A 72,089-nucleotide genomic window follows, 5' to 3' on the forward strand; every position below is an offset into this window, starting at 1 on the left:
TATGTTTTGCCAAGTATGTGAGTATTAACATATTTCAATGATCACTAACACCAATAGCGTCGAGTTACAATAAGATTCTCAGCGATAGCGATTTTTTGCGTACAAATTCGTATATTTCATAGCGACTGTGATTGTGCTTTCTTGGGCGTCGGTCAATGTCAAATTTCTTATTGTTGAAAAAATTAATTATGGTGAAATGAAAACAATTTGGCAATTCTTTTTTAATGGATTTTCACCGCGAAAAGCGAACGAAGTACCACCATTTTAGGGATGAAACAAAAGAAAACGTCAGATCGTTGTGGCAATTTTTCATTGAGAACAAGGGCTATTTAGTATATGGAGAGTCTGCGATTCAGTCGTGGTTTACGACGTTTTCGACGCATGTATTATGCGTCGGAAATGCATATCACACACGTCACTTTTATCTTTGGTCGCAACCAATTAATGGTTGTGTCATTTGTACAACAACAACAAATGGTTCAATCCGCTGATCGACGGTTTGCCAACTCATATAAGGAAATTTGTGTGCGTGTGCGCATAAATGTGCGTACATGAGCGGAGAATATGCGAGAAAAAAGATAACATCAAAGAGAATGCAAAAAAAATCTGACATCTTAATACCGTCAAACCTTGCTGGCTGTTAACAGAGGTTCGCGTGAGACCACCTTTTTAAATTCGCCTTGGATTCACCCGTGGTTTACGACGTATGAATTATGCGTCGGAAACATAACACAATTTCCAGGTAGTTTACCGTAAGCAGCTGAGTAGAATTTTTTTCGCGAAGTTCACTATCTGTCAACGAGTTTTGGTTATGTGTGTGCATTCTAGTAAAGAACCTAACACACACAAACAACGAAAAATGGCGAGAACTAGTACATACTCAATATCAGAGTTGCACTAATCACCGATTTTAACAGATTGTGTACCCAATATTTTGTTGTTGTGCAACTGCCACTTCCTGTAAATGAATATATTGTATCTTGGTCGGAAATGCATATCCCATACGTCAGAGTATCCGGTAGTTCATCTTAGGTCGCAACGGACAAGTTGATTGATGAAAATTTATCGTAACGATAAATGTTCAAGTTAAATTGATAATTATACAACGTTACGCTGTCACGTCGGACAATAATTGGGCAAACATTGCATTTAGCTGAGTACATTTCTACACGAGATTAATATTTCTTCTTGACTTTTAACTGAAAGGAAAATAGTAATAGCCAAAGAAAAATGTTTCGCATGCCACCACAAATTGATCCTGCGGAGGAGAAAAGACGTGTTCAAGCTGATGTCCGAAACAATTTTATCATGTTCTCAGTAATATGCGCAGCTATACGATTTGGTAATAAAATATGGATGTTATTCCGTATATTTGGTTTATAATTTGCGTTTTTTTTCCTCTAACAGCTCCTTATTGCATTGGAAAGGCGATGTCAAATCAAGCCTAGCATTTAGAGAAACTATCGTGGTCATTTTTTACTAGAGCCGCAACATTGCTAATTCCAATAAAGTAAGAAAGTATTGCCCTTAAACTCACATGTATGTGAAGTTACTATGTACATAAGAATTACAAATTTGTTGCATAAAATAAATATTTAATAAAGACTGTTAAGTTTGATCTTTAATCTTAATGTGTTACTTATTGCCATGCACAGGTTCCGATGTGGGTAGTTAAAGGAAGACCATTTTTCTATAGAGGGGAGTAGAAAGTTTTCCCGAAACGGAATAACTTTTACACCACACTTCGTACATGAAGTAGCTTTAATTGCAGTCGCTGATAATCAGCCATATCGAGGGGAGATTCTTAGTGAGAGGTCGAGCGGCACCGGGGCTCTTGCTTAAATATTGAGTGCTATGATACTCAATATGACAAGTCGAGTTATTGGCGCCTTTAAATAACAAATGGCCATAACGTTACCGCGACGATCCATCCTATAGACCATGCTATGCTACCTATGGAGCTTGACGAGGACCGCTACCTCCACTTACAAACCTGACTTCATAACCTCTGAGCGCAGGACGTTTATCAATCAGAAGAAGGCCGATTGGGCTCGCTTCAGAGAGTATGCCAATCTCTGCTTCAGTGAATTGCCACCCCCCTCAACGAACATCAGCGAAATTTACGACTGGAACACTTGGAGCAATGTAACTTAGGCACCGGTGTCGGCAAACTGTGGCATACTGTTAAGTCACTCTCGAACCCCGGTAGACGGGATGACAGGACCTCAGTCACTTTTGACGAAATAACCGTGACTGATCCGAAGAGATGCGCCAGGTTGTTCAACCGTCAATTTATTGTGCATCCCGAGAGTGACAGGGCAAGGAGGAGAGCCATTCGCCGTATCCGTGGTCCCCGTGGTTCCCATTCTGATGGCTGTTCATCGGCTTTGTCTGCACCCCAAGTGCTGCCAGCAAGTGACTTGAGGACCTTGTTTCTGCTTTTGACTTTATCGCAGATTGCTGTGGCATGTGGGGAGAATGTGTAAGAGCTGTCAAATGTGACGCCAAGTATTTTGGGAACCTTGATGGTCGGAATCATTTCTCCATCAACCGTATTTGTAGTGAACAATGTGGCTGAAGATTTGGTGGCGGATATCTTCAGATTTCTTGCAGCGAAATATTGGGTTATGAAGACGGGTGGTCGGTCGATGGTGAGAATTATGGGGAGGTAGTTTGACGACTTGCCAGGATACGTCACTCAGGAGATCAGGGGATGCAATGGAGATGTCTGGCGAGCTGCTGCACCTCCGTGTAATCCTAGTGGGGACGTCCTCATTCACCGTGCAAAACGTGGAGCTTTCAATCTTTCAATTCCGTGCTACTTACAAAATCCTTAATTATTTTCAATACCACTCCCCTAAGTGGGTTCATGTCTGGTATTGTGTCTCCACCTAAGTGCCGGTATCTGTCAGACTCGAAAGCCGGACAATGAGGTCGTAGTCCTATGTGTCCCGTTATCATACCAATAGCTATACTGATCTCCTTCTTGCACGATATGGATCCCCCCATTGGATTTTCGCCGTTTCATGCGCAATCGTCGCCCACTCCCTTAACTCGGACTGCGTCGACCCAAAAGGCTTCGGGCTAACCAATATATTGACGGCTGTCCTCTGGCCTTCACAGTCGGACTCGACGTCCTCGCGTTAGCACCACAGCACTGCACGCATTCCGTGATCGCGCGGATCTCCGCCTGCAGGTCCGCATTATGGTCAGGCAGTCTAAAACAGATCTCAGTTCCTGGGACCCCCAGGCCCACTCTGTCCTCTAGTTTTGATCCAGTCGTGTAACATGATCTTCCGGATGGCAATAGCCTTCTCGGTACGCTCCTGAATGTGACACTTCCAATTCAGTTTCCTGTCCAAGACCACACCTAAGTATTTGACCTTGTCAGATATCGAAATCGACTTATTGAGATAACGTGGTGCGTAAAATTGGCTCACTTTCGTCTTTCTCGTGACCAGGCATGTATCAGTCTTCTCTGGGTTTACATTGAGATCTCTGGGTCTAGCCCAGTCATATGCAAGACCCGTACCTCGCTTCTGCATAGCTCGTTCGGATCCTTACCCCTTAGAAGTATTATAACATCGTCTGGGTAGCAGACGGTTTCAAATCCCTCCTCAGTCAGCATCCGTAATAGGTCATTTATGGTGGTCACCCATAGGAGTGGCGATAAAGTGCCCCCCCAGCGTTAGCCTAAGCTATAAACAATAAATTGTGATAAATTTCACAGAGAAATCATAAAATAGGAGAAAAGCTGTTTTGTAAATCAAATTTATGGTTTTGAAATTTGTTCAAACTTCAAATTTAGTCAGCTGACACGAAAACGGAACGTAAAAATTTGTTTTTACCGAACTCTACTTTCCAGTTACGGTCGACAGACGTTCGGTAATCATTTGTATGTGTATTCATAAGCCACATAAACCAAACAGCTGACACGTTTATGGTATATTTACATTTATGGTATATTTACGAGAGCATAACCAGGCCTTAAATTCCATAAGATCAATATTTAAAAAAAAACACGCAGCCGCATTATTTACATTCCAAACTAACAAACTGACTCACTTTTCTACCGACCTTTACTCTAAATATTAAAATTGATGAGATCAGATACAGCTTTTAATTTTCGTCATTAAACAAGGAAAAACAGCATTGCCAAAAAAATATTGGATGTTAACCCCTGTATGGACTAAACTACTTGACATATTCAAACCAAAGTTCATATTTACAGTAGTTGGAACGTTCTCTATCAAATTGCACACAAAGATTTACATTCCGAATATGTTGACTTTTGCCATTTTTCGCCACGATCGGGACACTGTGCCAGCTGAGCGACAGACACGCAGTGGAAATTCAAAATAAACACCACCTCATGGTACAATTAAGAGGTAAGGATATTAGCACAGCAACACAAATCTACCCCCAACGAAACTACCTTGAGTGGCAAATGCCGTAAATTAACTTTGTTTTACAACTTATCTTGTTCAAATGCGTTTTATATTTGTATTTTCATCATATAACACTGTTTTGTTGCTTATGAGTGCAATATCGGATCAAAAACAATTTTTTTAAAGGATATACAATAGAAAAAATTACTCTTATCAAGCCTTTGACATTTAAATTTACTACAAAATCAAAACAAAAATTGTACTCAGCTGTTCGCATGACCTCACCTTATAAGTGCATCCTGACACCACCTGAAGAAGTCGGAAATATACTGACGAAACGTTGGGAAGAAATAATGAATTAAATTAGTTTTATTGATTACAAAAACATGACCATGAAAATATTCTATATAGTCAATAACGAAAATAATATTCAAAACTGTCAGAGTGCTGCACTGCGTATTGCGCGACGGGCTGTCTCGTCGGTTTTTATGTGGATCACCTCCATCAGGAGACAAACAATCTACACGTACAAAATCACAACTGCCGGAGGTGTGGTGTATACGATATCTGCTGGGCTGTTATTTTAGAGACCAACCTAATTACCAGTTTGCTTGCCGGCGTATGACCAAATTAGAACATGCGGCCACACAACAAACGCCGCCTCTTTAACTGCCCAGTCATTCCAACTCGACTTAGGACCATATCCCACTGGGCACACTCCATCGTATTGTAGTTTATTTAAAATAAAATTCAAAATTAATTTTCTATAGTTTCTCATGTTCGTTATTGTATTTTTTTTTTTGTTTGTTTTTGTTATTTTACAAAACTTAAGGGCTGTTTAAAGCTTAACCTGATGAAATAATAATAAAGGTACATACATTGCGATATCGAATAGTTAATTAGACTATAGCTTAAATTGCGTTTACAGAGTAGTAGAAGTAAAGTAAATTAAGACAAAAATTAATTGGCAATTGTAAAAATACAAAATATGAGAGTTTCGATGACATCGAAATAAACTAACGACATGTCCTAAAATAATATATATATATATGCATATGTATATGTGTATGTGTGGTGTGTTTGTGTTTGTGTTAGTGTTTTTACAAGGCATCTTAGCTTAGCTTTATCTACCTTTGGCTTCTGAGCTTTCATCTGTAGTGTTTTTGCTTTTGTTTGTTTGTTTGTTTTTTTTTTCTTTCTATAAATTCTTCTGATTTCTATATACAACAAGTACAAGTACAAATAATAAATACATGGTAACAGTTTGGTATAAGAGAACAAGGCTAAATAGAGTTCATGGAGTACAACAAAGTGCGTTCAACTCCCATGCAAAAGGAATTCATTCAATGTCTATGCACATTTCTCCGGAAGTTGTCGTAGGTTGGGACGTCATCGCAGGCACAAGAGATTTGGAGTGCGCTGCTGCTGCATGATAGTATTGTGCGGGTAGGTGTTTGCTGGCATCGTCGTCGTAGTGTTGATCCACTTCGGGATCACTGAAAACACAAGACTCTTCCCCAGACTCAATTGCTAGGCTATCGTTGTCGGCGGGAGGAGATAGCAGTGTATTATTCGATTCAACGTTGTTGCAGGCACTGTAGGAAGCAGAGGCAGGTAATAAAACAACGGTGCTGTTGGCGGTTGTTGCATTCTCATTTCCCAGCAACTGCGATTGTTGATCTATGAAAAAATCTAAAAGTTCACAGAAAGTTAATTGAGATGGTAAGCAAGGAAGTGACAAAATAAATAAATAAATAAATAATATTGTATAACAAAGGACCGCACGACTGAAGTTTTTAGTCTACAGAGATATATATTGGGTTGCCCAAAAAGTGATTGCGGATTTTTTAAAAGAAAGTAAATGCATTTTTAATAAAACTTGGAATGAACTTTAATCAAATATACTTTTTTTCTAAAGCACACTAAAAGTAACAGCTGATAACTGACAGAAGAAAGAATGCAATTACAGAGTCACAAGCCGTTGAAAAAATTTGTAAACGCCGACTATATGAAAAATCCGCAATTACTTTTTGGGCAACCCAAAAGGTAGTTGGAGGTAACATAATCTTTGATTAGGCCACCTCCATATAGTCATTGGAAATATGTTAGCGGAGACAAGACAAAAGACTGACATGCACAGAGTAATCAATGTATCCGAAACCAAATTATTATTTTACCTTGGATTGAAATGAAAACCATTTGAAATTTTATGAAAATATTTTCGATCCGCTTTCGACTATGTTACTTATACATAAATGATTTGGTCTGGGTGTCGCAAAGTTGCGTTAAAAATGTCTTAAATGTGGACAGAGAGGAGCTAAAAAAATGTTTATTGTAAGGATAGTAGGTAGATGTTTTGTGGGTGGGTTTAGGTGGGCGTGTGTGTGTGTGTGTATCGGGGCTAGGTGCTATTAAAAAATATCTTCGCGACAATCTGGTGCTGTGGGTATAATTTGTACTGCAATTGAAAATAAATGATGTTATGGTTTATTTGCAAAGGCAGAGTTGTTAGATATGTGGATAGTGGATATGATTTAACTTAAATACAAAGTTAATACGAGGATAATAAGGGTGGAGTGGAGTGTACTTGGGCGGAAAATAATTACCTGATTCGACACCATTCCATTCGCTGACCACCGTATTGTGGTGATGCTGATGGGGATTGGGATGATCTTCGACACAGCCTTCATATTGTTTCATGTCAGCTAATTCGACATTTTCAGTCATATCGAAAATCTCGGTAACCTTCACCTTGTTCGTGTTATCATCTGTGTAGTAGTAGGCATATAATGCATCATTGTGGGTTGTAACCTTCAAAACATGTTCATATTGGTCTACATCATCTTGCCATGTTGAGGCACCGCTGCAAGCGAACGGTAAGAAAAATACGTCAGCATGTTAATGGCATCATATGGACGTGGGTGGCTCTATGGCCATGGTTACTTACCATTCATCCACAAGTATGGAAACACGTGGGCCATACAGTCTTTTTGAATGCAACAAACCGGTCGCATCAAAATGAGGAGGATCACAGATCTGCGAAAGAAGTAGAACAACTCATTAGTCTAAGGGCATTCTGAGGATGCCGGCACTCGAACACTTACCGTAATTTTACTTAATAGACGCACCTGCACGGCATTATTCAATTGACTGATAAAGTCCTCAACAACAAGGCGCATTTGTTTGGTTAATTTTGGTGTCAGCGAGCTTAGTCTGTAACGTAATAAGAAAATTGTTTGAAAAAAAAAGCCCAATACAAGAAGAACAGCCCTACAGTTTGGGGGAGGGAAGGAGACCAAGGGAAGCATTTTTCACCAAGAGAAACATACGCACGGCGCAAAGGTTTTTCTTTCAAGGAAAATAGAAAACAAAAGCCTTTCAAATCGAAATTTCGTTTATATTCCAATTTTATTTGTTCATCTTCAAGATAATGTGTAGAAAATGTTATTAATAATACTAGTACTAGTAGGTACAAAGATAATATGACATTTTCAGCTATAAAAATCGAGCACGCTCTATTTGATTGTATAGTACTTTACACATGGTGGAAGGTAACATAAATTTTCTAAATAGATTTTCACTAAAAATGTCAGTTCTTTGTACGATATGAGTTAGGTGGGACAGGCTATTCGTGAAGCTTCTCTTACTCTAATCAAGGCAAGCTATAGGCGCTTGCCAGCGGTTTTCCAAAGGGCATTGGTAGTGTTTTGTAGGTTCTACAAGAAAAAAAGAAAAGAGGCAAAAAGGCGCAATCAGGAACTATGCTTTGTCCCAAATAGGATTTATAGACTTTAGTCAGTGGGACATTTCATGCAAGGGCGTTACACCGCTAGACACCTTAACTAGATCATCACCTAGGTATTTTTTAATATGTTAAGATTTTTGGGTAACATTGCTGCAAGAAATGGACTCTGAAATGTATTCCCCCAAACTTAATGCACCAATTTTCAAAGTCACAACACTTACTTGGAAACTGTGGCGAAAAGGAAATCCATTGGCACTGTTGCTGGCAAGGATAGTAGTTTAATGCCACGATGCTTGAATAGCCAATTGGCCAAACCCTTGTTTGCCTGCTCTATGTAATCCTGTATAACATCCAAAACTGTTTGTGGCATATTGGAAGACAAAGCGTCCTGAAATGTGAAAACGTTACTCTGTTGTCTATCTACTGTTTTACTTCAAATTGTATTTATTCAACTCCTTACCTTTCTATGCTTTTTGCATTCTCTGCACTCGGGGTCGAACTCTTGGGGTTGTGCCACAGTTTCGGATACCACAAACGTGGATTGCACAGCCACACAGCGGCGACAATTTATCAAATTGTTACGGTGCAGAAATTGTAGAGCATCATCAAATCCTTGCTGGCAGAACTTCGATAAAAACTCCGGCCTGGGAGGGAAGAGTATTCGCACAAATCTATTGATATTCTGGCGCGATATTTCAATGCTGGTATTGGCCCAATTCAAATGGAATAGTTGTGAACTTTGATCTCGTGGGCAAATATCACTTTCGCCGCAGAACGGCGAAACGGTTATTGTGTTTTCATCCAAAATAGGCAAATTATCGGAAAAGGCCCCATCCATGTAGCGTACACCTCGGAAACGGGGAGGCAATATACCCGAAAAGCCTGGTATAAAGCAAGCGCACAACAATGCCTGCAACACCTCGTCTCGCGAATTGAACTCAGAGACAATGACATTTTTGCCATCATACACTCTGGTCATGGAGATGTGCAAACGACCGCTGACACGTTTATGGGCATCATCGGGCAAATGCTTTTGTAGTCCCTCAAACAGGCATGTTTGTATGTTGAACGATGGACTAAAGGGGCCCAAGGAATGTCGGCGAGCTTCATTTACCACACGGAAGAAATCAGATGTCATGCTACCTGTAAACACAAAATGTTATGTTCATTAGTTTTCTCTTTATTGTATGGAAAACATTTAGGGAATTTTTATGCAGCACGAATTGTCTGACTTGGCCTTTCCATTTTTAGTATTTAGAGCGCACAACAAGCCGATTACTGGCTTGGGTGTATGTCCATAGTGGCATGGGGCGGATTAATATCCGCACCCTCTTCACAAGCTAAGCTCCACTCTAAGGTGATTTTGGGATAAGTGTATTTTAAATAGTATACTCATCAAAGTCTTATATAAAGGAAACATGAAATGGTTTCTTATAAAAACGAAATACGCATTTTTGCCATCTTATCAATCAACCAACAATACACAGTCAAATGACGTCAATTACGGGCATTCAGCCTTGTTCGTCATGCATATATATGAATAAAGCTCACAACTCTTTGACCCGCTGCACGAAAATAGCTGCACGATTAACAATCTAATCAAAGTGAAGAAGAAGAAAATGCTTACTAAGTACGTGCATAGCATAACTAGTGAAATCATTGGTAACCCAGATAGGGACAACCACTATTTTTCACTTAGAACTCATTGGCTCAAGAATATGCACTTTGGAAGGCTTTTTAAAGTTTGCTAACACCAATTTCATGAAGCCATTGCTTGGGTTCGAACCTGAACGAGAACAAAACCCTTCCATCAATGCTAGTGACATTATTGAAGCCTTGCCCGCTCTTTCACTCGGCCATAAAAATGAATTCCCTTATTATTGAGCTAAATCTTGAATCGCGCTAAATGTAATGAGATATGTCTTTCAGATGTTTCCTAAACATATGTCCAATGGATAGAATTAGCAGCCAATACCGTGAATAAGAAGTCCCATACAAAAAGCTGTTTGCGAATAGGTAGAGGGTTGTTATTAAGTGGAAACTACATCAACTAATATTTAGAACCCCTTTAGCCAACCCAAACCCAACTCCTTACTTTAATTGACTATGACAGAACATTTGTTCCACTAGCCTAACGTAGAATATATTCCAAAATCTCTGGCACCAAGTTTCGAGGTGTCTCCCACCACTTGATCTTTCCATCGGGTTTTGGTCTTTTGGTCAAAAGACTTCTTTGCTGGAGCTTCTTCATCCATACGTGTAACTATGCTATCGTCGTCATACCATAGAACAACACGGGTAGTATCAGTGTCTTGTATAGTGTAATCTTCGTCTGTCGAGAGGTGACCTTGTAGTAGCATCTGTTTGCCAGTATTATTCTTCGCTTTATCTCAAAACTGGTGTCATTCGTTTCGGTAACGACGGTGCCGAGGTAGATAAAGTTGTGGTTCCCAACTTTCTCTATTTTCTTTATCTGCTCGGAACCCCATTTTGTATACGGTCAAAGCAGGTCTGATTGATGGCGCATATGGTTTCATAGACAAAGGGTGATGCCCACCATTCTTCCACGGTGACCCTAATCAGCGCCTACAGGGTCTAACGAAATGGTACCCAACTTTGTTAAACTGTATTTCTAAGTTAAGTTACAAAAAATAAAAAGAAATTCTGGAAAGGGTGCCTAGGAAGTCTGACGAAATAGTGCCCAACTTTTTACTGTAACTGTATTTTTAAGTAAGGAAAGCCGAATTCAAAAACGGAACGCTGCGACGGCAGCGACAAACCCAATACCCTCTGAGTTATATACATAGGGTGTAAACTTTCTACGAGTTATTATTTTTCTTTTTTTCCTACATGACTTTACGAACAACGTCTTCGTGCCAAAGTTATTGCTTCTCCGAGGGGTAGCAAGAGCTTTTGGTCATTCGTAAAAAGAGTAAAGGGCAACCCATCGGCAATCCCAACTCTTGTTAAGGATGATCAGGTGTTCACTGACCCGGTTGATAAGGCCACTCTACTGGCTGAAATGTTTGCAGGAAATTCTTCCTTGCCGTTTAGCAATCAACCACTCCCCGTGATTGACAGCGTACCTAGTTCGATGCCTCAGATATTCTTTCGAACACATGGAGTCAAAAGGGTCCTTGCGGATCTCGACGTTAATAAATCCCCGGTATATCAACACTTGTCCTTTGTAAGCGTTCTTCGACGCTTGCTCGTCAACTACGCAACCTTGCTTACCGTGCGGGAGTTTTCCCGGCGCGTTGGAAGCTTGCGAATGTTCAGCCCATCCCCAAAAAAGGTGGGGCAAACAACCCTGCGAATTACCGACCAATTGCGATATGCTCTGCGCTCTCCAAGGTTATGGAGAGTATGGTTGACCATCATTTTGTCAGATACTTAGAGTCCAATGCCCTTCTTAGCGGCAGACAGTATAGGTTCCGCAGAAATCGCTCTACGGGAGACCTAATGCATTTTTGTCGGAACGATGGAGCCGCTCTATCCACCAGTTTGGTGAGGGTAAGGTCGTGGCTCTGGATATCTCCAAGGCATTTGATAGTTTTTGTCGCTTTTGGAATCGGTAATAACTTCGTTCGATTTATATCGAGCTTTCTCAGAGATCGCACTATACGAGTTGTTGTAGATGGGTTCCCATCAGATGAGTATACATTGACCGCAGGTGTGCCACAAGGCTCTGTGGCATTTCCCTTTTTCTTATTTTCATTGACGATCTATTGGGTCAGACTTCGAATCTAGTCTACTCAATTGCCGATGACAGAAGTCTGTGTCATTCATATTCATTCGACCATAGGCGCAGTCCTCAAGAAATTGTGCACAGCAGGCGCATTATGGATGAGACGCTTTCCGAGTGGGGTAGAATGAACAGAATAGACTTTTACGCACAGAAGACGCAGTGCTGTCTCTTGTCTCACAAGCGATTCACTGACCCACTTCAATCGTCGATATCTATCGACGGTATCGGTATTGAACAGTCAGATGCTCTTGATGTTCTGAAGATACTATTCGAAGTGTCGACAGAAGCATTCAAGTGTTTGCAAGAAATATTTCACCTCTTCGGATCTTCTCAATATCTATAGAACCTACATCAGGCCGAGGATGGAATATAACTCTCATATATGGGCAGGATCATTCTTAGAGCTACTTGATCGGGTTCAACGGAGAGTGATAAGTGTTGATTGGGGACAGTAGGGTATCCAACTCTATTGCTTCTTTTGAACATCGTCTGAATGTGGGTAGCGTTGTATTGCTCTATGGTTATCTTCATGGCGTGTGTTCCAAGGATATTCGTCTTCTTATCCCTGACGTTAGGTTGTTCACCAGGAATACAAGACTTGCCAGGAACTCACACCCGTAATTGTAATTGATTGGCCAGTCGACTGAACCATGCAAATTAATTTTTCGCCCGAATCCTTCGCATGTGGAATCGACTTCCGGCTAATATCTTTCCCACCGACATTGACGTTCTGTTATTTAAGACGAATATCAATAAACACTACTCCCTCTTCCCCCCCTCCAACCCTTAACTTTCCTCCTAATTGCCAACGCAATGCACTCCATATATAGGGGACATCCCCTGCGTGTTGGTTACGTGAAAAAAAGAACAAAAATGACTGCATGGCTATACATTTAACATTTGCATCCTCATAAAGCCACGCAGTGACCAATTTAAAAAAAATTACATTAAACTACTCCTTATGTTTTGTATACAAAATATATTATTGGGTTGCCCAAAAAGTAATTGCGGATTTTTCATATAGTCGGCGTTGACAAATTTTTTCACAGCTTGTGACTCTGTAATTGCATTCTTTCTTCTGCCAGTTATCAGCTGTTACTTTTAGTTTGCTTTAGAAAAAATATATTTGATTAAAGTTCATTCTAAGTTTTATTACTTAGCATTTACTTTCTTTTAAAAAATCCGCAATTACTTTTTGGGCAACCCAATATAATAATGACTTCAAGACTAAGATCGCAAAAACTAACTACTCATTATATTTGAATGATACAATAAAAAAGTATTTAATATTATTAAATATTTGAAATATATACATATTTCGAAAGAGTAATATTCTCGCTTTATATTTCTTTCACTTTCGTTTGAGACAACTTTGAGTGGAGAGATGGATCTATCACAGCTTCCACTCAATGAGACATATTTTCAAAAAACAAGGAAAACATTGCAATTTTTTCTCGCATAAACAAGGAAATGATATTTTGGAGGGGACTTCAAATGACCAAATTACTTTCCTTATCACTATTGGTATACTAGTAGTGTTTCTCTTATCTCTTTGTGTATGGGGGGTATTTCCTACGAAGACCTTGAAATTTTAAAACTTTTTGTCAGTGGCTGATAAAGAAAACATAAAAAATTGTCATTTGATAGAAAAGTTGTTGATAATAAATGGAATTATTTTGTGCAAACTAATTAATCAATAGTGGCTAGGAAAAAGAATTAAAAGTTATATCAACTAATGATAAATACTATAGCCACACGTCCATAAACGCTTCCTGTTTTACGGAAGATCAATGTGCAACCAACTCCCCCTTACTAACTACAAAATAGACAATCAAGTGCGCAGTGTGAAATGCGCATATTGCTGCTATGGGCATAGTAATTTGTTTACGACACAGAAAATGCATTCATAAATGTTGGTAGACACACAAATAAATACAATAAAACAATAACAGAAATACAAATTGTAAACAAAACTGGTGTTGATTTCAAGTGAATCAGCCCAACAACAATGGCGCACTAATAACAAAGACTTTGATTTCCCCCATGAACTAAATAGAAAAATAAACGAAACAAAAAACTACTTGACTCTATTTTTATAGTTTTACCCAGAAACACACCCATTTCTATCTTGAGGATTTGGTTTGGCCTTTCCACACCAACAATGGCTGGGAGAGATTTTTAGCTAGAGAACTACCCGACCGACCTTCAACTTTGTTGCTATAAAACGGCAGCCCATTTGAAAATTTGATGTTTGTTTTTTTTTTTTGGAAATGTGCTACGCACACATTTCGTAATTTTTGTTTACAAAAAGCTTGAAAGAAAGAAACGATACAAAGAGGGTCTCGGGCGCAAAATACTACAGCACAATTTGAAGGCGCTCGCACACGCACATAATGTATATGTATGCATGTATTTGCTCTCAGTTACGACAAGCCATCATGTAGTGGAGGTACACCAACGCTCGGCAGCGACGAGCCTCCATAAAAATAGAGGCCAACAATGTTATCTGGGGCCCCCACCCTTTTTAACCACACACAAGTTTGAGGTTTACTCTTATAGTATATGTATGTTTGTATGTATGCATACATCATCTACGGGGCGTTGTAATTGAAAAACAAAGAACATATGTGTGTATGTATGATGGAAGTAGATAACGCACTTAATGCATAGCGACCAACGACAACAGGTGATCTCGAATTTGTGCAAGCATTCATATTGGACTTGAAACTATTTTATTATATTTTATAAAATCAATGGCACGTGTATTTGGAAATCTTAGATTACAATAACGCCTATAAGCGCACACGACGATATAAACCTTGCTCAAGGAAATTCTCAACCTTTTTTTAAACCACAATACCGCAGACGAATGTTGTGATACTCGACTTCACTCCTCCTTGGAAGTGTGTAATGTAACACAAAATAGCAAAGTTATTTTTAGAATTATTCATGTTGTGTGAAAAACATAAGCAATGGGAGCAAATAGTGTACATTTTTTGACTTACAAAAACTTTCGTATAACGGCTGCAGAAGTTGTGGCATTCTCCGCGTTACTAGAAACTGTGGGATATTCGTGTTAGATTGACATTCTAAGATATACATAAGCCACTGTAGCCCAAATCATCAAAACAAATTATTTAATATGACATTAGGTTTGATAATGCTTTAATCGCATTCCTTTTTTTTTTTAACTGAAATCGTTTACTATGTGTGTTATTGTTAAAGATGAAATTAAGGTTTTGCAAGACACGCAATTAAGATTGTTTTTTTTTTGTGTCTTCATCATTACAAACATTTCAAATCTTTTTCAATTTCTTGATTTAAGAGAGAAGAACTTACGGCATGGCATGCCTTATATTACGCAACAAAGCGCTTTATATCACATATCAAATGCTCACGCAGGCGTCCACAATTTGCGCATAGTGGTATGCTCCATACGGAGTAGCTGCAACGGCAGTCGCGGACAATCAGCGGTGCCGAGCGGCGAGTCTCAGTGAGAGTACCTATGATATGACAAGGTGAGTTATTGGTGCCTTTAAACAACCATTGGTCCCCCTGTTCCCGCGGCGGTTCGTGCTTTGGACCGGAACAAGCGGAACTTGACGCGGATCTCCACTTTCACATAAAAATGTGATTACAACAACAACATGATGTTTTAATACCTATATATATGAAATAAAACAAGTAAGTTCGACGTAGCCGTATCTTGGGAACCCACCACCATCGATTCTGCTAAAAGTTTACCCAAACGATTTGGACCGTACGTTACACGATTATTGGAAATAGTAACATAACACTATGTACAATATTTCAACCCCATAGGATAAAAATTAAGGCTCCCGGGGACTTGAGGTGTGAAATCAGATTTATAAAACATCTATGTCAGATTATACACGGATTTGGACCATATTTGTCACGATTATTGGAAGTCATAACAGAGCCCTATGTGCAAAATGTCAGCTCAAACGGGTAACAAATGCGGCTCTTAGGGGCTAAAGAATTCAAATCGGAAGATCTGTTTATATGGGACCTATATAAGGTTATATGCCGATTCAGACCTTACTTGCCACGATTGCTGGAAGTCGTAACGTAACGCTATGTGCAAAATCTTAGTCCAATCGGTTAAAAATTGCAGCACCTTGGAGCTCAAGATGTCAAGTTGAAGTACCACTTTATATGGGAGAAGTGTCTGTGCAAAACGTCGTGCAGCTAGCTCTACACGTTCGAGCGCTATCGTGCATGATCAATATTTCGTGGTGTTACAAACGGAATGACTAGATTAGTATTCTCCCTATCCTATGATGGCAGGTATAAAAATACATACAATCGGGCATTGCAAGGCTGCTTACCATAAGGTTCTCTGTTTCAATGGCATATAGAGAAAACAAAACTAATGACCGGTTTCCTAGATCGCGATGTCATCATCTTCTGTTTACGTCAAAAGACGTAAATATTATCCCATTCGGGGATCTAAAAATCCCAATTTTTCCTATTTAAATAGTAATGTAATTCCGCCCTCGAGCGACAAGAAAGTATCTGATTACTTTCTTGCCTCTCTTTATACCTTTTGCTGCACGAAGTGAGCCATATTGGAATTGCAGTTTCCGTAGAAACTTTCTATTCCGTTCTGTCCTTTCAACAATCCACATCATATTGGTAAGACTTAGTTCAAAGAAAATAAAAATTCCGAGAATTGATTCCAAACTCAATTCTAATTCCTTGTGTTTTATTTTCTTGTCTTTCATTTCAATTTCATTGGGGTCTTTACCATTTGAGCTATAAACCAATCGAATAGATAATTCTGTTGGTTTACATACTCTCAAGAGAGATTTTTTTCGCATAGATCTTTGGTGCTCCAGCTTACTCCGAAGCTATCCTACCATTCAGCTATTTTGTTCTGAACATTTGGTCCAATTCGAACCAGATTACGCAGCACTCTCTCAGAGCTGTTCATCTCCCACGCAGTCTTGATTATCAAAAGGTACGTACAGCGCGTTGGTATCACTCATTTTTTGTTTAGTGAATGTTTTGTGGTGGTGCCGGCAAATTTGTCGCATCGTTATTGTCAAAATCGATTAAATACATTATTGAGCTACCATTACACGAAGACATAATTCATAACTAAAAGGATCTGATTGGAAACACAATATTATCTGCACCAACAAAGTGAAAAGGAAGCGCATAATCCCTGTTCATCAAATTTACATTTTCCTACGTTTAAGCGGATAAAGTGTGGATTTTAAGCCGTAGCCAAAAAAGCCGAATATACCGACAACGAGGCATTAATTTGGGAACCCAGGTACTTTCATGGACTCTTTACTGTGAGTTGGGTTTGCTAAGGTAATGAAGATTCAGAATTTGGTTAAAATAATGCGCTAAAGTAACTTTCAAAAAAAAAAAAAAAAAAAAAAAAAAAATAATTAAAATGAAAAATACGAGTACAATTTCTGAACAAAATATGCTTTCCTAAGTTAAATAAAATTTCCGAATCGAAGTATAATTTTGTACGAATTCGAGTGTCTGCATTGTATGCATTTCATAAACGTTTATTTTTTATACTAAACCAATATTAGCAAAATATTTAGACAAAACCGTTCTTGCAAAAATTATATTTTTTTTAAACATTTTGTGGAATAGTTGAGTTGTTTTAAACTTCAGTGTGAATCCAATCCCAAAGAAAACGTGGTTTAAGATTTATCCGCGCTTACAGGTTTTTTTTTCAACATACACACGTATGTACATATGGAAAAAAAAAATCCCATTTCCAGCAGTGAGAATTGCTAATGCGCATGCCCTCTCCCATTGATTTGCTAGTGAGCGATATTGAATATCACTCAATTTACTCTCCGGATTTACTGCACAAGTCCCCTGTTAATAAATCATATCACTCAAGAGTTCTGTTGATTTATTATGATTAGTTTGTGCGCATGTCCGAGCTTTTATTGCACTCGAGTTATTCATCTCCACTCTCTTTTTTTCTCTTAAGCTAAGTCCGGCTTAGGATCTTATTGTGCAAACTGGTTTGTGTGGAGCCCTAATATCCAAGTGCAAGCGGAGGTTGGTTAGAGAGACAGACCACTCATCTCTTGTTGTTTTATTTTTTTTTCTATACGATTAGATTTTTTTTGATTTTCTACGAGAGCAATTGCAAGAAGAAGCAGGAACATAAACAAACTTCCAATACTTCCAATTGCTTTCTCCAATTCAGAGTTCGTTGACCTCTTTGCCTTTGAGGTGATGATCATATGGGCATGAGGCTTCCAATGAAATTTGTGTATCTGTGACATACATATATTGTTCGCTTTTTCATACAATTGTATCTTTTTGGTTCATCACCAGATACTTTGAAGAAAGGTATATAGGGTTGCCAAGTCAATTGGATGATTTGTGTACGTTGGTTCAGACTGAAGTTTTGTTTTCTTTTTTTTTCCATGAAATCTCCATAAGACCTGCAAGCTATTGTATATTTGGTTATTTTAATAAGGTCTCAAAAAATTTCCATAAATTTGAAGATAACACGTTTTTTGAGCTTGTCCGTTTTTCCATGCGGGTTTAAGGCAAGCTTTTGAGACAAGGTTTGATTTTTGTGTTGGTTTTTTGCCAAGTTTATATTTTCCGTATCTTGGCTTAGAAACTTATTTTTCCCAAAACTAGCATAGCGCTTGTACGAGTTTTTCACTATAGGTTTTTTGAGGCAGACGAAATATTCGTAAAATTTCCTTATTTCTGTCCTTTTGGAGTCTTCTGCTATCATTGACGGGAGTTTTCGAGACATAATGTCGTTGGAGGAATTTATACGATTGGCCGACAACTTGGTCGAGTTTGAGGCCGCTTTGAATGCGAATGAACTGCCTGTTTCATCGCTTTGTCTTCTTGAGACCCATAGGGATGAAGCAAAGTCTATTTGGTCTCGCCTGAAGATGTCTTACGAGAAATGTCTTGTCGATATATCTACTGAGAAGAAAGATGATGGTGGGGTAGTTCTGGAGATCGAGTCCGTTAAGGAGAAATATAAGACTTCGTACTGTACATACTGCCGTTGCATCTCCAAACTGACCGAGACTATTCAGACATTCTCCTCCCCAGTTTCGCCTACAATTCCTAATACCAATCCGAGTTTCAATTTGCCTCCGATAGAATTGAATATTTTCCACGGTGATTTCAAATCATGGCCGACCTTCCGGGACTTATACACGGCGATTTGCATACAAAACTCCAAATTGAGTCCAGTGGAGAAGTTGTTTCATTTGTCGCAGAAGACGAAAGGCGAGGCACATGAAATTGTGTCCAAAAGCCCACTTACTAATGAGGGTTTCAGAACAGCTTGGACAAATTTATGCGCCCGGTATGACAACAAGCGAGTTCTCATTAATGAACAGCTGAAGACATTGTTCGGTCTTTCTGCCATCCATTCGGAAACGGCAGCTTCTCTCAAGAAGTTACAGAGGGATATCAATTCATGTATATCCACTTTGAGAAATCATCAGATCGATACCGACAGTTGGAATCCGATTTTCATCTTTCTTTGCTCAAATTGCCTTCCCGACTCCACCCTGACGCTTTGGGAACAGACCTTGAATGATAAGACCACCATTCCCAAGTGGTCCGATTTTGATGATTTCCTGACCAATCGGCATAGAACTTTGGAATCAGTTTCCGAAATCAGAGGTTCCAAGGAGCATTCCTCTACGAATACCGGTCCCAAATCCAAGACTAACGGCAACAATAAATCCAATTCAGGTAAAGTGCGGACGTTTCAAGCGCAGGTCAATCCGACCACTTGCAAGCTTTGTCCCAAAGAGGTCCACGTTATCAGAAAATGTCCAAAGTTTCTCGACATGAATTATAATCAAAGATTGACCGAGATTAAAAGACATAACTTGTGCTTAAATTGTTTTTCTAGTGCGCATATAGTCAAGGACTGCAAGAGTAAGCACTCCTGCTACAAATGCGGCAAGCGCCATAATACTCTGCTACATAGAGAAGCTGATCAACAAAAGGGCCCTACTGCACCGTCTTTCAATACCAATCAGACACCAAGGAATGATCTACTTCCTCCACCGTTTGTACCACACCCTTCTACTATATCCAATCTACAGTCCACAGGTTCGACAGGTAATGTGGTTCAAAGTTGTTTTGCTACAAATTCTAAAGGTGTGTTATTGGGGACGACTTTAGTAAGAATTCTTCTCTCGGGCGAGATATATAGAGCTCGGGCCCTCCTTGATTCGGGTTCCGAGGGGTCATTCATTTCGGAGAGGCTTTCCAATATGCTTCGACTTCCAACCAAGCGTGTCTCGGCTACAATTTCTGGTTTGAATCATTCTATTTCAGCGGCGGTCCAAAAGAAATGTTGCTTTGCTATAGGTTCGGAGATAGATGATGACTTTGAGCTCATCGTATCGGCATTGGTGGTCCCCCATCTTTCCAACAATCTCCCTTCCAATACTATAGATGTGCAATCTCTGTCGGATTTACCACCGCTTCAACTGGCCGATCCTCGGTTTTATGAGAGCGCAAAGATTGACTTACTTTTGGGAGCAGATGTCTTTCCTTCTATAATTTTATCCAGAAACCGAAATAATATTTGTGGTTCCTTAATGGCTCAGGAGACTGTATTTGGATGGATCCTGACCGGCCCCATTTCGTCGAGAACACTTTCGTCCTTTTCAACTCACGTATCGTTTTTTTGTGAAATTTCTTTAGATAAAGAGATTTCACGCTTTTGGGAGGTGGAAAATATTCCACAGAAGCGTGTTTTATCCCAGGACGATAGATTTTGTGAAGAATTATATCAGAGGACAACGAAGAGGAATCTCGAAGGGAGATACGTGGTTTCATTGCCATTTAAACAAGACTATCCCGATAAGTTGTGTCTTGGACAATCCAAGTCTAACGCAATGGCTCAATTCTTTCGCAATGAAGGACGCCTCCTTCGAAATCCTGAGTTGAAAAAGGAATATGATAACTCCTTGATAGAATATCTCTCTTTAGATCATATGACCCAGGTAGTTCCCGGTTCTATTTCTCAATCATCCTACTATTTACCTCATCACGCTGTGGTAAAGCCTGAAAGGACAACTACCAAGGTTCGAGTAGTGTTCAATGCATCCTCTCCTTCTTCCAACGGCGTAAGTTTGAATGATGTCCTCTACACCGGTCCTGTTTTACAGAATGATTTGACTGTCTTAATTCTTAAATGGCGATTTTATTGTTTTGTGCTAAACGGAGATATACAGAAGATGTATAGACAAATCCTGGTCAATCCTTCTCATATCCCTTTCCAACGGATTCTGTTCCGTACAAGCCAAAACGATCCCATCCAAGAATTCGAGTTGAAGACCGTTACATTTGGACTAAATTGTGCCCCCTATTTAGCCATTCGTACCATGATTCAATTGGCGAATGATGTTCAGGAAAGGTACCCTTTGGCAAGTCGAATCTTAAGGGAGTGTATGTATGTTGATGATGCTTTATTAGGGGCACATTCTATTGAAACGGCAATTGACGCCAGGGATGAACTTATCCAAGCTCTTCATTCGGCAGGATTCGAAATGAGAAAATGGATTTCTAATTCTAAAACCATCCTTGATGGATTGCCCTCGGATTATCTTTTAAGAACAGACTTTTTGGAATTCGAGGATCGTAGTTCTGCCAAGACTTTAGGAATACACTGGAACGCGCATTCAGATGAGTTTTTCTTTTCCACAACACAATTTCCATCTGATTGTTCCTACTCGAAAAGAGAAGTCCTTTCCCAGATAGCCAAATTATTCGATCCAGCCGGCTGGCTATCGCCTATCATTATAGTCGCAAAGATCATAATGCAAAGAATATGGATGGATCATATCGAATGGGATGAAGTCATTTCACCTGAACCTCTCTCTATGTGGAAGTCTTTTCAGGCCAATTATTCCAATATTGATAATATGAGAATTCCAAGATGGTTTGGTTATGCTCCTGAAGGCATCATCGAATTTCATGGGTTTTCTGATGCCTCAGAAAAGGCCTATGCTGCAGCCATTTATATCCGTGTGCTTTATCCGAATTCTGTTATAACCCATTTGATTAGTTCCAAAACCAAAGTGGCTCCACTAAAGACTTTGTCGATTCCTAGATTAGAGCTTTGTGGAGCCACACTGTTAGCGGAAATGGTGGACAATTTACTTCCTCAATTTGACATTCAAGACTACTCCTTATTTTGTTGGACTGATTCAACTATAGTCTTGTCGTGGCTTGCGAAACCACCCTGTTGTTGGAATACATTTGTGGCAAATAGGGTTTCCAGAATAACTCAAGTAGTAGATCCCTCCAAATGGTCTCATGTGGAGTCTGAACACAATCCTGCGGATTTAGCGAGTCGAGGTACCTATCCAAGCGAGTTAATAAATAGTAAACTATGGTGGAACGGACCAACTTGGTTATCTAAAGATTCAAAACATTGGCCGAAAAACACTACTAAAGAAATCGAGGAAACTGATCTGGAGAAAAAACCAATAAAGGTCCATTTCACTTATTTCCAAAACTTCGATGATGTGCTTGAGCGATTTTCCTCGTTTTCCAGAGCACTAAGAGTTATTGCGTACGTCTATCGTTTTTATTTCAACACGCACCCCAAATTTCGATCTAACTACCATCGATCCGATAACAAAATCACAAATTCCGAAATCCTTTTTGTCCGAAAACAACTTATATCCATTTACCAAAAGGCGTTTTATCCAAATGAGTACATGGTGCTTAGTTCCAAAAAGACCATTCCATCAACGAGTCCACTTTTATCCCTAAATCCATTTGTTGATGCTGAAGGAATTATGCGTGTATGCGGAAGATTAGAATTATCTCCAATGTTATCCTACAACGAGAGACATCCAATTCTTCTTCCCTACAACTGTCAATATTCCCGCCTTCTAATCCAATTTATTCACCAAATCAGTCTACATGGCGGAAACCAACTTGTACTTCGTTTGGTGCGAACTCAATACTGGATTCCTAAAGTACAAAACCTAATAAAAACTACAATTCATCGTTGCAAAACTTGTATAATTTACAAGAAGAAATTTCAACAACAAATGATGGCAGCGTTGCCTCCTGAACGTTGTGAGATTTCCCGACCTTTTACTCATACAGGACTGGATTTTTCAGGTCCGTTCGAGATGAAAAGCTATGCAGGCAGATGCTGTCGTATTTCCAAAGCATACGTGTGTGTGTTCGTTTGTTTTTCCACTAAGGCGATACATTTAGAAACGACATCAGACTTGTCCACTTCCTCTTTCCTTGCAGCATTTAGTCGTTTTATCTCCAGACGGGGCTGCCCTCTACACTTACATTCAGATAATGGAACTACGTTTGTGGGAGCATCCCGAATAATGGCAAAAGAATTCATTCAAACGTCACATAAGGCAATAACTTCCAACTATGCCCATCAAAATTTGACATGGCACTTCATTCCGCCCGGAGCCCCCCATATGGGAGGATTATGGGAGGCTGGGGTCAAAAGTTTTAAGCAGCATTTTAAGAAAACTATAGGTCTTCAAAAATTCACATTCGAAGAATTCCAAACACTGCTATCCAAAATTGAAGCATGCCTTAATTCCAGGCCAATTTCTCCAAGTTCACAAAATCCAACAGATCTAGCAGCTTTGACACCAGGACATTTCTTAATTGGATCCCCGATCTTAGCTCCCTTGGAACCAGAAATAAGCCAAACACGCATTTCTATCCAAAACCGTTGGCAAAGACTGAAGACTTTTCATCAAATTTTCTGTGTGCGATGGAAAAACGAGTATCTGAAGGAGTTGCAAAAACGCCATAAATGGAAGAAACCCACAGAAGATCTAAAAGAACAAATGCTGGTTGTTATTAAGGAGGAAAACTTACCTCCTAATAGTTGGCGACTTGGTAGAATCACCAAGGTCCACCGTGGTGACGATAAACGCGTTAGAGTTGCTGATATCCTTACCCAAAAGGGTACTATAACAAGACCAATCACGAAATTAGTCGTGATTTCAGATGAAATTTCCTAAATAGCTTTCCAAATTAGTCCTCATCCTTACCAAAAATATACCTTTTTATCCTAGTTTGTTATCTTTATGTTTAATCTTTAATTTTTCTTGAATCCCGAATTCTAATATCCTTTCCGTTACAGCAGTATGAACTCCATTGAAAAATCAAAGCTACAGAGGGGCAAAACAACATTTGTTTGCAGATTATGTCGAAGGCCTCATGGACTTAGGGTCTGTAAGAGATTTCAAAACTTGAACGTATCGGAAAGATTGGCAGCTGTGAAGAAATATGGGTATTGTACAAATTGCCTCGCCCATTCCCACTCTCAGGGGTCCTGTTTCACAAGGACGGGCTGTACACATTGCCATGAAAAACATCATTCACTCCTTCATGTGAATTCACGACTTCGTAAAAGTTTGTCTTCTTCTTCTACTAAAACGGATCAACGGAAAATGTCTAGACACTCATCTATTGGAATTCAACCAACAACGGCCACGCGGAGGGAAAAAACCGATACGAAAGAGTCCTGTGAAAAGGACAGTTTGCCTTCAATTTCCATGTCTCTCAGTTCAATTCTTCAACAAAATGCAGCAACTTTGCTTCCTACAGCTATTGTAAAAATTCAGACAAAAGAAGGAAAACGTCTAGCCCGATGTTTGCTGGACACGGCCTCCCGCATGAGTTGGATTTCCAAAAAGTTTGCAGACAAGCTAAATTTAACAACCCTAGAGCTGGACAATGAAATTATCTGTCCCGTCACTTTATGGTCATGTGTTGATTCCAACTATAAGCTTAAAGCCACGCTGAGGGTCAATAATCGGATCAGTACAACCACCCCCAAAAAATCCCTACCGGAATCCATCAAATCCAATTTCCAAAACTTAATCCTTGCAGACAGCAATTTCTACAAATCCTCTGCTATAGACATTGTAGTGGGGGTTGACATTTATTCTCGTATTGTTCTTGATGGCATCTACATAAAAACTGGTCTTCCGACAGCCCAGAATACTGCATTTGGAATGATTTTGTATGGTACATTTTCACCTTAAGTTCAAAAATACATATATATATATATATATATATATATATAATATTAGTTAGTTTGAAGTACAATCCTGAACTATTTTAAATTTCTATTCTATCTAAACTGAATTGCCAATATTTAAGTTTATGAATTCCATTTTTGATTTAAATACACTTTTTAAGAATAATTATATTATTAAAGCATTTCCAAAATATCTCATTTCCTATTGTTGCAGTAATACTGGAAGGCGGGCAGAATGTTTACGTCAAAAGACGTAAATATTATCCCATTCGGGGATCTAAAAATCCCAATTTTTCCTATTTAAATAGTAATGTAATTCCGCCCTCGAGCGACAAGAAAGTATCTGATTACTTTCTTGCCTCTCTTTATACCTTTTGCTGCACGAAGTGAGCCATATTGGAATTGCAGTTTCCGTAGAAACTTTCTATTCCGTTCTGTCCTTTCAACAATCCACATCATATTGGTAAGACTTAGTTCAAAGAAAATAAAAATTCCGAGAATTGATTCCAAACTCAATTCTAATTCCTTGTGTTTTATTTTCTTGTCTTTCATTTCAATTTCATTGGGGTCTTTACCATTTGAGCTATAAACCAATCGAATAGATAATTCTGTTGGTTTACATACTCTCAAGAGAGATTTTTTTCGCATAGATCTTTGGTGCTCCAGCTTACTCCGAAGCTATCCTACCATTCAGCTATTTTGTTCTGAACATCTTCGAATCAATCTAATTACGAGAATCGAATCGAATCTAATTACAAGAAATTCTCAGTTTGATCCATAACCCATGCTCTGTGAAAGGAAACAAATTATTTTAATAGACCAACTCTAGTAGATTTTACTCAACTAACCTGTTTTCAACATTTATGAATTGACTAGATAAGCCTATACTGAATTTTACCCATTTTCTACCTGCCATCGCATGGCTTAGTGGGAAATTCCTAACAAATTGTTATTCACAAAAACACAGACGAAATATCAAACCTTCTTCCAATTTACCTTTCAAGGCCATAATATAAAAGGTGTGAATTATTTCCACTGTAATTGTAGCATAGACACAGGCAGGGAAACTAAAGGCGGGGCTCAAGTCACGACTTCCAAGAAAAGAAAAGGCTCGTCACCGCAAGACGTCTAAGTGTACACATTCACATACATACAATGTGCAACATATTTACACAAGCCCATGAACACGTTCATACATAAGTTTATATTTAAACATTTAAGACTAGTTAATACAACAAATGTATCTCTTAAATTGTGGTGTGTGTGTGTGTGTGTGGATTGTGGATGGTGTGTATTCTGGAATTTTCAATTGGCATGTGTATTTGTAAATGTAGGTCGTCCATAATAAAACGACTCTCGAACACGGTCAACAACCTTCGTACACGAAACACCTTTACTTTACTTCCTCCATATGATGTACTACTAGTAGAGTGGCAGATAAAATTCAAAATTCTCTCGGAGCGACACACCCCCCTTTGGCTGAAGTAGACGAAATACCGGTTTGACATGGCTGACGATGGTGGTATGGCAACATAAAATAACCTCACGATTTGATTTCTTCTTCTTCATGAAACAAAAAAGGCCTATGCCACTTTCCACAAATCAGGTAACTGTTGTAGTACAAAAACATTTAGGAGGCATGAAGCTCTTTTGGCATGCAGCTGATGACATCAAGCGAACGGCATATTTTTCTTGCACATATGTATGTACATTGTCGGCCAGCCAACAAACACTCTCACTGCTGCCTGCTGACTTGGGCGGCGGAAGATATAAAATCGTATGATTTTGTGTGTCTACTCTAAAAAGAAGGGAGTTTGTTGACAGTTACAACACTTCCATATTGAATAGAAAACGGCGATAACACCAAACGGTCTTCTTCGTTCATTGACGCTGCATTTATTTGTGGGGTTGCTGTTGTATGAGAAGATGGAGAGAGTGTGAATTTGTTTATATGCTATCAATGGATATGTAACAGATGAAATGCATTTTTCCGGCAATAGTTTTTTTTTTTATGGAAACTCATTGTCGGCCCTACAATCAACTAAACAAATAAATAATCAATGAAATTTAGAACATTTGTCCGCAGCCTGTCCTGTTTGTGTCAAAAGAACAAATGTCTACCCCCTTCTGGCTCAATGCCAAATGAAAGGGAAAGAGAAAGTTTGACTTTTTTTTTACTTTAGTGGGGTTCAGTGGTTAACCAACTAGCCGTTACATTTGTCGAAAATTTGTTCTTGCAGAAGCATTGGGAAATAGGCAGGTGCTCAAAATCGACTGTTAGGGGATGAAAAAGCAATGTTTTATTTAGGTTACAAGGGAAAATATTTGGAGGAATTGGTTGTCGCAATCATAGAAAGCGTTACTACAGCCCAACGATTAAAGCAAATAGTCGAGGGGGAAACAATTAAGTGCAATAGCTACTAAAGTTAGAGCACATCATGTTCTGTGTATTGAGCTAAAAGGTACTCATATACCTACTAAATGGAAAAGTTTCTCAACTTGTTCTTTGAGATGAGATGTGTGGACAAAAATGCCAATAATTGTTATTAGTGCACAATGAATATATGTTTTTATATTGTATATATGTAGATATATTTATATATTTTTTATTTTCTCTTAGAGAATGAGACAGCAAATCAAAGAGCATTTAGGTCACGACAAAAAACAATAATCTCTCAATGATTATATGAGTACATGCCAAAAAACAGAATGACGTATGTATTCGAAATGTTGCATATTCTCCATAGCTAGCTGTTCAAGTCCAAACATTTAGAAAATCACAAGAGAGCCGATCGATGCTACACTATTTTCCTAATAATAGTTCAATTAAGTATGATTAAGTAAAACAAAAATAGTCACAATCGTAGTGTAATACTTTTACTATCAAGATAGCTATTGCAACAAAGTAAATTGCTCATAAATGAGTGGCAAGTAGGAAAATATTAAAAGTAAAAACATTATCTTTTTATGAGGGACAAAGTTGAACTAAATGAGACTTTGCAACAAAAGAGTGAGTCACATGGAAGAAACGTCAAATTTCCAGTATTTTGATTATAAAACAGTAAAATAAAAGTAATAAAAAAATGCGAAAAATGACATTTAATTCAGCCAACAAAAGCTAATAACTCAAATGCTCTTTGGGCTCTTTGGGCTTTTTGATGGCAACTATAAGTACGTATGTACATAAGTCAAGTCATGTGTATTCACGGTTGAAATGAAAACAAAATGATGATAACACCTACACAGTTCCGAGGTGGTGCCACACACATTCAAAAAGAAGGTGGCTTTGACTACATAGAAAGACGCTAGTTGGTGCAAACCTATCCACTTTTTTATAATGAAGCAAAAAAAAAAAAAAAAATACAATGCTTCTTATCAGCACAAGGAAATTTAATTAAATGAAAGTCGAAATTGACGCAAAACAAGGGCTCTCCATATACTATAGCCTATCACCTTAGGAATAGTGGGTTATTTGCTTCTTTAAAGATATTCATTTCAAAAATTATGAAATAGTTTCTCTATTTCAATTAGTATTTCTATAGTTAAGGCAATTATAACAAGGTTGATCAAACTTATAAAGCATGAGCTTGACACAATACTTGTTGTTCATTTTTTTTTCGCAAACGCTCATGCACACTTGGACCCAAACGTAGTGTTACACACACATATACATACATGGGATAGTGTATGTTTCGAGGGTTGTGTGATAATTTCAAAAATATGTATGTCGAACAATAAAGCTTAATAGGAAATATGAACATAATAAAGACTACTAAACTGCGATGGGAAAAGTAGACGAGAGAAACAATTCTTCGAGTGGTTGTTTTAATGACCCACATACACAGAAAACAGAGGCAACAGAGTTGGGTAATGGGTTATTCAAAAACAATATTTCCGAGGTGTACAGACATTGAATGAAGCACCATTGTTCACTGCCAAGAAAATTGAATATCAGAACCGGCCAGAACACCATTTAATTCTTGTCACTCACGGTGAAAATTGAGTTATAAGGTGAGAGTGTGCTAAGTTCGGCCGGGCCGAATCTTATATATGCTCCACCATGGATTGCATTTGTCGAGTTCTATGCGCAGTATCTCTTCTTAGGCAAACAAAGAATATTGAATATGGTCCGATTCGGACCATAAATGAATACTGAACATTGTAGAAGTCATTGTGCAATATTTCAGTTCATTCGGATACGAATTGCGCCTTGTAGAGGCTCAAGAAGCAAAATCGGAAGATCGGGTTATATGGGAGCTGCATCAAGCTATTGATTGATTCAGACCATATTAGACACGTATGTTGATTGTCATGAGAGAAGCCGGTCGTCAGTCAAATCGGACGAGAATTGCGCCCTCTTGAGGCTCAACAAGTCAAGACCCAAGATCGGTTTGTATGGCAGCTATATCAAAACATGGACCGATTTGACCCATTTACAATTCCAACCGACCTACGCTAACAAAAAGTATTTGCGCAAAATTTCAAGCGCCTAGCTTTACTCCTTCGAATGTTAGCGTGTTTTCGACAGACAGACGGAGGACGAACATGGTCAGATCGACTTAAAATGACATGACGATCAAGAATATATATCCCTCATGGGGTTTCAGACGCATACTTCGAGGTGTTACAAAATGTATGACGAAATTAGTATACCCCCATCCTATGGTGGAAGGTATAAAAAGTGTTCGTTCTGAAGAAAGGCGTATTTATCAGGTGGCCGCATCAACCTAGCTGAGAGAATTTGATATGTCAACTCATTTTTGAATTCGAAGCACAAAATTATAATTTATAAATTGTCTTTGCTGCTATTATGGTTTTTAAACTTAGGGTATATAATGGCAGGCGTCTAGCAACCTCATTCACTATCAGTTTCACTCAGGCAACTAAGGTCTATTGTGTCGCCTCCGAAAAATTCAAAAAGCGCAGAAGAACGCTGATAAAATGTACGCCAGTACAATGCCAGACATTAAAATGAAGAAGATTGGGAGCCAACATGCATGACAAAACGGCCAGGAGGTATGGAGAAGCTCCCTCCAATGTACAATTCAATACTATAATAGTCAAGAATGGAGAAAGGACTTTTGCATAAAGATAATTTTGACAGGAAAAAAGATTTTGTGTAGCCATAATCCTGCACCTACTCTTTCAATTTCAGGACAGTCTCAGAAAAGGTGCTCAACCGTCTGTGACTCCTCCTCACCCCCACAAATCAAGCTTAAGTCCGCCATGTTGCCAGTGCAAAATCAAAGTCCTGACATTGCAATGGCTTTCAGGACATTTGCATATGCACTCTGAACGGCCACACACAATGGTGACAGCGTCACCCTCGTACCCAGCAAACTTTAACTGCCTTTCCAACTGACCTGAAAATCCGACAGATATCCAACAGCCAATTGGGGGTACATACCTCCCCCCTTGTGGTGATTGAGCTCCAATCACAATCTTCCTATTTGAGCCATTTGTTAGCATTCACTTGGTAGCTATCTACGGCTACAATAACCTTATGAAAACTATTCAAACCTGCCATCATGGTGGTTTTGTGGGTTGTTGTAAAAAAAAATTAAAAAATGTTGCGAATGAACGAAAATAGTACCAGCCATAAGGCCGTAAATATAAGAAATTTCATCAAAATCGGACAGATCCGAACAACTCTCTTTCTGTAGAAATTTTAAATGCACATACGAATTCGAGTATCTAAAGGTGTTATCAGACCAAAAGTTTTTGTCTTATGACTTATCATCAAATTTGTTACCACACAAGTATGTTATTTTTGTGTGACATAACCTAAAAATGTAACCAAAAGCTGATTTTGTATGGCTACAAATGGTTAAAGTTGTGAGAAAACTGTTTAAATCACAAAGTTGTGAAAACAATTTTATTTGGGATTGCTTTCATTCAACTGACAACAAAAACAGCTGATTTCTTAATATTTTTCTCAGAAGGAATAGAGCGCCGCTCTAATCGAATAAATAACAGTGCTTTTTTGAAAAGTGATTTTCATGTGTTATTTTCATTCGTATCACACTATGTGTGCAACTTTAACAATACCAAAATTTGACATGTCACAAGACAAGAACATGTAGTGTGATTGCACCTTAAAGGCCTGGTTATGCACTCGTAAACATAGCGTCAATCAATAACAGCCGGCCGGGTTTGGCGGTATTAAGATGTCAGGTTTTTGTTTGCATTCTCTTTGTTGCTGTCTTTTTTCTCGCATATTCTCTGCTCGTTTACGCGCACGCACACAAATTTCTTTGCGTGTGTTGGCAAAACGTCGATCAGCTTGATGGCAGATTGCACCATATGATTTGTGGTTGTTATACGAATGAGACCACCTTTAGTTGTGTCGCCATGAGCGTAAATGTAGGAAAACGTGTCAGCTGTTTTATTTTTTCTCATGAATACACATACAAATGATTACCGAACGTCACAAACAATAATTTTTATTTAGAAAACTGCTATTCTCCTATTGTATGATCTCTCTGTGGAATTTATCCTCTTATTATGTGCAGCCCTTTGGTATTTAGCTCGAGAAATCAAGATGCATGTCGATAGAGACGTATCAACAGCATCACAAGAAGTTGTTTATGTTTAGCCATTTGAAGGATGTTGAATTCAGAAATACCAGAGCCAGGGAAATGTTGAGATACAGGGCCTCGGTACTATGACTTTGTTTGTTACGTCGCGAAAGTCCTTAACAAACCAAAAGGACATTTGGCGATTTGTAGCGGCTATTCTGACGGAACTCTCCGACATCAAATTAGAATTGGGAAAAACGAGAATCCACTGAAGACGATCAATCAAATATTGATTTAATGTTCGGCACTGGCCCGACGAAAATAAAAATTCCTTGGGAATTTATCAATCCAGACGCGGTTTAAATCAGGGTTAGAGCATGTTTGCCGTAAATACATGTGATTTAACAAAGATCATGGTTTAGGGCCTGGCCTGAAGTGGCTAGTGACCAGAGAGCACCGCAAAGAATGACTGGATGGCTAACTACGATTATAGTGATGTTGACCATATGTCCTCAACCTAACCTAAATCTTTAAATTAAACTCACTATCCTCTTAGAAGTCTGCATAACTTCTCTAAAGTAAAAGATCTGTAAGTTGTAGTAATAGAGTTCTTGTTATTGCAGAGCGGCTCAGGAAATGGCCGCTCTGCAATATTATCTAAAGACAGCTCTGAGGTTCTTTCCCTCTTTTTTGAAGCTCACCTCGAATTGTGAATAAGGAAAAAAAACAAGAACATTTGCATGTGGTCGTGGTTTACTTTAACTGAAAGTGATTAGAAATAGAAAAAGTGCGTACGTACGCCAATAATGGCGATGATGATGATGTTGCTATTGTTCAGCGTGTGTGGTGTGGTGTGGCGGTCTCATGTTATCAATATTAACCTACTAATACCACTAGCAAAGTTTACTATCAACTCGAGAACAGCAGATGTTAGAATATGAACTCATTCCTTTAACCATAATACAAAACAATCAACAATGACTGAATTCTTAGTGTTCAGCTTCCAATGAAATATGAATGATTCAATCAATTGAGGACCCAATGATTATTGAATATGCACATACACATATATATAAATATAAACGTTTTAATGTTATGCACACGATAGAATCGCTTATCATTAGCAGAGATTATAGGCATACATAAACGACAAGTGATGTATTAAAGCAAAAAGAATATGGACTTTAGGGCTACACCTGCACAAGAAAATTGGCAAAACATCTCCCCAACAACACCTCCCAAAAAAAAAAAAAAAAATATAAAATAAAACGAAAACGAAACAATGATAATAGCCCCTTTCATGTTGGAGCCACTAAAAGCTTCAATGGAAGTAATCTCTTGTTGCTTAAGTGATTGCAATTTATCAGTTTTTAATCGTTCATTGGCCATTGGAGGGGTGTAGCAGGCCCTTATCAGAGCCTTTCTTTGCGCCAACCACGAATTCACAAGTGATGATCTAGTTTTTCACTCATACATATATAGTTATGATCATAACAGAAACTACGACAAACGCCTACATATATGCACTGCCGATGTATAGGAAATTTCGTGCTGCTTCTTGTTTGATTTGTAAAACATCGTATGACACTCTTTGACCTAAATTGCGATTTCCTCCTGAATGAATCCCGACAACAATGCACTGGTCATATTATCAATCAGTTCATGGAAGACATTGAAAGCCAATGACACCTAATCTTTTGTTATATTTGAAATTATCAAAAGATTTTAGCAAACCAAAAACAAAAGTGACGAGGCAGAAGAAAGAGATGATTATTATATATATATATAGATAATGCCTGTCTGCTACAAATGAACCTTTGATATTTTCCTGAAACAAAAGACGCTTAGAACATCAATTTTTTCCCCCTCCACCAAACAATGGTGGCTCACCAATCATCTTACTTTGGGGGTTTTTGATTCGCTGACTCTATAGAAACAACAAACTTTCTCAAAATTTTAAATGCTAATGGCTATCACGAAAAGCGAAAGAAAAAATGTTGATAAATGAAAAAACAATTTAAATAAGAATTTATAAACAAAAAGCCCATCTAGCAGATATTATCTTTTTTTCTTTCCAGTCCCCCTTTCAAGTCGCAGCGTTTTGAGCCATCGCAACGATAAGAGGAACACCATACATAGCATTCTTGCAAACAGAAACGTGACCATGTTACGTACTAAGGAAATAAGTCATAACTTGCTCTGGATAGAAGCGGCGTGCAAACGTGTGTGGATAGCATGGAATGGAAACAAGTGCTTAGGCATCATCATACGATATTTGTTTGCAAAGAATGCAAAGATGAAAAGCAAAACGAAAAACCACACAGCAATGATGATGTATGCCAGGGAATAAAGGCGTAAGCACAACAGAAAAAAGCTAAAACATAAAAGAGGCTGCAAGCTACGCTATGCGAGTAGGAAAAAGTTATATGTAAAATGCTTAGTAGGGCGTAGACCTTAATGATAAATTCGCTTGATGGTAGACTTTACAGTTAAGAACAAGTTTATGCAAAATGTTAAGAGGCTTGTGTGAAGTGCTGTGACATTTGTGGAAACGTAACCTTAATTGAGATAAAGGTGGATGATATTAAAAGTGTCTGAAGGCCATACAAGACAATAAAAAAATCAAAATGTGCTCCAGCCAATGGTTGTTTGATTTGGAAATGGGGCCTGAACAGGAGGGGAAAATGGTCAGAAAAAGGTGCAGGCAACGGCGGCCATGTTAATTTGAAGACGATGAATTATGCCTCAATCTCAAGGCAACCGGTTGTACGCACCGCATTGACCCAATGGTGTTCTTCATCAGCAAGGGCTGCCACCTCAGTGTACAACACACTGATACAACAAAAAGCAACAACAACATGAATGATGACCCGAGGAATGTACCTAATACTGTTCTCAGTCTGCCATTACACTTGTATGTAAGAAATGATTTGCTATAGACTCAGGAATACTATAAGCCAACCATTAAAGAATAACTCAATTGAATTGAATTTTGTTCGAAAATTTATTTCTAAAGAAATGTTGTATTAATTTCGTTTGTTATTGGTCATTAAATTAGTGATTCAATTTAACAAAGTTACTTCATCGTAGTCTTATCAACGTTTCGTTGGCTTTATTCCAACACCATCAGGAGATATTAAAAAAAAAAACAAAAAACCTCCTGATGAGTTTGGAATAAAGCCAACGAAACGTTGAGAAGACTACGATGAAATAACTTTGTTTTATTGAATTATTAATTTAATGACCAATACAGCCTATAGGAAAATTTGTATTGCCATGCAAAGGGGATTAAATAAGGTGGTCTCTCCCCGGTAGCCAAGTTGGTAGCGTGCCTGGATTACCAGTGCACAGGGGTCGTGTGTTCGATTCCCGCCAGAAGCCTTGATCTGTCGCTACTGTGGTATTACAATGGACTTAAAATTGTCCAAGTGAGTCTGTAAAGGACTGCCACTCTTACCTAACCTTACCTAAGCTTTCATCTTTCTCGCATATTCTCTGCTCATTTATGCACACGTATACACACACGCACACAAATTTCTTTTTTTGTGTTGGCAATTCCTCGATCAGCTTGATGGCAAGATGGCGCACTAAACCATATGATTTGTGGTTGGTGTACAAATGAGACCACCGTGAGTTGTTTCGCCATGATTGCCATGGAAAACTTTTCACTTATATTATTTAATTGTATTTTCTATTTTATTTTATTTTTGAGTTATAAAAAAAGTTATTCTAAATTTTCCTATCAACATTCCATTAAGGAACAGCGGATTATATCACTGATTCCTGTCCGATACAAGTGTAAGCTCATAGCTGAGTCCGAACGGCTTGCCGCAGAGCGACACCACTTAGTAGGGGAGTCTACTTAGGTGATAACCTATGGTAATTATCTCACAAGTGCCGCCCCTCCTGCCATGGGAGGATATAACCACAGCTGAACATTTTTTTTTGATGTTCTCCCTGAGATATGAACCCAGTCGTTCAATGTCAAAGACGGAAATGGTAACCTCTGAGCTAGGATGAATCCATTTTGTGCATGATATTTAAAAAAATCTCTTTTTGTGTTGTTCAAAATTTGCGTATGTTATCGCTTGAACAGATGCATCCAAAGCTGCTATTACACGTCAGACATGTCATATCTAATTTCAAATATGGCAACTCTGAAAGTTGTACACACCGTATGATACGTACAAAAAATGTAATGACAAATGGATTTCTTTTTGATTAAATCGAGCTTTTATTTCATTGAACATGCATGTAGACACCATAGAACAGCAATAAGCCACATTCAAATAAGTGCGCACGATAAACATGAAGCGAATGGCACGTTCACTCCTTATACCAGCAATCGTTGTTGACGCTTGCGCCTCTCAACGACAAAAACATAAAATGCTCCTTTGAATTCGTTGAGCTAAGTGTTTAAGTGTTTTTGCCAATCATATTTTGCATGTTAAGCAATACACACGAGGGCTTTTATTGGCCGCAACTGAATAGAAGACTCACACACACACACACAGCTACCTTTCAAAATTATGAGAGCTGAAATTAATTTGCATGCTTTGTAATGGTTTGAGTAGAGAAAAGAATGGAAGTCAGTGTGTCATTTTTGAACAGACGGAGACAGACAGCACGTGCGCCAATCATTAAAAAATTCTCATTCAAAAATAAAAAATGCAAGTGCAAAAAAAAATTTATGCCGCTCAACAATACCTCCTCTGCTTGCTTTGGCTTCACATGGCGACCATCTGAGTGGTGCTCATTTGCAAATAAAACAGGATATGCGGCGACCAAATTAAAAAAATCCACTGAACCATTACTAAAACGTTCGAGCATCTCTCACTTTATTGTATGTGTGCGTGTGTTTCCAGTTAAATTTGTTTTTAGGTCTCATGCGGAACAGACAATAGCTTTGACCAAACTGGCTATTGAGTCCCAAATTTTGGGTCTCATGCGCTTCTCTGATTGACATATGTCTATAAAAAAGTACAATACACATATAATTCGTACTAGCAGCTGAGGATTGATGAAGGCGCTCGGATATTAGAGAGTTATGCAGACTGCTCGATGCTTATGGTGTTCTTTAGTTGGAAGTTTTCACCATCCATTTTCGCCATCCGCTTGGGATGAGCCAATGTGATGGGAGGGGTAAATGGCTGATTAGGAATGTATCGATCATATTACGGAGTGAGACTCCGCACCTGTGTATTTTCACAGGATTAACACGCCCATCAAAGACTGAGCAAAGAGAGCATCGACTATTGCTAGACGCTGTTAGGTATCTAATGGCTCATGGCTGTTGCCTCTTACACACTACGGGAGAGTCAGGGAGATCCCCCATTGGGCAACTATTTCGGCAGGTTCAACGCGTTCTACGATGACTGGTCAAAGTAGGATTCGCCTAATGCAAGGACTATTCCAGATAGTTTATTTATTTATTTGTTATTACTCAAGCAAACTCCCTTAATGGGATACACATTGATAGATAGGACGGAAGTTTCATTACACACAATAAAAAAAAGAGAACCGCAACAAAGAGCCGGGGCCTGTTTGATGTAAAAGCCGGGCATGCATAGGAAATGTTTCAACTTCTCATCATCTTCCCCACAAGCACTACACACGCTGCCACTTGACGCACCTAATATGTGTTGATATTTTAGCACTTTACAACATGGTTAGCTTGTGAAGAGTAGCTTTTCCCCATAGCAGGATCTTCTATGCAAAAAAAAAAAAAACATTTCGTCCACCCTTGCTGCAACCAAGTTTTTCTAGGACAGGTCTATTCTTTGCGTGTTTTTCTACCCATCCGTCTTTGATGGTTTAAATAAAAACATAATTTCATAAAATCAGGTAAAGTGGAAACCAAAGGGCTGTAATAATAGGATTAGGTTAATAATTTGACACATTAGAATCAAAAATTGCACCTTTTTTACAAGTATTTAGAGCATCTTACATTTCGAAATGTCAAAGTCGTTTTAGGTTATGCTAAAGAAAATAAGAAAAGTTTTTGAAAATTCCATTTTTAACTGATTTTTCCTATTGTCCATTTCACCATCTACTTCTGGCCCATTATGAGTGGGATGGATCATCATAATGCTGATGATAAATGTGTGTTGGAATGTGCCCCACCACATCGTTACAATAGTAGCAGAAAAGTTCAATAAATTGCGTATCATTATGGAAATCAAGAATTATATATGAAAGAAAAATTACTATTTTTAACATCAATCAACCAGCCAACCACATACGCAAATGCTGCTCTTTATCAATGTGTTATAAGGACTTGGACTCACAATAAATGTTACATACTCCGTGTTTATAGGATGAATTAATCATTCAATGAAAATAATAAGGAAAATAAAAAGTAGTAAACGTTTTATAGAAGTATTTAAATTCTTTGCATGTGGCTATAGAAAAACGTTTTTATTGTGCACAAAAATCAAATAATAACAACATCATGGTGTCCAATTAAACCGGAATGATAATCGCTATACTGGTGTACAGTAAGTGCAATAAGAAAAAAAGACTACCATGTTTCTAATACAAATATTAGACATGCTAGTAGATTTATAACAATTTCTCAGTGCATAGTCCAAAGGAGGGGCTTTCATCCAATAAAGAGAATCTGATAGTAAAAAAAAGGGGGAAATGTTCGTAGGAAGTTTTAGTTTTATGTGCGTCATAAATGACAGTTTTAGACAAAAGTTAGAAGATTCGGTTAGAAGAGAGAACACCTTTTTAACCTAGTTGACGCTGGAAGGTACATTTGAAAACCGTTTACGTCTACATTTTTACAGGCATCCATCAGATACTGAAGAGCCTTACATTCCATTTATCGCCTACTCGTCCACTTGTCTGTCTGTCCACTCTTTTCTATTGACATTTTATTTTTAATGGTTGTTGGCCAAACAAACAAAAAAAAAAAGAAATCGTCAAAGCCATCAAGCTCAGCAATGCCAAAAATTGTTGGCTTGGCTAACAGACAACTCTGCAAAGAGCGAAGTGCTTAAATTACACTACCTTAAGCGATAGATAGGGAGATTCTAGGAACCTTTATTCCCATTACCATTCGAAATTCATCAGAGAGGAATACTTGATACCAGTGACATTTCAATCGAATTTAGATTCCGAGACTTTGGGTGGCACTCCGGGACAGATATTTTATTGCTCCTATGCCAAGGTTATCTTTATTAAGAAGTGGGCTTAAAGTTCTTATCCAGTTGAAAAATGTACCTGACTTTCGTATAGTCATCAGACAATGTAAGGATACAATTCTGTCAAATTTTAAGTCAATCTAGCCATGTGCGTCCCTCTGTCTTTCGCACGTTAACTTTTGAAGGAGTAAAATTAGGCGCTTGAAATATTGCACAAACATTTCTTATTTGTGTAGGTCGGTTGGGATTGTAAATGGGCCAAATCGTTCGATGTTTTGATATAGCTGCCATATAAACTGATCTTGGGTCTTGACTTCCTAAGCTTCTAAAGCTCACAATTCTAATCCGATTTGGCTGAAAATTTGCATGTGGTGCTTTGGTATTACTTCCAACAACTGTGCCCAGTATTGTCTAATTCGGTAGATAACCTTATATAGATGCCATATAAACCGACCTTTGGTCTTGACTTCCAGAGCTTCTAGAGGGTGCAATTCTTATGCGATTTGGCTAAAGTGTTTTGGTATGAATCCCAACAATTGTGTTAAGTATGGTCTAAATCATTCCATAACCTGATATAGCTGTCATATAAACCGATCTCCCGATTAGATTTCTTGGGCTTCTAGAGGGCGCAATTCTTATACAATATGGTTGAATGTATGTCATTTTGGTATGACTTCTAATAACTGTTTTAAATATGATCTAAATCGGCCATATAAACCGATCTCCCGATTAGACTTCTTGGGCTTCTAGAGGGCGCAATTCTTATACAATATGGTTGAAAATTTGCGTATGTCGTTTTGGTATGACTTCCAACAACTGTGTCAAGTATGGTCTAAATCAGAACATATCCTTATATAGCCGCCATATTAACCGATCTCTCTGTGTTTCGTCACACAATTTTCGGTCATTTTGAAACCGTTAGCAATTTAGCCACTTTCCGATAGTAAATTTTTGAATATTTTTTTCTTGTTACAGAATCTGCCTACATCGGCCTAGGTTTAGAGTAGAAAAACTTAAATAAAAACAAAATGTTTGACCTAAACTCTTGTTTTAACGTTTCTAATGACTGTTTTTTTTCACTTCAAGTAACAGATTTTTATGAATTTTCAAAATTTTTTAAACCATTTGACTTGCTGTCCCTATTATTTCGCCTACATTTTGACCTTTTGTAGCAATAGTGCTTTCTTGCAAAATATCAGAACATGTTTGACATTTTCTTAAGGGGAATTATTTTTACAGTGTGTATGCAATGAAAAATTGTTATAAGCGTTTTGTTGTCGATGAAGGACTCCATCGGGTCAACCCGGTACGTACAACCGGCTGCCACGGGATTGGCTTATGCGCTTTAGAATCCTTTACTTTTTCCCCATTTTTTCGCACATAAATGTAACTAAAAAAAAAAGACATCTTCGGTCTGTTATAAAATTAAGCCTTTTGGCAATATCCACTTGAATGTAGAGAACGAATAGAAATTTAATTAGGCCACGGCACGAATCATCAATCGGCAAGGTTATATTCTTCTATGTACACTGCTCGTAAACTATTTATATGTATGTGTGATTAAATATTTGAGAATAATTACAGTTTTCACTCAGTATTGACTTGCATGGGGTGGGTGCTTCTTCATAATTTGTTCGTTGTTTTTAATTATTGTCTTGATCTATCTCTCACACATACATACATACATACATGTCTAGAGTCAAAGTCCACCGTTTCTCTGCTCGAATGACGTTGATTAATTGTTTGTTCTATGTTAAGAAAGTAACATTTGAAACAGAAGAGCTAGTCTTAGGTTCAAATAATTTTAGGACAAATAGTCAAATATTTACTAACGCATGTCTTGCAAATGAATAATGATTATGAGATTAAAATGACGCTTACCCAGCGAAAAAGAAATTGGGTTAATTGCTTATATGAATAATACAAAAAACAAAAAAAAAAAAATCAAAATTAAATGGCAATTAGCTGCCTAATACAACAGCACCCAAAAATATTGCCCTTCATAAAGACAAATGAACCTAAATCCCATGGCAGCCGGCTGTACGTACCATCGGGTCAATCCGATTGCCGCACTATAAATATGGGCATAATACGATCAAATCTATAAAAGTGCTCCGATTTTGATGAAATTTGAAACAATTGCAGAAGACATATTGTATTTTTAAAAATTTTTACATAAAAACACCCCATAGTGGTACAGGGTGCCAATTATAGGCCATTTTTAGCTTCGTTTACATTATAGGACTTGAAACTTTTAGACTTGCAGGACCAAATTGCTTGGTTTTTGTCGTGTATCGAAAGAACTCTTCGATATGAACAAAATGCAAATAAAAAAATATATGCCTTATTGTGCATTATGTAGAGAGATATTAGCTTCCATATCTATGTGTCACTCGAATTGAACTAAAATTGCTTTGTTATGCACATCTGCCCACCTATCTTCACGACATTTGGCCCAGACTATTTTCACAAGACTCTTAATATAGTCTTTGAATTTTATTGAAATCGGTTCAGATTTAGATATAACTCTGTGCAGCTGTGTTCAAAATTGTAGGAGTGCTACCACCTCACATTTTTCACAAGATAAATTATTTTGTATATCAACATCCAAATTAAGTGATATTCTAAGAATATTTAGAAGGTTAGCTAAGAATTAAAAGGTATCTCAGGTTCAGGTTAAGCTATGACCAGCTCAGTCTCCTGTCGTCAATCCCATTGAACAGTTATGGTGAGACATTGAAATAATGTTACAGAGAACCGAATGTCAAATGCGGAAAAGCTATGGAAAGCAGGCACAAAATCCTTTTCAAGCTATGCCAGGATCACCCTGTCAAGAGATGCCATGATCTTGTTGAGACTACAAGGACCATAGATGTAGCGAAGACATCAAAAAAGAGGCTATTAATCTGGGCGCAGAAATAATTAATTTACAACTTTTGTGCCATTTGCTTTAAAAGTATTGGGTTATGTGTCAATACTCCTATTGTTTTGAACAGCTAATTTTGGGGAAAAAATTATTCAATGAACATTTCTAATTATTGTAGCTTAAGTTAAATAATTTATTGCTAGACAATTTAGAGAATTGAATAATAATAAAAAATGTTTACCAAGAAATAAAAGTTTGTTTTTTAGAGGAGTACACTACTATTATTTTGAACACAACTGTATATGCACGATATCGACTTTAAAAGCCATAGCAATATGATTTATCAACAAATATTCCCGAAACTGTGCAGATTGTTTTCTTTAGCACTGTGTACTGAATTCGGCAGACATCGGTTCAGATTTGGATATAGCTGTCAGACATATTGGGTTGCTAAAAAAGTAATTGCGGATTTTTTTAAAAGAAAGTAAATGCATTTTTAATAAAACTTGGAATGAACTTTAATCAAATATACTTTTTTTCTAAAGCACGCTAAAAGTAACAGCTGATAACTGACAGAAGAAAGAATGCAATAACAGAGTCACAAGCTGTGAAAAAATTTGTCAACGCCGACTATATGAAAAATCCGCAATTACTTTTTGGGCAACCCAATATATGAGGTACATTAGACAAGTCTTAGACAGCTCATGTGACATGTCCGATCGCGTAATTGTAGCTTAAGATGATCTTAGTTCACCAAATTTCCATATGTTAAGCTTTCAGAAATCCAATTTTCTTCTATAAATTCGCATCTATCGAAGCGTTTTTTTTTTATTCTTTTTGTGACAATGTTGTAGGATTTCTATGATTTCGTAATTTCTAAAAATAGACATCTTACGCTTCATCGCTTTTGTCTTTACAAAGTTTGGTTGATAAAAGCTATGGCAAATTGTTTCTAAATATTTCCAGCTCATGACCTACAATCACGAGTCTGCTAAAGAGGAACCCGAGAGTTGGCTGTGCGTTGCTGTGTAAGTGTGTAGGTTAAGAAGGCACATATCGGGAATGATGTGGAACGATAAATGCCATAGAAGAAACACATTGTGTTGTGCCCACAATGCTACGCTCAACATAATTACATACATGGAGGGCAACAGAAAAGAAAGAGGAGCAACGGAGAATCCACTTGGGGGCAAATTACTACGTCTTAAGAAACAGCGGCAATGTTTTAGTATTGGATGGTGTTGTTGGTTTCAAGATAACCAAAAGACAGATGTGGTTGCTGTCGTTTCTCTGGGAAATGTCGACAAGCCCCCAATAATATTTTGATACCCACTACAACTACACACATTGCTGCTTGTTTGTTTTGTTAATCATGTACTGCGTTGTGGTCATTCGTTTCGATGTTTTGCTTTGCAGTCTATTCGAATTCGAATAACAAACGTTGAATATTTTTGCTATTCAAATGGTCAAATTTCAGTTCTTTTTTTAAATAATTAAGCATTTATAAGAAAGCCATTCAACATGGCCGTTGCTTTTGTTTATGGTAATTTAAGCTGCCTACTTTCAAAGGCTTGGCTGCTTTTTTTTTAAAAATTATGTGGCTATTGTAAATTCGTTTGGGACAACGATTTGTTTTAATTTGAAGAAAAACCAATAACATTTGTTTGCATTGAGTGGAGCAGTTTGCCATGTATGAGGGCTCAAATGTGTTCCACATCAATCATTATGGCATTTTCTGCCATCTGCTACTCTCAATCATCCCCCAATTATGTACCTTTAGTGCAAATTCAACTTGACATTGAAAATCATAGACACTACGTCACAATCTTACTTACCTAGGGGTAAATCGCACAAGAGACAACAGGCTGCCAAAGATCCAGCAGAGGCGCCACCGATTTTTTCCAAAAGCAAATGGGGAGCATACTTTTTAAAACAAACAGCCACGCCAACATGATAGATGCCCAAGAAACCACAGCCGGCAAATGAGAGATTCATAATATTGTCGATCCAACAAAGACAAGTGGTTAAGCGAAATGTTAAGGACCACACCAGTGAGATAATTGCTCCTCCTCGTAGTATTTAATTTCACAAACTGATGAAGGGGATGATGAACGAACGCACCAACAACAATTCACAACAAAATCAATTGATTGCGGCGATTGTTATTGTTTTCAATATTATGGGTTTTTTCTTTTGCTATTTTTTTCGCTTTCAATGAATAACAACAACAGTTCAGCGCTCTCCTCCCTTTGTAATGTGTGCTGCTGCTGCTGACGAATCGAAATTGTTTTGTTGTTAATGTTTTTGCGCTCTGGTGACGTTTATTTTTGTTATGTTTGCTGCTGTATTCGCAATATAAAAAGAAACGCGAAATTAATTCGCGTCTTCCGTTGCTCTTGTCTTTGCTCTGATGTTTGCAAAGGCTCAGAAAAATCAAAATCTGTCTAATTTCGTATTTGTGAGATCTAAAGCTTTCAAATGTACTTTTTTTCTTCTTTCACTTTGGTGTTTTTTACTTTTACTCAACTTTTAAAAAGTCGCGTCAATACAAAAAAACTACAATTATTTTGAGGGCTTTCGTTTCAACACTTTGCATAAATAAAATAGGCAATTTTCAATGATTTGTTCACTTTTTTTTTTAAATTAAAATTCGTTAAATTTTCCGCAAGGCAGTTATGATATTTCTTTTCACTTGTTTCAGTTGATTGTCTTGTTATGAGTTGTTGGTGCTATTTTCAGCTGTATTTATAGATTTCTTTTGGCTCTCTCTCCATTATTCCAGCAGTTGGGAGACTAAGCACAATGCTGTCGCCTAAGCGACGTAGTCTAGGCGAAACGAATTTTCGTTGTATACTACGGAGGTTTTTGTGTCTCGACTAAGCAGACGTCTTTTTTTTTACTGCAAAAATTTTATAATTTTTTACTAACGGACTGAGAATAAACTGAAACCCTCCAGGCATCCAATTGCGTATTTTGCAACCGTGATGCCGGGATCCTCACCACCCGACATGGATTATGATGTCGTGGAAGTAGTGGCCTCATCGTCTAATGCACAAAAGGCGGCGAATACATTACCAAGCTCCTACGAGCGCGAAACAACTGAGAACGAACGCAAGAGACTAAGGCATGATGACTCCATTTTACCGCAAAACGTCGACATTTCCCAGCTTAATAAAGCCATTTCAGCTAACAACATTAATGATCAAAACAGATTCTCCTTACTGGGTGTGCTAGGCGATTTGGAAATAAAATCCGTCAAGCAGGCAAGTACAAACGATACACAACGTACCTCTGAGTCCAAGATGGTTCCTGAACCGAAAAAGAAAAATTGGTGCCCACCAATTTTTCTTTATAATGTTAACATAAAAGAGTTGGTGGATGATCTGCGCTCGAAGATACCAGACAGCTCCTTTAAAGTTAAAAACGTCAATAGAAATAAAAGTAAGTTGTACTTCGCCGATGTCAATACGCATACTTCTATGATGACAATTCTTCGATCGAAAAACATAAAATCTCACTCCTTCACTCCTAAAGAGTTGAGACAAGATTCTGTTATCATCCGTGGCCTACATTCCAATACTGATGTGGAACAAATTAAAGCCGAACTAGATGTCCTGGCTCCAGAGACTATAGATACTATTTCCAAATTTAAAACTTCTACATCAATAAAGAACAATATTGACACTGGTCTGTTTATTATTTCCTTGAAGCCTAGCAAGACGATTGGTGACGTTTCCAGCATTCGGGGGATTCTTAATCAAATTGTTTCCTGGGAGAAACCGAAGAGAAGGAGCGATTTACAATGCCATCGATGCCAAAGATGGGGACATATTTCACGCAATTGTAATTCGGCGTATACTTGCGTTAAATGTGATAAGCAACACGAACCTGGAGCCTGCGACCGTGTAAAAACTGATACCTCCGATCCATTTTGCGCTAACTGCAAAGAATCTGGCCATCCAGCAAACTGGAAAGGTTGCCCCATCTACAAAAAATACGCTGCCGCGCGTAAGGAAAGAATAAATAAAGCCATCCAAAACAATGCTACCGCAAAAAACAATGTAAGTAAAGCCATTAATGTTACAACTAATTTCACCGAAAAATCTTTCGCAAACCTATTCCATCAAACTACCCCAAAAAAATCATCAATTATTGAACAATTTCTGAATCTTGCCAAATTATTCTTGGAGCCTGAGGAGCTCACAATTGAGCAAGAGATCAGTATATTCCTCATGGAATATCAGACTATGTCAAAGACAGAGGCAAAGGCAGAATTTTTGCGTCTCCTAAGAAAAGTAAAATCTAATGATCCATAGATCAATAAATGTACTTACCTTCAACGTTAGATCTCTTTTTGATCTAAGTCGCCAAATTGACCTGCGTAACACCCTGATAAACAACAAAATAGATATTGGACTTATCCAAGAATGTCATCTCCGTAGGAGACGAAACTTAAAAATTGATGGCTACAACTTTGTTTATGATGGTTCACCCTTAGGGGTAGCAATTTTGATAAAAAACAACATCGAATACAATAGAATTGTATTCACCGACATTGGTCTGAACTCAACTTTCGTTCAGATAAATACATCGTTCAACAACACCCAAAAAAGAATCTTAGTTGGCTCTATTTATATCCCTTGCAGTTATGCAGTGCAAAGACTTCAAAGTGATCTTGACAGGCTGTTAGACCTGCTTGCTAGATTCGATGGCTTTATTGTTGGTGGCGACTTGAATGCCAGAAGCCTCTCATGGGGTGACAGTTCCGAAAACTTAAACGGCAAAACACTGCAGGCCTGGCTGCTAGATCACGCGTTGGACGTTGTCCGACTCTGTGACTCTTCGCCTTCCTACCCAAATGGCCCATCTTTTCTTGATCATTTCCTCGTCAGCCCAAATCTTTTGAATACTATAGAAGCAAACTTTAGAATTTCAAGCCTATCTACCTTCTCGGATCATTATCCAATAAAATTGGAACTGAATCTTCACTCCTCTGAAGTTGTCACGAAAGCACCCCAATCTTATACATCTTACAAAGACACCAATTGGATAAATTTTCGAAATGATCTGGATTCTGCTTCCTTGAGCCTTATGCCCCCTTCAAATAGAAATTTGGAAGTCAATGAAATTGACATCTTCATAGACCGATTCAACAACATTGTCACCTCCGTACACGATGCCCATTCCCGCAAAATTATAGTCCATCAGGACAAGCTTCCACTTTCTGAGAAAGTGAAGCGATTTTTTAGAATAAAACACAGTTGGCAGAAAGACCTTAAAAAGATCTTTCACAGAACAGGCAACAGGCGAAGTCAGGAATATATTATTCTCTCGAAGCAGATCCAGCTGCTCAAAACGATAATTAAGGAAACTATAAATATTGAAAACACACAACATTTCAACAAAAAACTGCAAAACATCAGACCGGGGCCATCAGCATTCAGGCAGGTCTATAATATAGTGGGGAAAAGCAAGTCCTCTCTTTGTCACAGCATAATGCACAACGACTCCGAACTGTTCAACAAAGCGGAGATTGCCGAGCAATTCCAAGTGACGTATGAGAGAACATTCAGCCAAAGAACACCAATAAACCCAGTTAGTGACTATGATTCAAGAGTGGCGGATTTTCTAACGCCGCTGCCACACCAAATTTATAATTTTAGTGAAAACTTCCCGGCCATACAGAATCCCGATACTTTCCACTTTACCAGCACTGACACTATCCGAAACATCATCTGCAATATAAATAATAAGAAGTCTAGCGGTGCTGATAAAATTTCAAACTTCATACTGAAACACTTACCACAATCTTCACTACAAATTCTTGAATGTATCTTCAACAACTGCACAAACCTTGGGTACTTTCCGTTGGAGTGGAAAAAGGCCATCATAATACCAATCAAGAAAAAGCCAAGTAGCAAGACTGTAGCTGAATATCGTCCAATTTCTTTGCTCTCCAACGTTGGCAAAATCTATGAACAAATCCTAAAAGAAAAGATTGAGAATGAGTTCATTGTAAATCCTATCTCCGATTATCAGTTTGGGTTTAAAAAAAGCCACTCAACACAACATGCACTGTTGAAATTCCACACGGATATTATCCAGAATCTCAGAATCCAATCCTGTACCGTCGCCATTGCGCTTGACATTGAAAAAGCCTTTGACTCTGCGTGCCACAAGGGAATCCTGTATAAAATGGTAGAGATTGGAGTAGACCCTTACTTGATAAAGATATTGAATAGTTTTTTTACGAACCGTTTTTTCACTGTGAAGATTCAAGATACGATTTCATCTCCGGGCAGCGTCGGTAGTGGAGTTCCTCAGGGGAGTGTTTTAGCGCCTTTTCTATTTAACATTCTTTTGTACGATTTTCCTCACACCAGCCGAGACTCGCAGGCAGTCTTGTATGCCGACGACTGCTTGATATATGGACATCATCCTTCTCCTCAGCTGGCTCTCCGCAATGCATCCGCTCATCTCAAGTTGATAAATGATTTCTACAAGAAATGGGGGATTAGAATTAATGCTCTGAAATCTGAAGCCATCTGCATCAGAAATGCTTCAGGGAAATGCCCAAGAAATGTAGTCCCTGAGAGCAAACTTCTTCAACTTTCACTGGATGGTGTCGACATTCCATTCAGAAATACAATTAAATACTTAGGCATTAATTTCAACAACTTGATGAAATTTAATTCACATGCGAGAGCCACACTACAGAAAGCAAAGAAAATAGCAGCCTCATTTGCGTTTCTATTTAATAACAAATACTTACCGCAAAGCACTAAACTATTGCTGTATAAAGTTGCAATCAGGTCATTACTGCTGTATGGATTTCCTATCTGGTTCTCAATTTCTCCTGTAGTAGTCTCCGAACTTGAAATTTTTGAACGCAAAATCATTAGAAAATGCGTAAACAAACACTTTGAAACTCCAATCAAAAGATTTTCCAATAACATCATATATGACGCCGCAAATGTCCAGCCACTATGTAAATACGCCATGCACCATCAAAAGATATTTAGCGAGAGACTACAAAACCACGAAAATTCACTTTTGTATGATATTTTTAACGCTGAGAAGAACTTACGATGGTCGGACTCGGCCTATTTTTCTCCTATTGCCATACTCAGCGAAATTACTGACAACGACTCCGGCCTCCTACCTCAATTCTACACAAAGGCAACAACCGGCTCTCATAGGGGCTAAAATTCTAGAGATAAACATATATATCAACTTTATTCTTTTTTATTCATTTCTTTTATATTATAAACCCAACTCACCTTAAATGTGCAATCAAAACTTTATACATATGTACCTGGAAAAATTACAAAGAAAAAGACTTTAATAATCGTAAAAAGACTTTAATAATTATCAATCTTATTATCCTCACCTTCTGTGATATCGTGCTTCGCACGCGTTCATTCATTAAATCATATGTTAATGTTTCATATATACACCCAAACACACGCCGCTGCCACTGAGTGTGCAGAATCGTTTTGTTTTTATTTTGTAAGTGTTATGTAGTTGTAGTAGTGTATTTATTTTAGCAGACCACTTAGCTCTGTATACATCTGTAAAGGCCGAGAGCAAGCCTTGTCTCATTCATTCCCATTGAATGTTCCACATATCAACCCTATCACATAGCATGTAGCGTATTGTACTACACATATGTATTAGAACAAGACATGTATAGTTCTAAGGTTTAAATGTTAACCATTCGTTAAGCATGTACTGTAATGAAATTGAAAGAAGAAGTCTCAATAAAACATACTTACTTACTTACTTACTACTACGGAGATCATTCTGGATAAATAAACAGTTTCTAATAAATAACTTAAAAAAGCAGCAATATTCGCTCAAAAAATTGAACAAATTTGTATGTAAAATTGTTTGCGTTCCATATTTGCCAAAGCAAGAGAAACTCTTTCGCAAATGATGTTGCTGCCCAAGTAGTTAAACCATGCGTACCCCCCAGCATATGTTTACCGACAGTTTTTTACTCGTAAAGTATGTGGAATGCGAGGAGATGAATTAAGAAAGAAGTTTCGAAAGTACTTTAATGAAATGTTAACACTCTAGCCTGTACATAGAGCAAAACGTCAAACACTTTGTATTTCAATTGTGTTTTATTATCGTTAATTTCTCTCTCTCTCTCTCACACACACTCTCTTGCTTTGTGATGGCCCAGGTAAAATAGAGATGGAACAAAGCGCAATTGAACATCTCTGTGTCTGCACCTAAACAAAAAACGTGCAATGTCCACTTTGACGTTATTTTGAAGTACGACAACAAAGCAATTGGAGAATGTTTTTTTGTTTTGTATTTTTTTTTATATTCATTTGAAAGATTGAAGTCTCCTTAAACCCTTGTTGGATAATGAACCAGACATCGCGTATTATTAAATGCTACTGCAAAAACAAGGGTAAAATGCAAAAAATTATCTGTAAAAATTTCTATGCATCGGCCAATGTTTAAAATATGGACTTACTAGAATATAAGGTAAGACAATTCTTCAATAATACAAATTAATAATTTCCCGGCGCAAGCAGTGGTACTCGCAGACGAGCGTGATGAGATTCGTGCTATGGACCCCGCAAACCCCAGAATCAGCGAGCTGAATCTGGAAATAAACAGGGTAGTCAACGAACATAAGCGGAATTTGTGGCTGGAACACTTGGAGCAATGTAACTTAGGCACCGGTGCAGGCAAATTGTGGGCCACTGTTAAGTCTCTCTCGAACCCCGGTAGACGGGACGACAGGACCTCAGTCACTTTTGGCGAGTTAACCGTGACTGATCCGAAGAGATGCGCCAGGTTGTTCAACCGTCAATTTATCGTGCATCCCGAGAGAGACAGGGCAAGGAGGAGAGCCATTCGCCGTATTCGTGGTCTCCGAGCCGATGAACAGCCATCACAATTTACCGTGGGCGATGTTACGAATGTCATCCGTGGCGCCAAATCTTCCAAGGCGTTGGGCCCCGACGGAATCTCTACATTGATGCTGAAGAATCTGGATTTACCTGGAGTTGAGTACCTTACCACTGTCCTCAACCTGTCATTGAACACTCTTATAGTTCCCGATGTCTGGAAAATGGGCAGAGTGATCCCGCTACTGAAGCCTGGTAAAGACCCGAGTTTGGGGGAGTCGTACAGACCGATCTCCCTTCTCTCACCAGTGGCTAAGACGCTTGAGGCATTACTCCTCCCGAGCCTCGTAGGAGAATTTCCATTCGCCGAGCATCAACACGGATTTCGGAGACTGCACAGCACAACAACAGCTTTGCATGCCATCACCACACACATTTGCCGTGGCTTCAATCAACCCAGGCCATGTGATAGGACGGTCCTCGTGGCATTGGACCTATCGAAGGCATTCGACACGGTCAGCCATGCCAAATTATTTGAGGACATCGCCAACACGTCCCTCCAGCCAGGCCTTAAACGTTGGGTCGCGAATTATCTGTGTGGCCGCCAGTCATTTGTGGAATTTAGGGATAAGAAGTCAAAACACCGTAGAGTGAAACAGGGAGTTCCCCAAGGCGGGGTGATATCTCCGGCTCTGTTTAACCTCTACCTGTCCTCCATCCCACCTCCTCCAGACGGCATAGAGATCGTATCATATGCGGACGACTGTACGATCTTGGCATCAGGCCCCCCACCCATTGATGACATCTGCGATAGGTTGAACGTCTACCTCAACGAGCTTGCCTCATATTTCGCTGCAAGAAATCTGAAGATATCCGCCACCAAATCTTCAGCCACACTGTTCACTACAAATACGCGTGAGGTGAATTCTGAGCTGACTGTGATGGTCGATGGAGAATTGATTCCGACCATCAAGTGTCCCAAAATACTTGGCGTCACACTTGACAGCTCCTACACTTTCTCCCCACATGCCACAGCAATCTGCAATAAAGTCAAAAGTAGAAACAAGGTCCTCAAGTCACTCGCTGGCAGCACTTGGGGTGCAGACAAAGAAACCTTGTTGACCACGTACAAAGCAATTGGCCGGTCTGTGGTAAGTTATGCAGCGCCAGTGTGGTCACGTCAGCTTTGTGACACGCAGTGGAATAATATTCAGATCTGTCAGAATGCCGCCCTCCGAACTGCGACGGGCTGCCTCCTTAGTTCTCATGTGGACCACCTCCACCAGGAGACAAAGATCCTACCAGTGCGAAGACATAACTACATGCTGTCTAAGCAATACCTTTTGGGCTGTTATCGCAGAAATCATCCAAATCATCATCTTGTGGATAGATACCCACCGCCCAGAAGCCTTAAGGTAGATCTACATGATCTAGAGCGTGAGGTCCAGCGCTACAAGAGAGAACATCTAGATCAAGCGGCATATCAAGCGGGTCTGAACAACATTCATGCAGACACGGTAGCAGACGCGTTAACTGGCTACCGGGTGAATGTAGTCCTTGGAGTACGACCGCCACCCATTGCACCCGAAGAAATCGACCTCCCCCGGCAAACCAGAGTGATTCTGGCTCAATTACGTTCCGGCAGATGCAGCCGCCTCAATTCCCACAGAGCTAGGATTGATGCCGACGTGCAAGATGTATGTCCCGACTGTAACCAGGGACCGCACGATACACGTCACCTGTTTAACTGCCCGGCCAGACCCACTCGACTCAGACCCAGATCCCTGTGGACGCACCCCATCTTAGTCGCGGAGTTCCTGGGTCTTGACACTCAACAGAATCAAGCAGACGAAATATAGTACACAATAAACTGCTACAACAACAACAACAACAAATTAATAACGATTTAGAAGATCATTGAATATTTGGTCTCAAAAAAAAAAATATCTGTACAAAAACAACAAAACGTGCCATGCACCTAAACAAATCGTGACTGACGTTGCGGGGCAACACAAGCCAAAATAAGACACCCAAAACCATCATAATATGCAAACCGAAGCAAATACTTTGGGATATTTGTGAAGTGCATTTAGACTTCACACTAGAGACGAACTTAAAAAAAAGGATCGATCACCGCGGGAACAGGGTGGCCATTGGTTCTTTGAAGGCGCCAATAACTCGCCTTGTCATGTCGAGCATCATAGGCACTCAGTATTTGTGCAAGAGCCGGTGCCACCCAATCTCTCATTGAAACTCTCCACTCTTTACCGCTGATATCCGCGACGGAGCAGCTGTAACTGCAGCCTGTGGACGTGCCCGGTAGCTCGCAGCTAAGCTTCTCGTCACAGCAATGAACACCACACAGTTCGGAACTCAATGTTCCAGCTTGTGTGGTGCTCACAGCTATCCCGTGACGGGGTTTTTGTTGGTTTTATTCGCATGTGGTGGTAGCGATCCTCGCTTAGGTCCTTTAGGTAAGCAAGGTCGTTTGACAGATTTCCTTTAAAGAACTATCAAATAAACCTACCTCCTTCATCTGGCGCGTTGCTATTGATGGCAGGGTTGCTCCATATGCCGCATTCTTGGCTTCAGTAGCATCTCGACACTCTTGGTCGTACCATGGGTTTCTTGGAGGAAGCTTCTGGTACCCAAGAAGGGATTTCGCAGCATTTTTCATAGAGTGATCAATAGTTTTCCACTGCGCCATTATAAATATCATCGGAACAAGGAGTGCTTTCATCAAGCAGTTGGGTCAGTTTAGTGGAGTATGCCGCTGCCATCTGTTGTGTTTGCAGCTTTTCAATGTCCAGCTTCCGTGCAGTGTCAGATCGTACTTTCCTCGCCATGTTCAAACGGGTGCGAACGTTTGTTGCCACAAGGTAGTGATCCGAATCTATATTCGTTCCACGGATCAATCGTACATCTAACATGCTGGATGAATACCTTCCATCTATCACAACGTGATCAATTTGGTTCCTCTTGTTTTCATCGGGTGACAGCCATGTGGCTTTGTGAATATTTTTACGTTGAAATCTGGTGCTACTAACTACCATGCTTTTTGCCGCGGCGAAATCTATCAGCCTCAATCCATTACTGGACGTTATCTCGTGGAGGCTAAACTTTTCGACTGTTGGACCAAAAATGTCTTCCTTTCCTATTTTTGCATTAAAATATCCCATAGCGATTTTAATATCATTGGCGGGGCAGCGGTAATATTCTCTCTCTAGGCGCTCGTAGAAAATATCCTTGGTCTGCTCGTCTTTGTCTTCTGTACAAATAAGACTGATGTTGAAGAATTTGGCTTTTATGCGGATTGTGGCTAGCCTCTCATCTACCGGAGTAAAGCTGGAGACAAGGTGTTTCCGTCTCCGACTAACCACAAATCCACAGCCAAATTCATGTCTCGTGTTATGGCAGCTATAGTATAGTTCGTCACCGTTTGGTGTTATAGTGGCGGTAATATCTGCCTTGTACTTCTCTAATACATCCGCCAGCGCGTATACTGCACCTTCTCTATAAAGAGTGCGGACATTCCAGGCGCAGATCCGCAAAACATGGTCCTTTTTTGCGTTTGCGTAGGTCGTCAACGTTGGGGGGGGAGGTCCGTTTTTACTATCACTTTGATTCTCATAGTAGTTCTCAGTTTTCTGGGGGCGGGTTACTGGCCCAGCGCCCCAACCGCATGGGTTTTGTGGAATTGCACACATATCCCTCGTTGTGGCGAGCCGCTTGCTCCAAGATTCGACGTTCGCCGCCAGCCGCCCGTAACCTGGGAACAGACGCTGATGTTGCCCATTGGTTATTTGAAGGCTCCAATAACTCGCCTTGTCATCTCGAGTATCATTGGCACTCAGTATTTAATTAAGAGCCAGTGCTACCTGACTCCTCACTGAGACTCTCCTCTCGAAAATCGCTGACTGCCCGCGGCCGCATTTGCAGCCACTCCGTATAAAAACGGAGCTTTCCACCATCCGCAACCTGTGGACGCGCCCGGTAGCTATCAGCTAACCTTGATAACAATGGGCACCACACAAGTTGTTGTTGTTGTTGTAGCAGTTTATTGTGTACTATCTTTCGTCTGCTTGATTCTGTTGAGTGTCAATACCCAGGAACTCCGCGACTAAGATGGGGTGCGTCCACAGGGATCTGGGTCTGAGTCGAGTGGGTCTGGCCGGGCAGTTAAACAGGTGACGTGTATCGTGCGGTCCCTGGTTACAATCGGGACATACATCTTGCACGTCGGCATCAATCCTAGCTCTGTGGGAATTGAGGCGGCTGCATCTGCCGGAACGTAATTGAGCCAGAACCACTCTGGTTTGCCGGGGGAGGTCGATTTCTTCGGGTGCAATGGGTGGCGGTCGTTCTCCAAGGACTACATTCACCCGGTAGCCAATTAACGCGTCTGCTACCGTGTCTGCATGAATGTTGTTCAGACCCGCTTGATATGCCGCTTGATCTAGAGGTTCTCTCTTGTAGCGCTGGACCTCACGCTCTAGATCGTGTAGATCAACCTTAAGGCTTCTGGGCGGTGGGTATCTATCCACAAGATGATGATTTGGATGATTTCTGCGATAACAGCCCAGAAGGTATTGCTTAGACAGCATGTAGTTATGTCTTCGCACTGGTAGGATCTTTGTCTCCTGATGGAGGTGGTCCACATGAGAACTAAGGAGACAGCCCGTCGCAGTTCGGAGGGCGGCATTCTGACAGATCTGAATATTATTCCACTGCGTGTCACAAAGTTGACGTGACCACACTGGCGCTGCATAACTTACCACAGACCGGCCAATTGCTTTGTACGTGGTCAACAAGGTTTCTTTGTCTGCACCCCAAGTGCTGCCAGCGAGTGACTTGAGGACCTTGTTTCTACTTTTGACGTGTACGTGTTCACCACACAAGTCGAAGCTCAAAGTTCCAGCCTGTGTGGTGCTCATTGTCATCCCGTATAAGCCGGGAACTTGTGTAGTGTCCATCCTTATCAAGAGAAGCTAAGCTGAGAGCCATCTGGTGCGTCCACAGAGTAGAGCTGGCAAACTATCGATAATCGCAACATTCGATATTTTCGATAGTTTTTATTATAAATATCGATAATATCGTTAATTTCCCATCACCTATATTTCAAACGGAGGCCACCGTAGCGTAGAGGTTAGCATGTCCGCCTATGACGGACCTGGCGAGACCATCAGAAAAAATTTTCAGCGGTGGTTTTCCCCTCCTAATGCTGGTACTATGCCATGTAAAACTTCTCTCCAAAGAGGTGTCGCATTGCGGCACGCCGTTCGGACTCGGCTATAAAAAGGAGGCCCCCCTTATCGTTGAGCTTAAACTTGAATCGGACTGCACTCATTGATATGTGAGAAGTTTGCCCCTGTTCCTTAGAGGAATGTTTATGGGCAAAATTTCCAATTATATTTCAAACGAAAGTGAGAAGTAAAAATCGGGTGATCGATTTATTTAGAGGCAATATCAATGCACAGACCAAATAAAAGCGAGATAAATAAAGTCAGTTGGAAGTCATGAGAGAATCATTGTGGGATGAAAATTGCGCCCTCTATAGGCGCAGCGTATCTTAAAGGATAGATTCATTGTCGGATTGCTTTTTTTTTGTTTAGTTTTGCAAAAAATGAAAAAATATCAATCGATATTCAGTCAAGAAATTAAATATCGATAGTGCCGATAGAGCCATCGATATTTAGCCAGCCCTACCACAGAGTGCGGCAAGTTGAATGGTCCGGTGGTATACCTTATCAGTTACATTACTTCTCTTAAAATTTCCAATCTCTGTGCCATGCGCAAAGGTTTGTATATTTTTATTGTTCAAATAAACATTTACAAATTTCAATATCATTTCCATATTATATTTTTGGTTGTAGTCATCAGCGTCGTAATAACTCTTTAAATAATAGCAATAATAATTTTAAATATTTATTTTCTACTTTAGTAATTACGTAAAAATCTATTCAATACTTTGCGTGAAAAGAAGCCTAAATGCTAAAATGCATTTTTCGTTCTAACTCAATATACCTAGTAATTGTGAACCAGAGGTTAGAACTCATTTCAAATTGTAAAAATATGGCGGTGGATGTGGCTGCGTCTGTGGCTGTTGTCGAGTATTCGTTGGCTGTTGTTGCTGGTGTTGGTGGTGATGATATTGATTTGGCGCCTGGTTTTGTTGGTTGGAGCAGCTGTGGGAATGACTAGCCATTAAGTGTCAATTATTATTGGCACCCCTCTTTGCTGGTGGCACATACCTGAGAGCAAAAAACAAAAATGAACAAAAATCAAATAAACATTTTTGTTGTTTGCGTCATACATACATCTGGCGTTCGCTGCGATATCGTTGATTTGCGCCAACTGCACTACCGCCTGCCCCTTGAAATGAGTGGTGCATCTGCTGCATGGGAGCATGGATTGCAGATTGCGGTCCCGCCTGAAAAGCATTGATGGCATGATGTTGGCCCTCGGCAAGAGGCAAACAATCGGTCCTTACAACTTCTTCATAGTTGCCATACTCCAAAAACAAAACTACATTGGTATTTTCAGAGACTGCAGTTATCTTTGCTTTGTAATACTGTGGAGGAGAGAAATAACTTTGAAGTTTTGTTAACAGTTAACAGGATTTATTGAAAACTTACATTGCCATCTTCCCAATATTTGGCCATGCATAAATCACCAATATTCCAGGGCCAATTACCACCGGGCTGTATCATTCCATACTGCGCCATCTGTGCAGGCTGTGGGGGTGGAGCTACAAATATATTATTTGGATTTTGAGCCATATAGGCTACGGCTGGTGGCTGGGTCGTCTGTGGTGTAGCCATCATTGGTGGTTGGCTGTGTTGTTGGGGAGCAGGAGGTTGCACTTGAGTTTGCTGGGCATTGGCAACGGGCGTCTGTTGTGGCAACAAGCCTTGGCTTTTCAAAAGATTCATGGCAAATTCATTTGCTTCTTTTGTCTGGAAACCCATGATCTTGCTGGGATCATATGAAAATCCATTGGGCATTTGGGATACATAGGTGGTGGGCCCTGGTTGGTGCTGTGTGTTTGTTGCTGCAACTTTATTGGTAAAGTTCTGAGAGCCTATAAACTGTCCACTTGGCGTTTGGTTATTACCCGGCTTACCCTGAGGAGGCTGGTTCGAAGATCGTGTAGATGCGCTTTGATGCCTTCCCCGCACCTGGGTGTTGTTGTAAGAAGGTTCTTTTTTACTTTGAATGCTCATTTTGGAAGTGCTATCTGCTAGTTTGTCTATTGCAGCATCCATGATGTTTGATTTTGGTTGTTGGTTGTGATTCTGTTGGTAGCTATTGGCATTTTTATTTTCGTTGGTAGACCGGCTATTCGATTCGCGTGGTTGAAAAGGTTTGTTTTCGTTGGACTTGTATTCCTGGCTGCGCCGGTTGGCCTGATAGTTGCCACCAGATGTTGCCGTGGACTGACGTGCTTGCTGATCTCTTTCCTTACGCGGCGGTCTCTCGTTTCTATCATTCCGTCTATTTGAATTTGTACCATGCGTTACATTGTTATTGCTGTTATTATTGGTTCCGGAGGATGGTGTTTCGACATTATTGTTGGCTGATGTTTGATTTGGTGGTTTATCATTGCTTTGAGTATTGCGAGTGCGCTCACCTCCTCTGCCGCCTTGCTTAATAGGTGGGTTGGGTTTACGCTCCTCCCTTGGGTTGTAGTTAGAACGTTGTTGCTGCGAATGCGGTTGGGATGACTGCACGGGTTTCTCATCGGGCCGGGCTCTATTGGCCGCGAAACTTGATGACATATTGTTTTCAAACTTGCCGGCACCGTAAGACGACGGTTTGGAATTATTATTATTACTACTATTACTATTTTTGCTTGTTTCCTTCGTGGTCTTGCTGTATTGTGAGCTATTACTAGCCACCTGTGGGGGAGACTCTGTGGTATTCGAGGTGGAAACGGTCTGCAAAGGGTAGTTTTTCAAACGCTATTGTATAGCTGTATAAGGGAGATAAGAAAAAACAACAACTTACCACTGGTAATTTGTCAGTCAAAAAGTCAAACAACGAAACATTTGTTTGTGGTTTGGATGCCGAGGCCTCCTCCTTAATTGTGGCTGCTCCTCTGCCTCTGGGCATACTAGTCGTGACTGCTGCGGGTTTGACAACACTTTCACTTGCTCCCCTATTGTTTCTCCGCTTAAGGTTGTACAAGGCTCTTTCGAGATTGTTGTTTGTGGTTTTCAATGCGTACTTGGCATCCTCTTCCGAGTAACCTTTCTCCAGAATTTTCTTCACATTGTGATCAAGAATATTCTGCTGGCCACCGCCAAATACTTTCTTTTGTCCGGCTTTTGCCGCTTCGGCAATAGCCTGAGTGCGCGATGCATTAAACTCTTCATTTTCCTTGGCATTTTTATCTTTCTCATTGGCCGCTTGTAAACTCTTGAAGTTCCTGTCCTGGGGCAGAGCGTCTTTGTGCGCATCCAATCGTTGGCCAAAAGGTATCCATGGCGGTGGACCACCAGAGCCGGATAATCTCCGATTGCTGCGCGCATATTTTTGCATTTGCCTAGCCAATTCCCACTTTTCCACCATGTGCTCCACATTTCCACCCAAAACCTGCACTTCGGACTCCTTCAGTACCAAAAGGCCTTGCATCAATTGCAATTTCTCGGCTTTGAAATACAATTTAGTGCCCGGTGGTATTTTAAGATTCAGATTGGATAGGCGTTCCAATTCGAGCGCAAGTATCGAATTGACACCATCTGTTAGTTCTAGCTGTAAAAATCTTGGAGAGACCGATGACTCTTCATTGGCCTTGGGGGCAGATATGTTACGCATTTTTTGTATTTGCAAGACGATACGCCCTGTTATGTTGCCATTACTTTCTGGTTTCGCCGGCAGAGCCCCTCCGCCTATCTCCTTCAGATCCCACTGCAAAAGTATTGATGATATTGATTTAGCAAAAAACACGTATTGCGGATGATTTTGCTACCATTTACTCATCTACTTACGTCTAACGCAGCCTTAATAATTTTCTGCACATCTTCTGTTTCCACATCGGTCGTCAATAATTTCAGACCCTTCTCAGTCAAGTACCTAAAAAAAAAAAAAAAAAGTTTTCATATTCAATGGGGATTAGTCGATGCCAGTTGTAATGCCACCACTAACCAGCCTTGATTTTTTAGACTTTGCAAAAGTGCCATATTTCCAAGGTATTGTAAAATTTATAATTTTTGCAATTGACACTACCAAATGTATATCTATGTATTTGTGTTTGACACACAGTCTGTGGCAAACAGACTACCAAGCCGAGACGATTCCCATTGACGTTGCACATAGTTCGCCTAGTATAGCCGCCGCAAACCTTGATGATGTCAAATTTAAAAGTCCATCCAGCTGATTAATCGAATTGGTATGACTTATTTCTCAAAAAAAAAATGTAGAGTATCAAACAAATTGATGGCTTTCTATGAATTTGAGCTCTATAATAGAAAATATAACAATATGAGTGAGCGCTTGAGAAAGGCGATATTTTAATCGTGGTGAAGTTCGTTTTGATGAACTCTGTAGACGTATCGTAAATAGTGTATGCAGTGCGAACGTATCGTAGTTTATTTTCTTCTTCTATTGCTGGCCACTAATTTGACTCATCAACTTTGTTCGCGTACTCAGAAATGTGTTTTAACAGAAGAGGAAGAGCAGGAAAAGAATAAAATAGGCAGTTCAGAATTTGAAAAATAAAAGATTTTCTCTAATAGAAATATATTAAACATATTCTATATAAACAAAAATTTTAATAATAATCAATAATTTAATTAAATGCAAATTTATTAAGGCATTTGAATTTCAAGTACGAAATCGCTGGTAGTTGCTATAGGCAGGACTGCCAGGCGTAATGATTTTATGTCATTTTGACAATTTTTTGGACAAAATTTGGCCTTTGGACGCTTGACGATTTTTGCTTTAAGTCCCTTTATGTTTTGACGATTTTTTTTTATTTGGAAGGTCGCGTAATTTTTAAGGTCATCAGGTCGATATTTTGATATGATAGCCAGTGTGGGTTTCGTAGTGATAGAAGTACTGCCACACTCCTTCTTGGCTCAACCGAATCTATCAGAAGCTGTCTATCTGACCATAAGTTGTGTGTTCTTCTATCACTGGATCTTGAAAAGGCGCTCCATAGAGTCCGTCCGTATGCCTATGTATATATATATGTTTTTAAATCTTTGATTTGTGATGTGCTAGAAATCTTGGAATATTGGATGTAGCAGAATAGGGTGAGCGTAAATGCTTCTAAGACTAAGGCCATATTGTTCACCTCCCGCAATGACGTAAATTTGACTCTGTCGCATATGGGAGTGCAAATTGAATTTGTTCAAAGCATGAAGTGTTTGGGCCTAATAACCGATGACAAGCTCTCGTTTGAACCTCATATTAATAGCGTTGTATGACACACCGTTTATGCGCTACGGCAGCTTTACGATACAGATTTACTATTGCTGCGTGCAGTTAGGACAAAACTGGTTAGGGCGTGAACCTTGCCGAATATTTTATATGGTCTATTCTGGGACCACCATAACAGAGTAGTGTAGTATAATATATTCTCGTGTAGGCGATATGAAATGTTCACTCCGATGTTTGAAATGTTCCTTCCACGACTTTCGGTTGCTTGTTTTGTTCTACAAAGACTTCAAAACCCGAGCTCCTCATTTTCTTGCCGACTGCTTTATATTTTGTCGCCCTATTGATTAGGGTTATTCCCAGAGTAGGTCCATTTGTGACACACTCATTTTCAGTGCGAGTAGCTAGGTTATTTAATACGCTACCAGGTTATTTAAGAATATTTAATCAATCTAATGCTACATCTACTTTGAAGAATTGGGAGAATAATTACCCAACATTTTTGAATCTCCTATTGGTTATCGTCTGATTATCATCGAATTTATGCTTTTTTATTTATTTTTTCTAAATTTTTAACTGAAATCAAACGAAATAGTGCCTACCTACAGATGAAGAGTAGTTTTATTGTAATCCCATTACCTTCCTTTAGGTCTGTGAAGAAAACAAAGTTTCAATAAAAAGTCATTTCCATAAACTACCATTTTGAAAGTTCGCCTTTAGTCAACATTCAATTGAAATTTTGTCCTTAGCGGAATTTTTATAAGAGTTTATTGAAGGTTTCAAGAAACTTCCTTTGGAGAAAATTTTGATATTTTGATGTTTATGTTTAAAGAAAACTAAATTGACATTTTGGACAACAACAACAACCCCATAAAGTATACATATTCATGATTGTCATGACATTTACTGATTTCGGAGTGGTGTTTTTTTTTAAATCGGTTCATCGCCTTGATACAACATCCATACTAGTCGATCTCCCGAGTATACTTCTCCCATGTAGCTCCCGTATAAACCGATCTCCCGATTTATTTCCTGAGAAATCAAGAGGGTGTAATTACACTTAATTTCACTTGTTATGACCAGTGTTGCCACTCAAAATAATTATTTACAACCAAAATTTAAACCATACCGAATGTTCTATAACCGAAGAGTTGGCAATTTTGCTATTCCATTTCCAACACGTCAAATTATTTTCATACATACTAAATCGTCGTTGGTTGAAATCCGTCTTTTGCCTAAAGTTCAATGATGGCCTATATCTTGATATAGCACCATTTATACCGCTCACCCGATAAGAAATCTTGAGTTCATAAAAGTCGTATGTATTTTTGCCCCGATATCAATGAACAAATGTGCAGAGTTTGGATAATCCGATCTCTCGCTATAAGAGTTTGTTCCCAGGAATACGCTTTGACTACCCATTTTTGCTGCTTCCGTGAGTTGCATATACCTCTCAACATCTGAGTATGTACCAGATCTGAACGAATGCCCTTAAGCCTGAACAGTTTTACGAAATTTGGAAGAGATCCCTTAACACTCGTACTAGTATCTGTCAATATCAGAACTTACGCCCTTTTTTTCTGTCACGTCCCGTCCGTCTGTCACGCTACAGTCTTTAAAAATAGAGATATTGAGCTGAAACCTTGCACAGATTCTTTTTTTGTCAATAAGCAGGTTAAGTTCGAAGATGAGCTTTATCGGGCTATATCTTGATATAGCCCCCATATAGACCGATCCTCCGATTTAGGGTCTTAGGCCCATTAAAGCCCCATTTATTATCCGATTTTGCTGAAATTTGGGGGCAGTGAGTTATCTTAGGCCCTTCAACATCTGTCTTTAATTTGGATCAGATTTGGATATAGCTGCCATATAGACCGATCTCTCGGTTTTAGGTCTTGAGGTCATAAAAAGCGCATTTATTGTCCGATGTCGCCGCAATTTGGGACAGCGAGTTGTGTTAGGCCCTTCGCCATCCTTCTTCAATTTCACTCAGATTGGTCCAGATTTGGATATAGCTGCCATATAGACCGATCTCTCGATTTAATGTTTTGGGCCCATAAAAGGCGCATTTATTGTCCGATGTTGCCGAAGTTTGGGACAGAGATTTAAGTTAAGCTCCTCCACATATTTCTGCATTTTGGTCTAGATCGATTAACGCCTTTTTACTGTTTTCATTACGAAATGCATATTTTTTTGCCAAATTTTCTAAAATAAGTTTAAAGAAAAAATAACCAAAACATTTTTTTGACCGGTTGGGGGGTTCCCACCTGCGTTTGCAAGTACTTAAGGGCATGGGAGTCTTGTGTGCTTCATGGTAGTACTCGTACTTTAACAACTAACTCAACAAAAGAATTTGTTGAAAATCCTTACTTCAATACATGGTCTTCCATTCCAAATTCTAAAATTCGTTGAAAATTTAAAGTTTCGCATACAAATTCATTGGTTACCAAAATTGAAGCCAACCTACCAAAAATTGAGGCCAGCCTATCAAGAGAATAAAAACCTACCAGTTTTGTTAGGAACTTACTAAAAACGGCAACACTGGTTATGACTCCCAACAACTTTTCTATGTAAGGTGTGTAAATGTTTATTGTTTTTTTTTTTGTAAAAACCCCAATATTCTGCTTACTTTATTCCATATGATTACTGGCAAATTTTTTTTTGCTGTAAAATTACGCGAACTTACCTAGTATTGTTTTGTTTTCATTGACAGCTGATCGGCAGAATTCCTGCATCATCTGCGGTCGGTAAATTGGCAAATAGCAAAATAACAGTTAGTTCAGTGTAACCATTCAAATGAGTCGCATGTTTACGCGAGGAAACGGAAGCAGCGAGACCCCAACTCAGCAACTCTAACTGTCTAACGGTATAATATTTGAAACAACCAAACGGTAAATGCATTTAATCGGCCGAACTAGTGTTTTTTTTAGTGAAAACCAAATAATTAACTGAGTGTTTGTGCGTGTGTTTGTACAGTTGTTGTATTTAGATATTGCAATGCAATAAGAAAATGTCTTTTGGAGTGCGAACAAATCATCATAATGCGAATCATATGTTTTTGTTTTTGAATAATACATGTGCGTGTGATTTTATAAGATTTCTGTGCATTTTATTGCCGCATTTGTTTATGCCTGGCTCGGTTGCTTTTTGGCCAAATATGTTGGCAACAGGTGTTGTGGTGGCGATGGTGTTGATTGTTTCCAAATGAAACTAAAAGCGATATAAAAAGCAATAACACATGCAACAACAACAAAGTGTGATATATTGCGATGCGAATGTTTATTTAGCTACGCATTTGTTGTTGTAATTTTTATGCGATTTTCACATTAAAAAAGAGAGGGTTTCGGTTAGAATAAAGTGAGGATTTTTTTTGTAACGTTGAATTTATCGAATCATTCATTATTTGGATGAAGGCATTAAAAAATGTTTGTTGTTTGTGTGTTGCAAGAATGTGTTTTTTTGGGATACATCGCAGAGGGTAACGAAATTAAGAATCCCAAGCTTACGTTTGTGTTTCAGTTCAATGAGTTGAATTTTTAAGCAAACTCTAGTGCATGTTTGAATTGATGAGATGTTGATAGAGCATGCGAAATATTCAATTACGGTCGTTCGTATTTATGTTGCTACCGCCAGCGAATTCAACTAAGCAGGCATCTGTAATAGTTCCAGGCACGGAAGTCCTCAAATTTGAACAAAGCTCTCCAATCCGAAAATCTTGATAATCTTCTTGGGGATAGTCTGACCCTAAAGCAGCTAAGGGAAAACAAGCTCACATTATTGTGTACGTGAACAAGAACATAAGCGCGCGGGCCAATAAATAATGTGCAAATGTGTGCGTTTACCCATTGCTGCCCTAAAGTTATGTCCAACTTAATTATTTCTACATTTGCCTTAGAGGCATACATATTAGTCGTCAAAGAAAATCCTTTTTATAGGTAAAACGCAAAGTGAAAGGAAAGCAACAACATACACAGGTGACTATTAACATGGTCCAGGTGACTTTCATTGGCTTATGGCTTATCAGTGACAGCTAAAGGATGACAGAAAACTAATGAAAGCTAATGGTGTAAGGATGAGAACGAACTTACACTCAACCAAATTTGTTATTCAATACAGCAAAAATGTTTGCTAAAACAGCAGTTTTTGTCTGCTGAAAAAGGGGAAAGCAGACATTACTGCTGTTTCAGCAAACATAGGACTGCTGTATTAGCAAACATTTTGGTCAGCTTAATTGGCAAACAAAATCTGCTTTTTTTTAGGTACAAAAATTTCCAGAAAATGAAAATTTTATGTTATCTTTATGTTTGCTTACTTAAGGCATTTTTTAGAATTATTTTTATTTTTTTTAGAAATTTCGTTGGAAGAGATGATTTTAATTTATGAAATATTACTGTAAAGAAGCTACCTGATCCACCCATTGCCATACATTTCGAAATGTAGCTGAACAGGCTCGCATTTTTAGTTTGTTTCTAAATTTAAAGAAAAAGACTATGGAAATAGAACATTCCGTGGTGATTGTAAACATCCGCTGAGACACACATTTCGATTAGAATTTTATTTTTTCTTGTTACATCCCCTTCATAATTAAGCAGCAGGAATTTTCAGCAAACAGCAAACTTTTCAGCAGTCAGCCTGCTGCCCTGAAATTACACAACTACTGCTGTAATAGCAGCACCACTACTACCCTCCAAACATTTGGAAGTGACTTTCTCACTCCCTCCCAAAATAGTCACTTTTTAGGTCCTTTGTATGATAGTTTGTAGAGATATCATGATTTAAAACAACAAAATACATTACTATCGGAATTCTATCATTCATGTTTCGCTAAGTAGTTTCTCATAATCAGCTGTTATTGTTACAAATTTTAAAAATAGATTTTTTATTGTTGTTTTGGATGCCAACTCAAAAAACCCCGCACAAGAGAATGTACATTTACTTAGCCTTCTGTGATGAAGAAAGGCGCGTAGCACATGGCATAGGGATGGCATACGCCTCACAATCGTAAGGTTCGCTGTTAAAATCCCAGTAAGGGAGAATCATTGCAAATAAAATCTTCAAATATTAATCTCGATTTGAAAAAGAAATAAATTAATTAAGAAAGAGAAATAAAAAAGTAAGCTCTACTCCAACAGGTAAAAAAACATAAGGCAAAAAAATATTTATTTCTATTAATGACGTTGATAAACGAATTTTAAACTTTTTTTAGTCCCCATTTAGTCACTCATGGGTATATGTATATCGCCAAGTGGCTCGTTTTCGCCAGTACCGAGACACTAATAGGAGTAAAAAATGATATCGCCTGAGATTGGTTTCAACTTTCTTGAGCGCAGAGTTAGTGACTCGCACGATAGAAAATGTCTGCAGGGTAACTACTAATATTTAGCAGGCAGTGTTTGCTATTTTCAGCAAACTTTTCTCTATGAGTGTAGTGACAAGAATAGAAACTAATATTCTATAGAATGGACAGTCATTGAGAGCACATTGAGAAACTAATGAGTCTGACGGAAGGATTTAATGTCTAAAAACTCTTCATGCTAATTTCCGGTCAAATCGGATAAAAATTGTGACCGCTAGAATCCCAGGATGTCAAGACCCAGCAAGCTATATCAGGTTATAGACCGATTTCAACCATTCTTAGCACTGTTTTTGGAAGTTATAGCGAAACACATCATGCAAAATTTCAGCCAAATCGGATTAGATTTGCGCCTTATAGTGGCTCAAGAAGTCTAATCGGGTGATCAGTTTATATGACGGCTATATCAGGTCATGGACTGATTTAGATTATACTTAGCCCAGTTGTTGGGAGTCATACTAGAACACTTCATGCAAAATGGATACAGCTAAATCGGATAAGCTCTAGAAATCTGACAAAAAAAATTATCGGAGTGCCCTCCCCACCCCCCAAAACCCCCCAGCAGGACAAATTCACTATTGGGGGCAATATGGATATCAAATGAAAGCTATTTAAAGGTAGTGCCCAATGCTGATGTATTCCTTGGTGTCTGAGGCGCCTTCCCAGCCCCCAAACCCCTCAACAGGACAACCTATTGGGATAATATGGATATCAAACGAAAGATGTTTGGAAGCTGAGTACACATCCCCAACCCCAAAAACCCTCAAAACAGGGCATATATGTCCAACATCATAAAATGGGTATCGAATGAAAGATCTTTGGGACTTGACTACGAATCTGGCATGCACAATAAGGACAGAGTCTGGGACCGGCCTATCCACTAAATGCCCTTCAATGGGACGTGTAGTTCGATCTTTCAGGATATAGCGTGCATAGAGCTGATAGATTACGTCGTGGGGCCGGCTCCGCTCTGTATGTGAGAAACTACCTGAATACTCAGTTATGTATAAAGTCTAACCCAGGTGGCCCAATTGAGTATGTTTTTGTTGAGGTGTCTGCTGCCGATAACTAGCTCCTAGTGGGGTGCGTTTATAGACCGAACAACCGTATGGATACGCGAGATTTGTTCCCTGTTCTCGAACCTCTCTCTCTCTCTCTCTCTCTCTTGCTTACTCAGACATTGTGGTTGCTGGGGGACTTCAACTCTAACGTTTTACAGGACACGGGCTAGACGTTTGAAATGTCTTCCTTGAGGCTTTTGGCTATCAATTCAACAATTTCCACGCATTTTTCGGCATCCTCCAGCACGCTTCTCGATCTGTACTTTGTTAGTGACACTTCTAAAGTCCTCCTAAACGACCAATTGTCAGCCTCATGTTTTTCGAACCATGACTTGATCTTTTTATGTTATGAATTTGAGCTCACCAGGACTAGGGAAACTTATTCATATAGAGATTTTGCCCGTCTCGACCATGATTTTTTGCTTTCGAATGCTGTGCTCATCGACTGGGATCTGATATTTCGTATGGAAACTATCGATGAACAAACTGACTTTCTACAGAGGAATATTCGTGACCTACAGGAACTTACGGTTCCACTCAAGACTAGAGAAGTGTTCTCGAGATCGAAACCGTGGTCGCATCGCAGGTGGAGACGTTTCAGGACGCCTGAATTACAGGATGCCTTTCGCTCAGCAAGAGACCACGTCAATAAGTTGATTAAGATAGCGAAGAAAGACTACTATTACAGACGCTTTACTTCTGCAATAGGCTCCAAGAGAACGTGGAAGGTTATTCGAGACATAGAAATTGGGAATGATACTAATAGGTGTTCAACAAACTTGGACATCAAAGGGCTTAACGATGCCTTTGTTAATGTCCCACAGTTGATCCCAATTTCTAATTTCTATGGCTTCAATATCCCCCCCCCTCCCCCCCCTCTCTCGATGACGACTCTGGTTTTGGCTTCAGCTGTATTGGTCCCACCGATGTCCTTGAGTGCGTCGCGACTGTAAAGTCTAACGCTGTCAGATCTGATGGCATTGATCCTAGATTTGTAAGACTCTTGCTCCCCCTTATTATTCCTCATGTAACCTATATTTTCAATAGGATTTTGACCACGAGTTATTTTCCATTCGCGTGGAAACATGCCAAAGTCATCCCACTGCCCAAAAATTCCAAGGAATATAGACCAATTGCGATTCTTTGTTACTTGTCAGAGGTCTTTGAGAAATTGTTGCATTTGCAAATGTCGTCTTTTGTCAACGAGAACTCTTTGTTATATGTGAGACAGTCCGGGTTTCGACCTAACTACAGCTGCGTAACTGCCTTGGCAGAGGTCACTGAGAGGATCAGGGTCAATTTGGAGAATGACCATTCTAAGGCATTTGACACTGTGGATCATTCCTTGTTATGCGATAAGATGAGACATCTTTACAATTTTTCTTCTACGTCCGTTCGTCATACCTGTCACACCGCACTCAGTCTGTCAGTTACAAGTCTTCTGTGTCGTCACCTCTGCTTGTTTTAAAAGGTGTTGCTCAGGGTTCAATTCTGGGTCCTCTTCTCTTTTCATTGTACAGTAACGACGTGGCGAGTCAATTGTCTTATTGTGAGGTAGTCCGAGGGATGAGATTGCTGAAAACATACGTCTGCTTAATCATGATCTGTCAAGAGTCAGCACGTGGGCGAAAGCCAATGGCCTGTGTCTCAACCCTGTGAAGTCCAAGTGTGTGGTTATCAGAAACAGGCTGTCTCGTTTTTCATGTGATGTCGGTATATTCATTAACGACTCTACATTGGAAATCGTTCCTCATGCAAACAGCACTCTGACTTGGAGTAATCATATCGACTCTGTCGTTCGTCAGGGATATTCAAAATTGCGTGCTCTCTGGGCCCCTCAGTCGGTTACTCCGCTGCGGGTTAGGTCTCTCTTGGCAAAGACTTATCTTGTTCCGGGCATTCTCTACGGCTGAGAATTGTTGGAGATATTAGCCGCACTTTAATTATAAGAATTTTATATTCTTGTTGTGCGAGTGTAAATAAATAAATTACAAATTATTGGGTTGCCCAAAAAGTAATTGCGGATTTTTTAAAAGAAAGTAAATGGATTTTTAATAAAACTTGGAATGAACTTTAATCAAATATATAATTGCCATTTTGTTCGATAACCTTTTGCCATCTTCCTGGCAAATTTAGTATTCCACGCTCATAGAACTTCTGGCCTTTATGTGCAAAAAACTGAACCAAGTGCGATTTAATAGCCTCATCATTGCCGAAAGTTTTACCATTTAAGAAGTTCTGCAAAGATCGATATAAATGGTAGTCTGATGGTGCAAGGTCAGGGCTATATGGTGGATGCATCAAAAGTTCCCCGCGAAGCTCACTCAGTTTTTGGCGAGTGACCAAAGATGTGAGAGGTCTAGCGTTGTCCTGGTGGAATATGAGACCTTTACGATTGACCAATTCTGGTCGCTTCTCCTTGATGGCTGGCAATTCAATTTGTCCAATTGTTGACAGTAAACATCCGAATTAATCGTTTGGTGAGCTTGGAAGCAGCTCAAAATATACCACACCCTTCCAATCCCACCAAACAGACAGCATAACCTTCCTGTGGTGGATATCAGCCTTTGAAGTGGTTTGAGCTGGTTCACCATGTTTGGACCATGATCGTTTTCGACTAACGTTGTTGTAAACAATCCATTTTTCATCTCCAGTTATGATTCGTTTTAAAAACGGATCGAATTCATTGCGTTTAAGGTGCATATCACAAGCGTTGATTCGGTTTGTTAAATGAATTTCTTTCAATGAATTTCAAATGTAAACAAAATTTCGCGCACTTTTTTCCTAAAGCAAGCTAAAAGTAACAGCTGATAACTGACAGAAGAAAGAATGCAATTACAGAGTCACAAGCCGTTGAAAAAATTTGTCAACGCCGACTATATTACTACTACTGGGTTGCCCAAAAAGTAATTGCGGATTTTTCATATAGTCGGCGTTGACAAATTTTTTCAACGGCTTGTGACTCTGTAATTGCATTCTTTCTTCTGTCAGTTATCAGCTGTTACTTTTAGCTTGCTTTGGAAAAAAAGTGCACGAAAAAAATTTATATTTGATTAAAGTTCATTCGAAGTTTTATTAAAAATGCATTTACTTTCTTTTAAAAAATCCGCAATTACTTTTTGGGCAACCCAATATATTACCGGCAATTACTTTTTGCATTGCATTTCATGTGAAATTTTTCTATTTTACAAAACACCTTGGAGTGCTTCTAAGAAAAAATGTCGATTTGCTAAATTTTATTTACCTTAAGTAAACATTGAATTTTAGCACAAAATCAATAATTTGCATAGAATTCATTTTAATTACCCCATGCGAGAATTGGCATGGCAGTATTATTCAGCCCTCCCATGCTGTGTGTAATGAATTATTCAGCGATTTTTCAAACTCCATGCCCGTAGATATGTTCAACGAGTTTCAATTAAAACAAAATCGCTCTCCACCAGTCGGTGCGCACAAACAAAATATGCGCATCAAATCACACCAACAATTAGTTCATGTCCGCCCCAAAAGGGGGCCACAGAAGATAGCAGCAGAGCCAAATGATGTTCAAGTCATGAAATCGAAAGAAATCACAAGTGAAGCAAATAAAAATGGCCTAAATTCGTTCATAGAGTGCGACCGATTTAGAAATCAAAAAAAAAAAAAAAAAATAACTAATGCCAAGATGCCAGGTCCGTATGTACAAACATACGTACAAATTTGCATATCTATAGGCATAGACAGAGAAACGCACATGTGCCTAGTATTCCCAAGTGCAAACTATTTGAGTAAACTGACAAAAACGACTTAATGAAATTGATGTCGGAAAAATGCGGCACGCATTTTCAATCTCTTCAAAATTTTCGCAAAGGCGCGATGTAAGCAAACATTGCCCATGATTCGGGGGATGTCTTAATTACATTTTTTTTTTATATCAAACACATATGCGGTCAACAGATGTTGGTTTGTTGTTTTTTTTATCTCATAAAAATCAAGTCTAGCGCCCACAGAAAGCCATCATCATAGCGAGAATAAAAATTAAATAAAAATGTGTTTTTTTTTAATTCTTCTATTTACGAAAATAGCCCAGAAATATCTGACAGCTAATAGAAAATCGTAAAATTCATTAACCCTCAGTTTTGGCTTCTGTAAAAAATAAATTTGTGTGTTATTTTTTTTTTCTTTTCGCTTGCATAAAACGTGATAATTATATTAAACCCATAAGGTGTTGTCTCCTCTCCTCCATGGTGTGCGCGCATGCGTACATTTTTGCTCGACTGATAAATGGCACGCAGCATATGGTGAAGGCGCAAAGTTTTGACAAAGCCAATCAAAGTGTTGTGTGACAAAATAAAAATTGTTGAAAAAAAAATCTAACAAAAGAAACCCCAATTGTATAGTGGATCAAAAAAAAAAAAAAAGTTTTCGAACAATAGAATATTTACATTTCAAATAAGAATGGCTTTAAGTTATTTTATATGCAAAAAAAAAAAATCATTTGGAGGCTGATAACGAATAGAGCCGTTTGGATGACGCAGTAATTAGAAAATGGTAAGTTCACTTATTTTATACGATTTAATCAAATTTTGTTGGAATCCGTGTCAAAGCCATTTTAAAAGATTTAGAAAGAAAAATTAAATTGACTTTGCCACCAAAAGGCCGGTACCATGTTCATTTTCACATTTCAAAAAAACAAGTAAAGAGGCTTTAAGTTCGGCCGGGCCGAACTTTGGATACCCACCACCTCGGGTATATATATAAACCACCTTTCGTCAAAATCCGGTGCAAAACTCATATGCCCCATAGCAGAAATATGTGGAGGGGCTTAACTTAACTCTTTGTCCCAAATTTCGGCAACATCGGACAATAAATGCGCTTTTTATGGCCCCAAAACCTAAAACCGAGAGTTCGGTCTATTTGGCAGCTATATCCAAATCTGGACAGATCTGTGCGATAATGCAGAAGTATGTCAAGGGGCTTAACTTAAC

General features: G+C 39.1%; 4 protein-coding genes and 1 long non-coding RNA gene across 7 annotated transcripts in view; 3 read left to right on the top strand and 2 right to left on the bottom strand.

Annotated features, from left to right (window-relative positions):
* The first annotated feature begins 1,128 nt into the window (after positions 1 to 1,128).
* Positions 1,129 to 1,625, top strand: LOC106089999 (uncharacterized). Its single transcript, XM_013256027.2, has 2 exons — positions 1,129 to 1,342; positions 1,408 to 1,625. Exons 1-2 carry the CDS (start codon positions 1,231 to 1,233, stop codon positions 1,446 to 1,448), a joined length of 153 nt encoding a protein of 50 aa, XP_013111481.2. The 5' UTR covers positions 1,129 to 1,230; the 3' UTR covers positions 1,449 to 1,625.
* A 3,519-nt stretch (positions 1,626 to 5,144) lies between these two features.
* LOC106090002 (1-acylglycerol-3-phosphate O-acyltransferase Pnpla3) lies at positions 5,145 to 44,183 on the bottom strand. Its single transcript, XM_013256032.2, has 7 exons — positions 43,297 to 44,183; positions 8,594 to 9,276; positions 8,355 to 8,521; positions 7,493 to 7,601; positions 7,336 to 7,424; positions 6,995 to 7,251; positions 5,145 to 6,080 (listed from the first exon to the last, which is right to left on the bottom strand). The coding sequence occupies exons 1-7, from the start codon at positions 43,454 to 43,456 to the stop codon at positions 5,728 to 5,730; spliced, it is 1,818 nt and encodes a 605-aa protein (XP_013111486.2). The 5' UTR covers positions 43,457 to 44,183; the 3' UTR covers positions 5,145 to 5,727.
* Positions 44,184 to 49,587: 5,404 nt separating this feature from the next.
* Positions 49,588 to 56,358, top strand: LOC131995049 (uncharacterized). Its single transcript, XR_009397103.1, has 3 exons — positions 49,588 to 49,741; positions 49,808 to 49,960; positions 56,270 to 56,358. It is a non-coding gene; the product is annotated as an uncharacterized LOC131995049 (long non-coding RNA).
* LOC106090001 (tudor domain-containing protein 3) lies at positions 56,100 to 61,511 on the bottom strand. Of its 2 annotated transcripts, none has more exons than XM_013256031.2 (7): positions 61,407 to 61,511; positions 59,476 to 59,789; positions 59,319 to 59,403; positions 58,336 to 59,238; positions 56,964 to 58,265; positions 56,646 to 56,899; positions 56,100 to 56,579 (listed from the first exon to the last, which is right to left on the bottom strand). In XM_013256031.2, exons 2-7 carry the CDS (start codon positions 59,508 to 59,510, stop codon positions 56,540 to 56,542), a joined length of 2,619 nt encoding a protein of 872 aa, XP_013111485.2. In that variant the 5' UTR covers positions 59,511 to 59,789; positions 61,407 to 61,511; the 3' UTR covers positions 56,100 to 56,539. The 2 variants fall into 2 exon arrangements, with proteins under 2 accessions (XP_013111485.2, XP_013111484.2); XM_013256030.2 differs by having other exon boundaries at positions 61,348 to 61,506.
* A 1,944-nt stretch (positions 61,512 to 63,455) lies between these two features.
* LOC106089617 (speract receptor) overlaps positions 63,456 to 72,089 on the top strand; it is a 122,483-nt gene continuing 113,849 nt past the window's right edge. Inside the window, exons 1-2 of one of the 2 annotated variants that reach the window (XM_059362705.1) lie at positions 63,456 to 63,599; positions 71,187 to 71,652. The gene's annotated coding sequence lies outside the window, so the exon portion shown is untranslated. The remainder of the gene's footprint in view (positions 63,600 to 71,186; positions 71,653 to 72,089) is intronic. The other variant, XM_059362702.1, reaches the window with a different exon arrangement.

Source organism: Stomoxys calcitrans, chromosome 1 (genome assembly GCF_963082655.1).
Source record: "Stomoxys calcitrans chromosome 1, idStoCalc2.1, whole genome shotgun sequence".
Taxonomy (NCBI): domain Eukaryota; kingdom Metazoa; phylum Arthropoda; class Insecta; order Diptera; family Muscidae; genus Stomoxys; species Stomoxys calcitrans.

Excerpts from the sequence above, each read along its gene's own strand:
- LOC106089999 (XM_013256027.2), top strand. The coding sequence starts at position 1,231 with ATGTTTCGCATGCCACCACAAATTGATCCTGCGGAGGAGAAAAGACGT. Across the intron at positions 1,343-1,407 it reads ATGCGCAGCTATACGATTTG|CTCCTTATTGCATTGGAAAG; the intron begins GTAATAAAATAT and ends TTCCTCTAACAG.
- LOC106090002 (XM_013256032.2), bottom strand. The coding sequence starts at position 43,456 with ATGAATCTCTCATTTGCCGGCTGTGGTTTCTTGGGCATCTATCATGTT. Across the intron at positions 9,277-43,296 it reads CTTGTGCGATTTACCCCTAG|GTAGCATGACATCTGATTTC; the intron begins GTAAGTAAGATT and ends TTGTGTTTACAG. Across the intron at positions 7,602-8,354 it reads CTTTTCGCCACAGTTTCCAA|ACTAAGCTCGCTGACACCAA; the intron begins GTAAGTGTTGTG and ends ATTACGTTACAG.
- LOC106090001 (XM_013256031.2), bottom strand. The coding sequence starts at position 59,510 with ATGGCACTTTTGCAAAGTCTAAAAAATCAAGGCTG. Across the intron at positions 59,239-59,318 it reads TTATTAAGGCTGCGTTAGAC|TGGGATCTGAAGGAGATAGG; the intron begins GTAAGTAGATGA and ends ATACTTTTGCAG. Across the intron at positions 56,580-56,645 it reads TATCGCAGCGAACGCCAGAT|GTATGTGCCACCAGCAAAGA; the intron begins GTATGTATGACG and ends TTTTGCTCTCAG.